At 33.9% G+C, this 72,089-nt stretch overlaps 3 protein-coding genes, 1 long non-coding RNA gene and 1 pseudogene across 4 annotated transcripts; 3 read left to right on the forward strand and 2 right to left on the reverse strand.

Moving 5' to 3' along the window:
• Positions 1-6,378: 6,378 nt before the first annotated feature.
• Positions 6,379-7,204, forward strand: LOC136230170 (uncharacterized). Its single transcript, XM_066019127.1, has one exon. It carries the CDS (start codon positions 6,455-6,457, stop codon positions 7,022-7,024), a length of 570 nt encoding a protein of 189 aa, XP_065875199.1. The 5' UTR covers positions 6,379-6,454; the 3' UTR covers positions 7,025-7,204.
• An 11,302-nt stretch (positions 7,205-18,506) lies between these two features.
• Positions 18,507-23,475, forward strand: LOC136229144 (uncharacterized; annotated as a pseudogene).
• An 847-nt stretch (positions 23,476-24,322) lies between these two features.
• On the forward strand, positions 24,323-25,029 carry LOC136229147 (uncharacterized). The gene has a single exon (XM_066017728.1). The coding sequence runs from the start codon at positions 24,323-24,325 to the stop codon at positions 24,830-24,832; it is 510 nt and encodes a 169-aa protein (XP_065873800.1). The 3' UTR covers positions 24,833-25,029.
• A 1,568-nt stretch (positions 25,030-26,597) lies between these two features.
• On the reverse strand, positions 26,598-31,553 carry LOC136229074 (stearoyl-[acyl-carrier-protein] 9-desaturase, chloroplastic-like). The gene is made up of 3 exons (XM_066017638.1): positions 31,257-31,553; positions 27,919-28,423; positions 26,598-27,432 (listed from the first exon to the last, which is right to left on the reverse strand). The coding sequence occupies exons 1-3, from the start codon at positions 31,379-31,381 to the stop codon at positions 26,869-26,871; spliced, it is 1,194 nt and encodes a 397-aa protein (XP_065873710.1). The 5' UTR covers positions 31,382-31,553; the 3' UTR covers positions 26,598-26,868.
• Positions 31,554-61,915: 30,362 nt separating this feature from the next.
• Positions 61,916-65,438, reverse strand: LOC136231006 (uncharacterized). Its single transcript, XR_010689636.1, has 4 exons — positions 65,332-65,438; positions 65,119-65,199; positions 64,224-64,286; positions 61,916-63,575 (listed from the first exon to the last, which is right to left on the reverse strand). It is a non-coding gene; the product is annotated as an uncharacterized lncRNA (long non-coding RNA).
• Between the last annotated feature and the right edge of the window lie 6,651 nt (positions 65,439-72,089).

Consider the following 72,089-nt stretch of genomic DNA (forward strand, 5'->3'; position numbering starts at 1 on the left):
TTTGCAATGTCTGATGTGATAATTAAATAACAGTCAAACTAGCTATGTCAAATTTTCAGTAACGTATGGTTAAAATTGATCTTGTTTGGAAATATTAAGATTAAATTTGCAACATTCATACGTTACGGCTAAATTTTCACTTCTTCAAAAACGTCATCAAATTTAATTTTTAGCCCAAAAATTAATCCATCAGTGTACTTTATAATTACAGGTCTATGATATATTTTTTAGGGTTTAAGATTTATGAACTGGGTCTAGAATCTATAAATTAAAGTATAGAAACATAATTTATTTGTGATGATATATAAAAGATAGTGACACGTTGAAAATTAATTTTTATAATATGATTTTATTGTAATTAAACCACAATAAATAGACTTGTGTAATACTGAACTATGGGTTTTAAGCAATATTATAAGAATCGGACATGACGTCAAACCGAATTTATAGAGGAATCACGGGTCATTTTATCAGACCGTATAACGTAATAAATAAATAAATAATATTTATATATATTGAATATATATAAATTAATTTAAAATTATTTTTATAAATTATATATATCTAAAACAAATTATAAATAACTTTTGATTTATTATTTTTTTGTCAACTTGTTTTAAGCAATGTTATAAGAACCGGACCGAATGTCAAACCGAATTTATAGAGGGTCATGGTTCAGATAACGTAATAAATAAATAAATTATATTGAATATATATAAATTAATTTAAAATTATTTTTATAAATTATATATATCCAAAATAAATTATAAATAAATTTTGGTTTGTTATTTGTTTTTGTCAACTTGAGGCTAAATTGAGCTTAGAATAATTTGAAATACGTCAAAATATTCTATGCTATTAGATTTTTTTTAACGTATATTATAAACTCAAAACGGATAAGTGATGAATGAGAAATTGATGTTGAAAGTGAAGCACTTGAAATGGTTTGGAAGAGTATAAAAGGAAATTAAGCATTCTCATTCACGTATGAAAAAATGGAAGTTTTAACTAGTTTAAAGTAAATAGCATTTACAAGCCTTTAACCAATTACTATAAGAAAAGCTATTTCACTCGCAGAAGGTGCAGTCAACGCACTATCGGATTAGGAGCACATCCGCACGATGTTGGTGACTCGAATACTGCACTGAACGTTTTAACATATTTATTTTATCTATTAAACATATTTATTTTAGCTAAAAAATATAGAAAATAAACGTTTTAAAACAGATTTAATTCAAAAAAATTATAAATAGCCAAAAAAAATAGGGTTACATCGGTTCTCGGTCCGACCTCTGGTCTCGATTCACGTTGTTTGTTGAGGATTCAACAAACCAGCGACTCAGACCGAACTCCTCGTCAGTTCAGCCTGTCAATTTGGTCAGAGTTTTACAATATTGGTTTTAAGCACCAATTAAGGTATTTGAATGGTTAGGAGCATCAAATCGCTTAACCTAGAGATCTTGATTTCGAATTCTGGCACGCAACAAATTCTCAAAAAATTTATGTTTTTCAACTATTTACTGTAAACAACTTAATAAGCTTATTACCAATATAAAATTGGCTTGAGTGGTTAAGAGTCTCAAACCGTTTAAACTAGATCTCGAATTCGAATTATAGTGTATGCATAAAACTTTAATTAGGAGAGGATCCATTTAAATGGTGTTTGATGAATCTCAAATCAGACAACAAATAAAAAATTACAACTAAGTCATATCGCCAAACGTAATTCTTATCATGTCATTATTCTCTATATATTATGATTTTACACTATAATTTAAAAATTCTAGACTAGAATTCATAAATTATAAACCTTAAAATATATAGTTTAGACTTCTTCTTTTTTTTTTTTTTTTTTTTTTTTTGAAGAAACGAACACTTTATTAATCACTAGAAATGGCATCCCGAATTAGAATGCCTCGAATGAATACAGGTAAAGAATAATGAATAAAAGAATTAGCATAGGACCGAGCATGCCTTGCAAGTGCATGAGCTGCTTCGTTCACTAATCTTGAAACAAATACCACCGAAAACCTTAGGTGGTTACTTAGTACCCTTCTCACCTCATGAATCACACTACCAAATTCCGTTAGATCTCGACAGTTTGACCAGATGGCGTCAACTACATCTTTTGCATCGGACTCAAAGATTATTTCACTAAAACTTGTTAAGCTTGCCCACAGAATGCTCTCTTTCAGCGCCAACGTTTTTGCAAGTCGGACCGACACTGTTCCTTCCATATGCACATTGAGTCCTGAAATAAAGGTACCCTCGCTGTCCCGAAGGATTGCACCAGCCCCAAAGGTCTGTGGCTCAACAAATATTGCCGCGTCAATATTACATTTGGTTGTACCTGCTATTGGTTTTTTCCACTTGCTGTTTTGTCGCTGACCGGTTAAACTTAGTGAATGACTGACTTCTAATTTATAAATTATAATCCTTAAAATATATTAAAAGTACTGATTTTACTAGTTTGACAAAATCTAAAATGATAATTTGATATAGTTGTAAATAATATTTTAAAAATGAATTTCTATGTAATTTTCCCTAAAAAACAATAAGGTTATTGTTGATTTTGTTATTGGACTTTAACATTTTGCACCAAATATAGACTCATAGGCTCGCACTCAACAATGGGCTTATAGCCCATAACTGAGTTTTCATTTTCTTTATTTTGCTATATTTTTATTTAGGCTTCCTACATTAATATCATAATTAACAATAAAATTACAACTAAACCATATTAATAAATTTATTTCGAATATATCATTATTTTCTATATACAGTATAACAAATGAAATATATTTTTACATCATAATTTAAAAATTCTAAACTCCAATTCATAAATCATAAACCCTAGATAATATATTATAAGGTTAATTATAAATAATCTGTGGTTTGGCCGATTTGCGATGTGGTACTTGTAGTATTTTTTTTTGTAAATACATTTCTATGGTTGTAAAATTTTACATGTATCTTTTACTTTGCCAAATTTGACCGATAACGACCTCAAAATGAAAATTTTCAAGAATTAAACTTGTTTGGTATCATATTTACAATGAAATCATATTCTTAATTTTTCAAAATTATCATTTTTGGAGTTTTTTTTCTCTCTAAACATTATATTTCTCTCTCATAAAAAACAACACCTAAATGATCTCAAACCTAAAAAGTTGAAGAATTAAAGTTGCTTAAAATATCATTTAACTCTTAAAAATTTTCATTTCGAAGTCGTTATCGATCAAATTCTGACAAACTGAACTCAAATGCAAAATTTTACAAACCACAGGGTTGCGTTTGCAAAAAAAAAAACTACATGTAAAGGTTTGCAAATCGGCCAAACCATAGGGTAGTTATTTGTAATTAACCCTATATTATAAACTCTTAATTTATAAACTATAATTCTTAAAATTAATTAAAAATAACGATTTTATTAGATTAACATAATTCAAAACTATGACTTAACATATTTATAGATAGTTTTCTAAAAGTGAACTTCTATGCAAATTTCCCTTTTATTTATTTATGATATGGTATGCAAATATATCATTGTAATATTTATGGCATCGTATGCAAATATATCATTGTAAGCAAGTTTAGAGAGTCAATATGTAATTTTAAATAAATTTTGGTGGCCAATAAGTTATTTTAAGTAAGTTAAGAAGGTTAACGAGACACTATGTAAATTCAGGGAATCAATCAAACTTTATAGACAAATTGAGGAGGTTTTGATGTATTAAGACATTATTTTAAGAAGTTAATTGAAGTTCTGTCCCTATAATGCAAGGAGAGTGTAAAATTGGGAAGACTAATACATCAGTTGTACTCCAAACTTGTCCAAAAAGGTTGATTGGTCTCATAAATTTATAAGATATCTCATTAGTCCTGTAAACTTGCTTAAAATATCATGATTAAGTCCTTAATCTATAAAAACGCCATAAAAATATATAAAACACAAAGTTAATGTGTTTTAAGGTTTGAATTTTGAATTTTTGTAAATTGTATTTTTTAAGTTTTGAATTTTTGTACGGATTTAGACAAATTACAATGTATATCACTATAAACAAGTTTAGTGGACAAATGTATCATTGTAAGCAAGTTCAGGGGTCAATAAGTTACTTTTTGCATCACATACCCGTCCCATTTAATTCGCGGGTACCCGTGGGTACCCTTACCCGTTAAGAATCAATAAATAAAACAAAAAAATTACAAATTTAACAAACTATAAGTTTAATAAATCATCTATCTAAAAATTGAACAAATTAAACCTTAATTAATAAGAATAAAGTAGTTTAGTGGTATCACTCAATTATTGAAAAATAAAAGGTTGAGGTTCAAATCTCACGTCTTACATCTAAAAAAAAATGATATTTATTAATATAAAAAAAATTTATGATGGGTACCGGATACCGGGTACCCTAGGGGTATTCTCATACCCGTCCCATTACCCTAATGGGTAATGGTTTTGATCCCATACCCGTCTCATACCCTTTTATACAGGGTACGAGTAGTCCCATTAAAGTTGGGTAGTGCCGAGTACTCGCGGGTACACTACCCGTTGCCATCCCTAACGAGACACCATATAAATTTAAAAGGCCAATAAAATATTTTAAACTAGTTAATGAGACTAACGAAATACTATGTAAGATCAATCAATTTTTTTTTTTTTTTGAAAAAGCTCAGCACCACGTTTTGAGAAGTTAATTTAATCACTATAATGCAAAGAGAGTGTAAAATTGGGAAACTTTTATATTATTTTTAGAGTTTGGTAAACTATATCCATGGTCGCTGAATTTTATCTATTTTAATATTTTGGTCATTCAACTTTAATCCGTAACGGTATAGCTACTAAACACTTTTGGGTAATTAATTTATTAGTTCCTATATTTTGACAAAACACACTGTTTAGTCCCTGTATTTTCAAAAACACATGATAAAGTTCTAACCTTTTTCTCGATGAATTGTTTAGTCCCTAATGTTTTTCTCAGTGAACTGTTTCGTCCCTGCCGTTAGACTCTCATGAAAATTTTGTTAGTCAATTTGGATTTGTGTTATTCTTTTCCTTTATTTTTCTTTATTTTCCTTTCCTTTAAACTCTAATGCATCTGAAATCAACTTTGAGTGTTCTTCTTCTTGATTTTCTTCTTAATCGTTCAAATTTGTAAGCATTGGGTCTGTTCTTTTTCTTGTTCTCCATACAAACGACTTCTTTTTCTAAATTGGATTTCCTCTTCTAAAGTTTGAGGGTAAATAGTAAAGGATAATTTAGTCATTTCCGAAGTCATAAACCTTAAAAAATCTAACAAACAGACAGAAGGACTAAACAGTTCACTGAGAAAAAGGTTAGGGACCTTACCATGTGTTTTTGAAAATACAGGGACTAAACAGTGTGTTTTGTCAAAATATAGGGACTAATAAATTAATTACCCAACACTTTTTAATATTAGTGGCTTTTCAATTTTAGCTAACTTCTCAAAATGACCATTAACGATCTCAAAATGAAAATATTCAATAATTAAAGTCGTTCAAAACAATATTTACCAAATTTTTTATTTTCTAAAATCACATTTTTTGGAGTTTTTTTGGAGTTTTCTCGCTCTAAAAATTCACTATATATCTTAACCAAACAATACCTAAATAACCTCAAAACAAAAAATTTCAAGAATTAAAGTTCCTTAGAATATCATTACCTCTTCGAATTTTTTATTTTGAGGCCGTCAATGGTCGTTTTGAGGCATTGAGTGGCCACTGATGTTAACAAGTGTAAAGTTCAATGGTCACACCGTTAAGAATTAAAGTTCAGTGACAATAATGTTAAAATGGATAAAGTTCAGTGGCTATAGGTGTAATTTATTCAAATAAAAAATGTGATTTCATGGTAAATGTCGTTCTGAACAACTTTAATTCTTGAATATTTTTTTGTTAACGGTTTTTGAGGAGTTAGTTAAAGTTGAGTGGCTATCGGTATTAAAAATGTAAAGTTCAGTGGTCATATTCTTAACAATTGAAGTTCAGTGCTAAAATATTGAAATAGATAAAATTGAGTAAAGTTCAGTTAAAATTGGAAACTTTTATATTACTTTTTAAAAAGTTAGTGACCATAAAGTAAAAAGGAGTAAAGCTCAACACCATGTGTGTAAAAATGAGTAAACCTGAATGACTATTTGTGTAATTTACCCAAAAAAGTAAGACAAAATTGAGTGCTATCGTACAATTTCATTTTTACGCTATTTTATTCAAATAAGTAGCCGTTAGCCCCACCGCTGTCACTGGGTCCCATCGTCTTCATCATCGTCTTCTTCAACGGTTACATAAAATAAATCTCCGGTCAATATGACCGTTACTTTCTCATATATATATAAACACCCCCAAACCCCCCCTTCTTCTCCACTGAAAAACACCCCCAAAACCCCCAATTCTCTCAATCTCAACTCAATTTCATCTCAATTCCACAAAAATGGGTACAATCACACTCGGAAACCCCCAATCGATCTCTCAATCTCACCACCGGACTCACAAATTCTTCCTCCTCTGCAACTACATTCTTCTCGGCGCAGCCTCTAGCTGCATTTTCCTAACCCTATCACTCCGATTAGTTCCATCCGTCTGCGGATTCTTCCTAATTCTTCTCCACATCGTAACAATCGCCGGCGCCGTCTCCGGCTGCGCTGCTGCCTCATCGGGGACAAATCGATGGTACGCTGCGCACATGGTGGCGACTGTGCTCACGGCGATATTTCAGGGATCGATTTCGGTGCTGATTTTCACGAGAACAGAGGATTTTTTGGGGAAATTGAAATCTTATGTTAGGGAAGAAGATGGAGAAGTGATTTTGAAACTTGGCGGTGGATTGTGTGTCTTGATTTTCTGTTTGGAGTGGGTTGTGCTTACGCTGGCTTTTTTCTTGAAGTATTATGGTTATGTTGACGGTGATGGCGGCGGCGGAGGTTGTGGTGGTGTGAGGCGGAGTTCTAAGGTTCAGCAAGAGGAGGATTTGAAGGATTGGCCATGGCCGTTCCAAGTTTGAAGTTTTGGGGTTGATTTTTATTAATTATTATTTATTTATTTATTGGTTCAATTTTTTTGGATATTTTATTTGTATTTTGAATGGAATTTGCATAATTATGATCTAGATTATGCAAATATTTATATATGTATGAATTTTGTGCAAATATTTATATATGAATTTATGAATTTATATAAGAAATTTACGTAGTAGGTGTAAAAATGGGGATACGTTTATAAAATGGAATTTTATCCGTTATGTTGGCAATGAAGATCAATTTTATCCATAGAGTAGATAAATTGATCAAATTGTTCTCAATTATGAATTTCGTCATTTATATTTCACATATACGTTCAACATATAATTAGACGTGAAAAAAATAATGTATTTTATACAAATTTAAAAGCATTACTTCTTAACTGTCAATATGAGAGATAAAATTGTAAGTTTTAAACGTTTAATGTTAAATTACTCCTATAAACGTTAGAAATTACAAATTCGGATTGCACCTAAAAAAAATTAGACCTCTATAAATATAGTGATACTGAATTTTACTCATTTTTACAGAAAGAGAAAATTCCAAACACTTTTACAGTATGGAGCTGTTTGTTACTCATTTTCTTTTCTCTACTTGCTTTATCACTCCAAAACGAAGACTTTTAAGGGGGTGTTTGGTTGCTGTTTTTCGACCTTATGCCTTTTCATTTTAAAAATGTAAGTTTTAGGTGTTTGGTTAGACATTTTCTGTTCTGCTTTTTTTTTTGGAAAAATAGCATTTTAAAACAGAAAACAACAAACCGTAATAAAAAACAAATAGAAAACAACAGATAAACAGACTCTAAGGGTCCGTTTGTTTAAGCTGTTTGTTGTTTGCTGTTACGGTTTGCTGTTTGATGTTGCAGTTTACTGTTGCTATTTGCTGTTTGAAAAAACTGCTTTTCAAAAAAAAAAAAATGTCACACCCGACCCTAAACGACCTCAATCGGCATCGGACGTGAAATAGAAAGATAATGATCAATACTTAGGACCTCAACATATATTTACCAGCTCTATTATATTACAATTGAAATACCAAAGTTTTAACCATAATTCTAATAATAAGCAGCGGGTAAATTTCATCTATGGTATACAAACTTTACCCTATATCACATTTTGGTGTACAAACTTCAATTTGTCACACTAATATATACGTACTTAGGGGTGACCTCCCGCTGTGGTGTACAGCCGGTAAAAATGACCGGTCAACGCTTAGTCAACGCGCCACCTAAGCTTTGACCGGTCAAAAAGTCAAAAAAATTCAACACTTAATATAAAATTACTTTTATACCCATATCTCTCCATCTATTCATCTTCTTCCTTCCCTCTCTTTCTCTCTCTATCTTCTCTAATGAAAATCAATGCATGGAAACACAATAAAAAAAACTCAGTACCATCTCTTCAACACATAATATAATTGATCTAACAAATACACAAACAAATAAACATGTTTGCATAGAAATTCACAATCGATTTTGCTGCTCAGATAACTTTTGTAAAAATGCCATAACTGCAGCATCTTTAGCAGAAGACATAGATCTTTCTTGGGCTAAGATTTCGTGTTCTATATTAATTCTTGACATTTCCTGCATTCTCCAAGATTCTTCCCTCACCATTCTCTCATGTTCCCTTTTCTCAATTGCTTCTAAGAATTTATTCTGCATATCTTTTTGTCTGTGTATAACTTCCTTCATTAGCCGCTCAAAGAAATCCTTCCACTTCCTCTTCCTCCGCACTTGAATTTCCATGTCTGAGGACGTCGATGATGAAGATGTCGAATTCAAGAGAAGATACCAGTACTTTGAACTTCTCTTTACATTTCTTTGAACTTCGATTATAACCCAGTACCATTTTTATTTATAAGCATGGCAAAATTCTAACCCAATTCCCAATCTCTAAACCCAAATTTTCCCTATAAATAAAAACCCATTTCACTCCCCTTCCTCACCATCTCAAACACAGAGTCTAGTAAAATGGGTCTTTACTCTTTGCTCTCTCTGAGTCTCTTCTCTCTTCTTTTGGCTTTCTCCTGCTTCATCGGAGCCTCGAAATTTTCACCGAATTTAAAAGAGAAATTCACGGTACATGGATTTCACGGTACCTTTTCTCTTACCGTTCGGAAGCCTTACGATATAGCTTACAATTCCATCTCCGGCTTTGTTATCCAACAACTCCTTAATCGGCACATGGATTTCACCGATTTCTTTATCGCCGAGGCTCCGATCGGAGATAAGCTTGATCTGTAAAGTAAGGCGGTTATCCTGAGCGGAAGATTCGTGAATCGTAAATTTGAATGTATGATTCCACTTAGCATCTGTTCCTCCGTCTTTATGAACAGGAGATTTCTGCTTCTGCTTGGAATTATAAGCATCTCCATGGATTAAAAGCTCCGCGTAAACATCCATTGTAGACAAAGTGATGGAGAGGGAGAGAGTTAATTTCAAGAGTTGTTAATTCTAGGAGGTGTTAATTCCATTATTCAAGTAACTGATGTTAAGGATATGCCTACGAGAAAAGTTAGAGAGAGAAATTTGAAGATAGAAAAAGAAATTTGAAGATAGAAAAAGAAATAGAGGGAAGAAAATGAATAGATGGAGAGATATGGGTATAAAAGTAATTTTATATTAAGTTTTGAATTTTTTTGACTTTTTGACCGGTCAAAGCTTAGGTTGCGCGTTGACTGAGCGTTGACCGGTCATTTTTACCGGTTGTACACCACAGTGGGAGGTCACCCCTAAGTACGTATATATTAGTGTGACAAATTGAAGTTTGTACACCAAAGTGTGATTTAGGGTAAAGTTTGTACACCATAGATGAAATTTACCCAATAAGCAGCCAACTTCCAAATCTCGTCTAATCGATCGGCAACCTTCTCTATATCCTGTACTTTCTCACCTAAAAACATTAAAACATTTAAAAACGTGAGACAAAAATCTCAGTAAGAAACTATCAGCTACAAAAACCAAATTCTACTTAACATAGCTACACATATACATTGATAAAGGGATTTAATCAAAACCTTATAAAATATACTCAAAACTTAAGTTCATATATAGTCAAAGTAGTAAACCAAAACCATAAAAATATATAATCTTGTATCCATTCTTGAGTTCAAAACCTTATAAAATATTATAATCAAATAAGTGTTTTATCAAACCAACTCGTATTTAATCAAACGTAAAACCTTATATCAAAATCAATCATAACCGAAAACATAATTCAAATGAACTTAAAACATTGTATCCATCCTCGAGTTTCTCCCCTTAAGTATCAATCCATAACCACATATATAGTCGAGACGTCTCTTAACATTGCCTATCCCATATGGTCTTACCCAACACTTCTTTGCCATACCCAATAGGTCTTTCAGACTATGTACACAGGCCATGTCCCTCACCGAACATGGTCTTCAAATATGGAACCACCGATCCGGATAACTCTCGATGGATATAAAATCATAAAATCATAACGTGCTCAAATATCATTTCACAATCAAATTCCAAACTATTTGATAACAAAAAATCATTTGGCTTCAATTGTATCATAAAAATCATATTTGGACTTCAATCCAAAATAATAACAATAATAACCACAACAGATTTCTCAATCCAAAAACAATTCGTAAGAAACCATCAAATTCATTTTGTTCAATATATATATATATACATTGAAACCAAAAACATATATGTATATATGTAAATCAACCAAATTAAGCCTTAAATCAACATAATCAAGTAAAATCTGAAATTCACATAGAAGCATAATCAATAGCTTCATTTGAACCATAATTTCACAATAAAAAGCAAAATCGTGAAAAACCCCGATTTACAAAATTCCTGCATAACCTTAAAATATCACTTTCTGAAAATTCTTTGATTATATATATATCTATATACATAAAACTCAAAATATAGTTGATAGTTACTTACATTGGCTACTAATTAAAGACCACAACTCCGTTCAATTCGTCTCTAAACTCTGTCTAAGATATTTCCCTCCAAATACAGCCGAAACTCAAAAACTCTTCGGCTAGAACTTAGATCTATGCATAAGGATGCTATGGTTCCAATTTCAAATGATTCGGACGGTCGATTCTCCGTAAATCAAAGAAACGGTGAAAAAATGGTTCAAAAAAATTGATAAATTTTAAAAAGGAATTGAAAAAGAAAAAGAAAAGATAATAGATATAGATGAGGATGATGATCGCATATCATCTAGAATATTTGAGAAAAAGTTTGGCAAATATCATGTTTGATCCTCCATCTTTCTATAATTTTTTAAAAATTATTCTAAATTTTTAATTTATACCTACAATCATCAAATGAACTCCAAATTTTTCCCGTAACACCAAATAAAAATCACACCTAATAATTATAATATATATTACTATCAAGGTATAAATTCTAGAAATTTAGACACGGACGTGACAATTCTCCTCACCTTAAGAAAATTTCGTCCTCAAAATTCACATTCTCTAATCTAAATTCTTTTCCTCAAATAATCTCCAATATCACAAAATTATTTCACATTATCAAGATTCCTCATAATCATCATAAGACTACAGATTCTGATGTTTCCTTCCATTAACTTCTTCATTTATCCATATCGACATCTTTATAACACTCATTTAAGTATAACTCTTAGTAACTCTAAACTTCAACCTCAATTCCATCACCAATAAATCTACAATAAAACTTCAAATATCATATATTCAATTTATGATACACTTTATATTCGTATTTTCCTAATCTACACCAAATCTCACTTTAATAAATTGAAATCACAATTGATTCCATCAACTGCATATATATATATCAAATATATATTTAACCTATCTCCAATTTCTATAGACTTCAAAAATATCACTTTTGAACCGCTAATATCGTATATACGATATTATATTTTTCTTAAACTTCAAATAATCCGAATCAAGAAACAGCATACACCTATTATCATATTTCATCATAATAACAATACTTGTATCTATAATTTTTCACTCCAATCCTTATTTATATTATAATCTTCAATCATTAGCATCAACATCATCATCACTCTTATAGGAGTCATTTCATAAACCTCAACATCAACATCACCAATATAAACATCATTATGATGATACAATTTCCTATCAATAAGACTCATTTCCATAAAATCTTAATATTAATATCACTCTTATAATTCTCCATTTAACTCATCAAAATCAATCAAGCTGATATGCTTTTCTTTTCCAAACACAAATAATATCTTTCCACCCATAAAAGTCAATAAATCTATAATATCATTCGGTTTTCTTATTTGACCTATAAACACTCAATTTCATCCTTATATAAACTTAAACCATAATCACACAAACTTCAAATAAAAATAACTTCTTTCATATTTATCTCTTAATTTCATACCTCAAACTGTGCTTAAGATCAGCAAAATTTGTCCTCAAAATTCATATCTTAAATATTTCCTCAAATATTTAAGCTTACCAAATTTTCACATTTAATCATCAAATCATGAACTCTAATATATTCTCCCACTTTACTTCCCATTGATCACTAATATTGGTATCACTCTAAACATCATTTATATAACTCTCAATAATTCTAAACCTCAACCCGATAAAATTCAACAATAGATCTGCACTTGAATTCGGATATCATTTATTCAAATTAAAATTTCATAACTTATTAAACTCATATCATAATCTCCAATTAATCAACCTCCAAAACAATTAATTGATATCTCCACATTTTCGCTTTCTTAATCACATATATATTAACTTCAAAACTCATCATATCATTTCAAAGTCTCCTAACCTTACTTCACATCTGAGATACGTATATTTTTCAGACAACTATTAAACTCTCAAATATCAATTCCAAGTCATACTAAGGAGAAAAATCAAACAAAAACCAAATTCTGGTTTAAAGCTAAAATGACCAACATATGTCGTTTCCAGCATAACTTTTTCATACGGAGTGCGATTAAGGCGATTCAAAAACCTCTGGAAACGTAAGACAACAATAAAGAACTTTCATTTAGGACTCTATGAAAGATTCGGCCTATATCTGGTCGAAAAATGCATCACAATATTCAGGTACAAATCTGATTTTCCAGCAGCACCTATATAGACAATTCTCTATATCTCTAGCTCAAAGTTATGACTTACTCATAACTCATATCACCAAATATCAAATACTTTGCTAATTTTCATACACCCAATATTTTATTAACCATCAAATCTCATTTCTACTCCTCATTAGCTAGTTACTCAATCCTCAAAAAAATTCCAAATTATTTCTTAACTAGCACCAAATATCCATATTCCGCAATTACGATCGATTATTTCTTAGCTATCACCAAATATCGATATTCCTCAATTACTATCAACCTTAGGTTCGAAGAATTTAATCTAGAGCTCTGATACCAAACTGTCACACCCGACCCTAAACGACCTCAATCAGCATCGGGCGTGAAATAGAAAGATAATAATCAATACTTAGGACCTCAACATATATTTACCAGCTCTATTATATTACAATTGAAATACCAAAGTTCTAACCATAATTCTAATAATAAGCAGCCAACTTCCAAATCTCGTCTAATCGATCCGTAACTATTAAAACAAATGGAGAGGAAGAAGAATTTGGTAATTGCATTTCATACTCTCTTACCTTTTACATTGAACACAGAAAAGTCTATATATACAAAAGGTAAAGGTAAAGTAAACATGCCTTATTCATCAACCGTAAAATATGGTAACTACTCAGTATAAAGTCTAACAGATTTGCCAACTGGCATATCCTCAAATCTACACTTCAGCTTGTAACTTAATATCTTTTACAGCCCCCCCACAAGCTGAAGTTTGAGGCTTTGTTCTTATGACTCCCATTTTCACGATTGAAGGTAACATCAGACTATGACTCAAAGGCTTCGTAAATATATCCGCAAGTTGATTTCGGGAATATATGTGTGGTGTTTTGATAAAACCAGCTGAAATATGATCTCTTACCACATGAATGTCAATCTCTACATGCTTGATCTTTTCATGGAAAACAGGGTCCTTTGCAATGGCAATGGCTGCTTCATTGTCACAGTACAACGGAATTGGTTGTTTGCTATAAATTCCGAATTCTTCAAGAAGGTAATTAACCCATTTCACCTCGCACGCCGTTTGTGCCATGCTTCTATATTCGGCCTCTGCCGATGACCTAATCACCACATTCTGTTTTTTTGTTTTCCAAGAAATGAGAGAATTTCCAAGAAAAACACAATATCCCGTCAGTGACCTCCGAGTGGATTTACATGTACCCCAATCCGCATCGCAATAAGCTGTAATGTTCAACTGGTCATCAACTTGAACATGATAAAAAAGACCATAATCAATAGTCCCTTTTAAGTATTTCAACACATGTATTGCTGCCTGCAAATGATGTTTTGCTGGTTTTTGCATAAATTGGCTTAGTTGCTGGCTAGCAAAAGTGATGTCCGGTCTGGTAAAACCCAAATATAACAACCGACCGACTATTCTTCTATATATTTCAGGATTGGTTAATAATTCTCCTGGATCAGTGAGAACTAAACCATGAGACATAGGACTCGTAACCGATACTGCATTCTCCATTCCGGCATCACTCAGGATATCAGATATATACTTGGTTTGAGATAATAAAGTACCTGATTCTGAACGAGCCACTTCAATTCCGAGAAAGTATTTGACCGCTCCTAAATCCTTAATTGTAAACAAATCATTGAGATATTTTTTTACACTTACAATGTGTATCTCTTTAGAGCTTGTGATTAATATGTCGTCGACATAAATGAGCAGAAACACTGAAACTCCATCATCGTTGAGTTTAGAGAACAGACAATGGTCATGATAAGACCGTTTGAACCCGAACTCAACCAATTTGCTGGAAACTTCTTTATGCCATTGCCTTCCGGCTTGTTTGAGACCGTATAACGACTTTACGAGTTTGCATACCTTCCCTTTTGGACATTTTTGGTAACCTGGAGGTGGAGTCAGGTACAAATCTTGTTCCAAAAAACCATGGAGATACGCATTGTTAACGTCGATTTGATGTAAAGGCCAATTTTTTGCCACAGCAACAGCTAACAATACTCGCACAGTGACGTTCTTTGCAACCGGGCTGAACGACTCAAGGTATTCCACGCCTAGAGTTTGATTGTATCCTTTTGCCACCAATCGAGCTTTGAACCGGTCAATTTGTCCGTTCTGTTGATACTTTATCTTGAATATCCATCTTGAGTCGATGCATTTTTTATCTGGAGGGAGATTAGCAAAAAACCAAGTTTCATTTTGATCAAGCGCTTCAAGCTCTTTGTGCATCGCTTCTACCCATCTCTGATCTTTGCAAGCTTCTGCATATGATTTTGGCTCCTTCTCAAGAGAAACATTAAGAACAAAATTCAAATGATCAGAGGAAAAATGAGTTAACTCAGGTACAGATAGGATATTTGTTTTATTTTCTGTAGTCTTTGTATGACATACAAAGTCTTTCATCCATGTGGGCTGAGTCACAAGTCTACCAGATGTCCTTCTTTGTTGTGTACCTGTCCCAATGCAAGATTCTTTTGCAGATACATCATTAATATTGTTGTTAGTCCCATGTGCTTCTCTTCCACAAGTATCAATGTTACTATTTTTGTCATTATTAATTTCATGTGACCCATTTTCAACTCCATTTTCAACCACTCCATTCTCTTTATGAGTGAAATTATTTATCCCATTTTGCTTTTCCACCTCAAATGGCTCACCATGATGTGCATTAACACCACTTGAGACATTTGGTCCCACTTGATTAAAAGTATTCTTGGATAAAGGAAATATATTTTCCTTGAATATGACATCTCTGCTTGTATGGAGTTGATTAGTCTCAAGATTCAATACTTTATGGCCCTTTTGACCACAAGAAAATCCCATGTAAATTGCTTTATGGGCTCGAGGTGAGAATTTGTCCCTATGAGGGATAGTATCAGTATAATAACACAAACAACCCATGGGATGAAAATTAGTATAATTTGGTACATGTCCATGTAACAATTCAAAAGGTGTCTTCCATTTTAATTGTTTCACAGGAAGTACGTTCACAATCATAGCTGCTAAGAGTATAGCTTCACCCCAAAAATCAGTAGTCAAAGAGGCTTGAAATAAACAAGCTCTTGCAATATTTAAAAGTTGTCTGTGTTTTCGTTCAACAACCCCGTTCTGTTGTGGGGTATAGACACACGATCTTTGATGAATGATTCCTCTTTTTTGAAACAAATCTTTACATTGCGAGTTTATAAACTCAGTTCCATTATCACTGCGCACCATTTTGACCTGTGTATCAAATTGTTTCTCAATTGTATTGATCAAAACATCTATAGCATTAGGAACTTGTGTTTTCTGTTGAAGTAAAATCACCCAAGTTGCTCTTGTAAAATCATCTACTACACTAAGAAAGTAATTTGCTCCAGTTTTGGAAGAAATTCTATATGGTCCCCATACATCTAAATGTAATAACTGCAACTTTTGTGTAGTAGAAATTGAACTACTTGAGAAAGGTAAACGGTGTTGTTTAGCCTTGGGACACACATCACAAACAATGCTACTTTCAGAAATACACACATTTGGAATATGATTGATCACCTCGTCAGAGACATGTCCTAGTCTCAGGTGCCAAACATCAGGTCCTTTATTTGCTGAAGTTGATGAAAAGCTTGAAAAAATAGTGCCATTATCTTTGATAGTATGTTGCTGTAATGTTGAAGGTGAAAAGGATCTGCTGTCCAGTTTATACAGCCCTTCAGATGCCCATCCAACTGCTACTATTTTACATGTATCCAGGTCCTGCAAATAACAGTAATTGTAATAGAATATCACAACAATTCTTTCTTGCTTAAGTAATTGTCCTATGGACAATAAATTGTATTTAAACGCTGGTATATGTAAAACTCCTCGCAGCTGAAAATTCTGGGATAATGCAACTTCTCCTACATTTTCCACAAAGCGTGTGTTTCCATCTGGCATCGCTACTGTTTTTTTATTATTGAGTTTTTTGTATGTATGGAATAAAGATAGTTGAGAGCACATGTGACTTGTAGCTCCACTATCTAATATCCAATATGTTGAATCTTTATTAAAAAATTGAGGTGAAGTGAGCACATTACCAGACACCCCAGCAAAAGCAGAAAAATCTGTTGATTGCTGTCCTTTCCCTTTCAGCATCTTGTAGACCTCCTGTATCATATGTCCCATAGCTTTAGAGTCCACGTTACTCTTCATATCTTCATCTGATATACTGTCCAAAGGAGTACCACCTTTGTCTTGGGAATTCCCTTTATATTCCTTTTCCACCATATTAACTTTCGTAGCTCCATGTGAACCATTCCTTGTGCCATTCCCTCTACCTTTAGATTTTCCTTTCCTAGGATCCTTAAACCATTCAGGATATCCTATTATTTTGAAGCATTCAGTCTTGATATGTCCTGTTTTGTGACAATTATTGCAGTATTTATCCTCCTTCTTTTCAACTTCAGAATTTTGACTCCTATTTCCATTGCCATACCTATGTGTTGTATAGTTAGCAACCTCTAAGTTCTGATCTATAACAACTTCCTTCTGTTTTTCTATTTTAAGTACCATAGAAAAAGCTTTGTTCACACTAGGTAGAGGATCTAATAAGAGAATCTGATTGATTACATGCTCATAACTTTCATTCAATCCAGACAAAAACTGCATTAGCTTATCCTCTTCATTCATATCAACTATTCTCTTAAAAGCATTACAAACACAATCAGCAACCACTCCACATTGGCATTCAGGTAAAGGTCTCAATATACTCATTTCATCCCATAATTTCTTGAGATTAGAAAAATAAGAGCAAACTGACTGGTTACCTTGTATTGTTTGTAGTATCTGCCTTTTAATTCTGAAAATCATTGGGGAATTATTGTCTCCGAAACGTTGTTCCAGTTCCTTCCATAGAGATCTAGCTGATGAAGCAAAAGTGAAAGACTCTGCAAAATCTTTATGAATAGAATTAAGGATCCAGGCAATAACAAGACAATCGGCTTCCTTCCAGGTATCATACGCCGGAGTATTCTTTGCCGGTGACGGATCATCAGATTGTATGAATCGTAGCTTCTTTTTAACCGTAAGCGCTCTTGTCATGGCATGACTCCATAGAAAATAATTGTTGTTAGTAAGTAGGTTACTTACTAAGATAACTCCTGGGTTATCGTGATTTGAGCAAGATGAACTCGAATTGTGTTGTTGATTTGTATGATTTTCTTCTCTACGGTTCTCATCTCTGCGATTCATTTCTGAATCTGAGATTGAATCTTCTGTTTCTTCGATCTCTTCTTCGAAATCGTCTTCAATTGCAACTCCTTCAGGTTCAACTGTTAATTAAGGTTTTCGATTTCTTCCTCCCTTTGTATTAACCATAGCTCTGATACCATATTAAAACAAATGGAGAGGAAGAAGAATTTGGTAATTGCATTTCATACTCTCTTACCTTTTACATTGAACACAGAAAAGTCTATATATACAAAAGGTAAAGGTAAAGTAAACATGCCTTATTCATCAACCGTAAAATATGGTAACTACTCAGTATAAAGTCTAACAGATTTGCCAGCTGGCATATCCTCAAATCTACACTTCAGCTTGTAACTTAATATCTTTTACAGTAACCTTCTCTATATCCTGTACTTTCTCACCTAAAAACATTAAAACATTTAAAAACGTGAGACAAAAATCTCAGTAAGAAACTATCAGCTACAAAAACCAAATTCTACTTAACATAGCTACACATATACATTGATAAAGGGATTTAATCAAAACCTTATAAAATATATTCAAAACTTAAGTTCATATATAGTCAAAGTAGTAAACCAAAACCATAAAAATATATAATCTTGTATCCATTATTGAGTTTAAAACCTTATAAAATATTGTAATCAAATAAGTGTTTTATCAAACCAACTCGTATTTAATCAAACGTAAAACCTTATATCAAAATCAATCATAACCGAAAACATAATCCAAATGAACTTAAAACATTGTATCCATCCTCGAGTGTCTCCCCTTAAGTATCAATCCATAACCACATATATAGTCGAAACGTCTCTTAACACTGTCTATCCCATATAGTCTTACCCAACACTTCTTTGCCATACCCAATAGGTCTTTCAGACTGTGTACACAGGTCATGTCCCTCACTGAACATGGTCTTCAAATATGGAACCACCGATCCGGATAACTCTCGATGGATATAAAATCATAAAATCATAACGTGCTCAAATATCATTTCACAATCAAATTCCAAACTATTTGATAACCAAAAATCATTTGGCTTCAATTAGCCATTTTGTATCATAAAAATCATATTTGGACTTCAATCCAAAATAATAACAATAATAACCACAATAGATTTCTCAATCCAAAAACAATTCGTAAGAAACCATCAAATTCATTTTGTTCAATATATATATACATTGAAACCAAAAACATATATGTATATATGTAAATCAATCAAATTAAGCCTTAAATCAACATAATCAAGTAAAATCTGAAATCCACATAGAAGCATAATCAATAGCTTCATTTGAACCATAATTTCACAATAAAAAGCAAAATCGTGAAAAACCCCGATTTACAAAATTCCTGCATAACCTTAAAATATCACTTTCTGAAAATTCTTTGATTATATATATATCCATATACATAAAACTCAAAATATAGTTGATAGTTACTTACCTTGGCTACTAATTAAAGACCACAACTCCGTTCAATTCGTCTCTAAACTCTGTCTAAGACATTTCCCTCCAAACACTGTCGAAACTCAAAAACTCTTCGGCTAGGACTTAGATCTATGCATAAGGATGCTATGGTTCCAATTTCAAATGATTCGGACGGTCGATTCTCCATAAATCAAAGAAACGGTGGAGAAATGGTTCAGAGAAAATTGATAAATTTTAAAAAGGAATTGAAAACGAAAAAGAAAAGATAATAGATATAGATGATGATGATGATCGCATATCATCTGGAATATTTGAGAAAAGTTTGGCAAATATCACGTTTGATTCTCCATCTTTCTATAATCTTTTAAAAATTATTCTAAACTTTTAATTTATACCTACAATCATCAAATGAACTTCAAATTTTTCCCGTAACACCAAATAAAAATCACACACCTAATAATTATAATATATAAGGTATAAATTCTAGAAATTTAGACACGGACGTGACAAAAAAAAGCAGAGATTCTCTGCTTTTATAAAAGGTGCTTTTTATGTGTGAAATGCAAATATGAGATCACTAACCAAACACCTAATGTGCTTTTCAGATTTAAAAGGTAAACATGATGTCACTAACCAAACACTTAGAACTCTCGCTTTTGAAATGAAAAGGCAAACAAGAGCATAAAAAGGAGCAACCAAACGGACCCTAAGGGTCTGTTTGTTTTATTTGTTATTACTGTTTGTTGTTATGATTTACTGTTTGCTTTGCATTTTATAGCCGGAAAAATAGCTTTTTACAAAAAAAAATATATATTTCTAGAAAACGGGCCTTATGTTTAAAATTTAAGGATTTTGCCCCAAAATGGGGCTTAAAATGAAATTATTACCACATAAAGGGCTCAGTTAAACTTTATGCCCACTGTGGGGCTGGTTTAACCGAGAGCGAAATTGGAAGCCAGCCTTCCGGTTTCGTTTTGCAAAGAAACCGGAAGGCTGGCTTCCGGTTTCTAATTTTAATTTTTTTTTCTTTTTTTAATGAAAAATAGAAACCGGAAGTCCACCTTCCGGTCTCTTAGCATTTGGCGGAGTGTGGATAAGACCACACTCTGCCTATATTCCACCGAATATATTCGGTGGAATATGGCTTCACTGCTCCCATGATGGGAGCAGTGAAATTATACATTCACGGAACTGTGAATGTATTTTTTATTTTATTTATTTTTTTTCCCTCCCCTCATCTCTCCCCCTACCCCCTATTTAAATTTAACTATTTAACTCCTCACTCCCATTAAAATTTTCACTCTTTCTCTCATCTTTCAAAAACCCCAAATCCCTCTATTTAATTATTTCACTCCCCCTATTTTATTTTTTATCCCTTCAAACCCTTACTTCCATTTATTTTTCAAACTTCTAACACTTCTATTCCATTTCTTCTTCTTACAATTCACAACTTATTCTCACACTTCTTCTCTACTTCTATTCCCTTTCTTCTTCTTATTTTTTTTTCTACTCCACTAACCCCCTTAAATATTTTATTTTCTCTCTTAATCTCTCACAATTCACAAGATTATCTCTCACCACATTTGAAGAGTTCAAAAAAATTAAAGGTATGTTTAAGCAATGTAATTTTTTTTATATGTAATTAGCATTAAAATATTGGTTATTTTCTATATATTGACTTAATTTTTTTTCCATGTTGGTGCATAATAGAGAAAATCTACTAAATAAAAAAAAGGTATGTAATTATTTATGTATTTCATATGTACTAAATATGTTAATATTGGAAATTAAATTAATTAAATGAAAAACCTATAAATATGTAAAAAAATTTATGTTTAATATTAGATATATATGTTATAAATATGTTAGATGTTTGAAATAGGTTAGAAATATGATAAAATTATGTTAAATGTGTTATATGATAGAAATGTATAATTTATGATAAATGTTTGAATTATTTTAAATTTTATAAATGTTTGAAATAATTTTTTTATTATTTTTTATCTAAATATTTTGTTATATGGAATTAGTATTAATACATTGGTTATTTTCTATATATTTTAACTTTATTTTTTGTCCATGTTAGTGCATAATTGAAGAAATCTACTAAAGAAAAAATGTATGTAATTATTTATTTATTTCATATGTATTAAATATATTAATATTGGAAATTAAATTAATTAAATGAAAAAACAACAAATATGTTAGAGAAATGTGTAAAAAAAATATCTAGCAGTGTCCAAACACAGTTTCCCTGTTTTTATTAAAACTCCTACAAAAAAAAAAGAGAAATGTGTAAAAAAAATTATGTTAATTATTAGATATATAGTTATAAATATGTTAGATGTTTGAAAAATGTTAGAAATATGATAAAATTATATTGAATTATTTTAAATTTTATAAATGTTTGAAATAATTTTTTTATTATTTTTTATCTAAATATTTTTGTATATGGAATTAGTATTAATACGTTGGTTATTTTCAATATATTTACTTAACTTTATTTTTTTTCATGTTAGTGCATAATACAAGATATCTACTAAAGAAAAAATGTATGTAATTATTTATTTATTTCATACGTATTAAATATGTTAATATTTGAAATTAAATTAATTAAATGAAAAAACAACAAATATGTTAGAGAAATGTGTAAAAAAAATTATGTTAAATATTAGATATATATGTTATAAATATGTTAAATGTTTGACAAGTGTTAGAAATATGAAAATGTGTTAGAATTATGTTAAATGTGTTACATAATAGAAATGTTTGATTTATGATAAATGTTAAAAATATTTAAATTATTTATGTTATATGTTAGAAATGTAATAAATATTAGCAATATATTAAAAAATTTCATAATACAAATATGTTATATGTTATAGGTTAGAAATGTAATAAATATTAGCAATATGTTACAACTGGCTTATCGTCTACCATATCTATTGAATATTAGCACTATGCCCACCGGACTCACAAATTCTTCCTCCTCTGCAACTACATTCTTCTTGGCGCAGGCTCTAGCTGCATTTTCCTAACCCTATCACTCCGATTAGTTCCATCCGTCTGCGGATTCTTCCTAATCCTTCTCCACATCGTAACAATCGCTGGCGCCATCTCCGGCTGCGCTGCTGCCTCATAGGGGACTAATCGATGGTACGCCGCGCACATGGTGGCGACTGTGCTCACCGCGATATTTCAGGGATCGATTTCGGTGCTGATTTTTACGAGAACAGGGGATTTTTTAGGGAAATTGAAGTCTTATGTTAAGGAAGAAGATGGAGAAGTGATTTTGAAACTTGGTGGTGGATTGTGTGTCTTGATTTTCTGTTTGGAGTGGGTTGTGCTTACGCTGGCTTTTTTCTTGAAGTATTATGGTTATGTTGACGGTGATGGCGGCGGCGGAGGTGGTGGTGGTGTGAGGAGGAGTTCTAAGGTTCAGCAGGAGGAGGATTTGAAGGATTGGCCATGGCCGTTCCAAGTTTGAAGGTTTTGGTTTGATTTTTATAATTTATTTATTTATTTGAAACAATTATTTATGTATTTATTGGCTCAATTTTTTGAGGTTTTTATTTGTATTTTGAATTGAATTTGCATAATTATGTTCTAAATTATGCAAATATTTATATATGAATTTTGTGCAAATATTTATATATGTACAAAATTCTCGTAACGTTTATGAAATGGTGGAGTTTTATCTTTAATGTTGGCAGTCAAGATCAATTTTATCATCAAACTGTCTTTTCAGTTATGAATCTTATAATCTATTTTATCACTAATTAGTAACAAATGATTAAACGTGAAAAAATATAATGTATGAAATTGATATTAAATTCTATTATTAAATAAAAAAATGATTTTGCAGAATAAGAAACAAAAATAACGTATGAAATTGACTCAATTTATTAAAATTAGAGATAAAATTACTTTTAACGGTCAATATTAGAGATAAAATTGTAAATTTTAAACATTCAATGTAAAATTACTCCAATAAACGTGAGAAATTACAAATTTGACTCTCAAAACCCATAAAATCGGATTACACCTAAAAAAACAGACCTATAAATATAGATAAATCATATCGATACTTATAGAAAGAGAAAATCCAAATGGTTATTCATTTTCTTTCTGTTTGCTTTATCACTCCAAAATAAAGACTTTTAAGGAATGTTTAGTTGCTACTTTTTGACCTCTGTTTGCATTTTCACTTTGAAAATGTGAGTTTTAAACGTTTGGTTAGACACTTCATGTTCTCCTTTTTGGAAAAACAACATTTTCAAACAGCAAACAACAAACCGTAATAGAAAACAACAAACAAGCAGCATGTAAATAAACAGACCCTAAGGATCTTGTTTCATTTATTATTAGTGTTTGTTGTTACGGTTTACTGTTTATTTTGCATTTTATAGCCGAAAAAAGAGCTTTTTATAGAAATCTTTTTGGAAAAAACAATTTTTACCAACGGTAACAATAAATCATAACAGTAAACAGTAACAACAAATGACAACTAAATTAAACGGGCCTTATGTTTAAAATTTAACTCCCATGAAAATTCTTCCTATCAACTATATTCTTATGGGGGCAGCCTCTAGCTGCATTTTCCTAACCCTATCACTCCGATTAGTTCCATCCGTCTGCGGATTCTTCCTGATTCTCCTCCACATCGTAACAATCGCCGGCGCTGTCTCGGGATGCGCTGCTGCCTCATCGGGGACAAATCGATGGTACGCTGCGCACATGGTGGCGACTGTTCTTACGGCGATATTTCAGGGATCGATTTCGGTGCTGATTTTCACGAGAACAGGGGATTTTTTGGGGAAATTGAAATCTTATGTTAGGGAAGAAGATGGAGAAGTGATTTTGAAACTTGGTGGTGGATTGTGTGTCTTGATTTTCTGTTTGGAGTGGGTTGTGCTTACGCTGGCTTTTTTCTTGAAGTATTATGGTTATGTTGATGGTGATGGCGGCGGCGGAGGTGGTGGTGGTGTGAGGCGGAGTTCTAAAGTTCAGCAGGAGGAGGATTTGAAGGATTGGCCATGGCCGTTCCAAGTTTGAAGTTTGGGGGTTGATTTTTATTATTTATTATTTATTTATTGGTTCAATTTTTTGGATATTTTATTTGTATTTTGAATGGAATTTGCATAATTATGATCTAGATTATGCAAATATTTATATATGAATTTTTTGAATGTTTATTGTCAACTGTATAAGTTTATTTGTGGAACAAAAAAAATTGATGCACAATTATAAGAAATTTATGTAGTTAGATTATTTTTGTTTATCTAAGGGTACAAGTGCAAACAAGTCGTGTTTTGCAAACTGTCCGAATTCGGTTTGGTCAAAGCTCGAGTCGATAGAGGTCGGTTCGAGCTCGGGATCGGCTCGAGACATTGATGAGCCATTGATGAGCCAAACGAGCTTCTTTAGGTTTGGTTCGAAAGCTCATGAACGGGTTGGATTAATTTATATATATATTAACATTTAATATATAATATACAAATAATGATAAAAAAAATAATTATATTAATTGACCTAAAAAGAAAATATAAAGATATTCTATTTGTATTAGACTTAAAAAACATTTAAATAATGTTATATTTGTTTTTTTGAAGTTTAAATTTCGCATTTCTTAATTAGAAGGCTGGTTTTTAGATAATAAAATGTTAATTAAATATAATTAAATATATTCAAAACTGTTTAAAAAAAATCAAAACGAGTCGGTCGATAAGTTTCGAGATCGAGCCGAACCCGATCTCAACACTTCTCGAACCGAGCCAAGCCTGCCCCTGTTTGGTCTCGGCTCGGCTCGGCTCGAGTACACTCCTAGGTACAATAGAAAAGAAATGTTTTATTCCAAGATCAATTTTATAACTAGTTCATCCTTAATCTTACATCATTTGTTACATTCACTTTGCGGAAATCTTTTGTTACATTCACTTAATTTATTATAAGGCATAACACAAAATCGCTCTGATTTTGAAATTTTAGTTTAATTGATTTTGAAGTTTTATTTTAAACATAAAATGAGTGTTTATGCCTATATATATTTAACAAGATTGTAAAAATCCTAAGTGCTAATCGAGAGCGCTCAAGGATTAATGAGGACAAGTCAAAAATTAATCTGATCTATATTTTTGTATTTTTTTTTTCAATTAAACCACGAGATAATTCTGGAGGGTCAGTACTATTATAGTCTTTAAACCATGTCCACATCCAGGTTAATCATCATTCCCTAATTGATAGACACTTCAAATAGATAGAAGTGTCGGCTCAAAGATTTAAAGTTTGTTAATAAAGAAATTGTTATATAAATTAAATTAAAAATATATATTATATTATTTTAAAATAAAAATATAAAATTATTTAATATAAAAAATTGTATATTTGTAACACATCTATTTTTAACATCAACCTTTCAATGTTTCTATGCAAAGGAATGAAACAATGTTTTTAAAGTTTTTTTAAGCAATAATCAGAAATATATTCTCAATTTTAAACACCTGTACTGTCCAAGTTTTTTTAAGCAATAATCAGAAATATATTCTCAATTTTAAACACCTGTACTGTCCAAGTTGGCCTTTGTTTTTTAAATATTACTCCCTCCCAAAATGTTTGTCGTTTAAGACATATGCATATAGATTAAGAAAGTTAATTAATGATGTTTTTTTATAAAGAAAAATACCTTTTTACCCCCATATTAATAGAAAACGTTTCTGGCTAGATAACTTGCATTAGGCTGCCAAAGTATAACATTAATTAAGGGTATATTGGGGAGTATATGTTATTCAAGCAATTAATATTTCTTGGAAGTATGAAAACGTCAAACAAAATGGGACAGCCATACTTCACGTTTATTGCATAATAAAACTTGAAAATAAACAAACTTTCTTACTGCAAATAAAAAAAGGACAAAGACACAAAAGTACTACTTAATTTTCAAGTTTTATTGCTACTAGTACTACTATTTTTCTCCTATCCTTCTTTCCTTTTTGACATTTTAGCACACAACAGCGAGAAAGCTAGTGTATCTACAAACAAACACACCTTTGCCATTTCATTTCATTCATCATCTTGTGCCACCAAAAACAACATTAAAGCTTCAATTCTCTACCAAAAATCCAGCTGAACGGCACGGTCGCCGATGATTGCTTCACCCTTGATTGAGCTCTCTCCTCCAACTTTCTAATTCTAGCAGGTAATCCACATACGTAATCCTGAGCTCTACGTCCTTCCCCGGAAAGACCTGTTAGATCCTGTACCTTCCACCTTCCGACAAGGAATTCTAGGATATCGGCGTAGTCCCTGGCGGTGTAGACTCCAATTCGTTGGGCAACGGATGAGTAATTGTCGAATAGAACATCATCTTCCCCGTCGTACATTAAGTGTGCTGGCATAGATATTTTTTTCCTCATCATATCAGCTAGACCTAAGACAGTGCCATCCGGGTCAATCTCGAATAGTTTTTCGACGATTTTAGTGTAGGCTGTTTCGTGTCGTTTCTCGTCTGCAGCAATGATGCCGCATATTTGTGCCAGTTTTAGGTCACCGTGTTCCTTTGCTAGTCTAGCTGTGTTTCCATGGGAGATGAATGTTGCCCTCTCTTGGAATGAAGTGTAGATGAAACCAAGGTACGGGTTGTTTTCGGTTTTAGGATCCTATAGAACATGAACATACATAAGATAAATCAAAATCAACCAAGGTTCGTAAAGAGTATATAAGCAAGACACGAGATTAAAGATCAAGCCTTCGACCCTTCGCATATCAACAGCATAGAACATTAAAAACTACAAGGATCAAGTACCAGCAGGCCAGTGAGGGCTGTCAACAGATGTGATGACGGTAAAAGCTAGTTAAAAAAACATGTAAAACTTCTCTCACCAAAATCACACAGTTTTTGTAACTGTGATTAGGTATACCTGCTAGACGAGTACTCCGTTTGTGATTCAAAGTTCGAAACTAATTGACAATTAAAAGGCAGCAAGACACTAGACTACAACGTCATAAGTTCCATCACATTCCTGACCTCAAGTTACTAAATTTTGTAGGTTTCATTGCACAAACGGCTTTAGAGGACAGATATAATATAACCAAAGTGTATCACGAAATCAAATAAGCAAGATAGAACGGTTGAGGGATCATACCATTCCTGATCCAATCAGATATTGAATTGTCTTCTCAATTTGCCTCATGTCCACTCTTCCAGAAAGGTAGAGATATTTGTTGAGAAGGTCGCCGTGCCTATTCTCTTCAGCAGTCCATGCCCTTGTCCAGATTGCCCAAGAAGTAAGACTTGCACCTGTCTCATCTCGAACTCCATCCAGGGTATTAAGCATTGTCTGGTAAGTTGGAAGTGCCTCTTCAGTGATCATATCACCAACCAGCACCACAAAATAGTCATCGGGGAGTTCTTTTGCTCGTTGTCTCAATTCCTTCACTTGATCATGAAATCCATCAGATTCAGGTTCAGGAAGAAAATCTTGTGGCTGCCAACATTTCTCAACAGGTTTTAGGTGAACTAAGATGTTATCCTCAGCCCAACCCTCCAAAGACTTGAAAATTTCCAACTTTTGTGGCGCCATGGAGTGAGTAACTTGAACATGCACCTCTCGTGGAGGGAAATGAGACTTCTTTGCATTCTCAACTTCTCTGCGGACAATGAAAGAATGACGTTACACATGATAACTACTAACAATTCAACACTCGCAACATATAGCATACTACGCTACCAGACACCACACTGGATTCACAGACAGATAGTTTTCCACCTAAAAAATGGCTCTACGAGAACTCAACATGAAAATATTGTGTCAGATGTTGATAATTTCACTCAAGAATCAGTATGACTTTTTACAGTTCCATTGGGGCACTCATGGTTGATTTTTTCGAGATATGCTTTGCATTGTGAGAAGATCTTAATATCCATAGAAGTATATTACTTCTTATACTGACCAATATCTTAAAAACTATACCATGGCCATCTTAGTTTTAAATTTCTGGAGTTATTAAATGCTCTATTCATTAAAACACTTTATCAGTTGAGGGTATATTTGGAAAATATCAATAATATTTAATGCTTTCTGTTCAGTGTATAGCAGCATTTTTGCCTATATTCACGGAACTAAGTGAGTATGATATTTGAAGCTCCAGAGTTACTCTATACTAATCTTTCTGCTGTAAAACTCATTAAAACATTAGAAAATGAGGGGAATGAAATGAATACAGCCACACAGGCAACTAATGAAGAGATGGTGAGACAGAGAGAGGGTTGGTAAGATATTAAGGTGTAAACAGACATACATAAGCATTAGCAAACATACAAAAATCCAAAACCAAACTCAACCAACTATGACCATATAGAGGGACAACAAGTCACCGATCAAGCAACCAAATTCTACAACAACAAAGTCATACCTAGAAAGAGAGAAAGAATCACTAAGCTTAACATCTTACTAAACAGAAGCCTTTCATTTCAATATATGCTAATTAAAATAAGAGGTCATGAAGAGTTTTTTGGAAAAAAGAAAAAGAAACAATGAAAGGAAGTGAAGAAAGCAACCAAAATCTTTTAAGATCCAAAAGAAATTATTTGTAGCTAAAGATTTAAAGCATCGAACTTTCTCATAAAGGAGCAGAAAACCCACCTGGCTTAATAATTTGAATAAAGATAGGCATGCATTATCTATCAATGAAATTAAAAAAAATTAAAAACAGGGGAAAGTGGCATCTCATCCTCATTTATGATTTCATATATCTAATTTTTAAAGTAGACAATGACCCTTTTCTTAATAATATTAATTAGTTATGACTAAGATTTGGCCATTTGGGTGGTTGTTGTTGCTTCTCTAATTACTAGTGTACAATCTAAAATACAAAACACATTAACAGAAACCAATATTAAATTAAATAAGTATGCAATGTTTCTCACCAAAGCACACAAATCAAACCAGTCAACCAACAAGAACTAGTTCCAAAGGAACAAGTTAACATGGGATCAGACCTAACTCTCAACAAATGGCAACATAAAATAAAATAATGCACGCATAGAATCAAAACCATACAGACAAAGCAAGAGGCCCACATGCAACTTTCAGAGCAGATGTAATATAAAAGGCAATTCAATATTTAATTCACACGAAAGAAAATCCCACATGCAATTCACGGAGCAAAGGAGAACCCCATATAATAAGGGGATCATATTTACTAATAAAGAAAATGAAATACTCACAAATTGCAGAAGATTTTAAGGGGGGAAAAACCCAACTAGGACCGTCAATTGACAAGACATCACGATTTATTGAGACAATCCATTTGACAGCAATTATAATTTATTATTTATATTATATATAATCATGTGTGACATAAAGTTTAGACACCTGGTAGGAACAAGTGTCAATATGAATTAAAATATTGAGCAGAGTCCAAAATAAATAAATAACCACTTGCAATTTAAAAATCCCTTATTAAGCGATCAACCATTGCATGAATCGAAATCAGTTTAGATCACAACCACAAGAAGCAACAATAAACTAACAGCAGACGCACTCAAAGAACTGGAGAAAAGGAATTATGAAATATTCAACTAGTATTACAAACCAATTTTTGACATAAAGAAGATTACGGATCAAATAAAATTTTGGAAAGGAAATTTTGAAAATATGATTCAATCAGGCATAGATATAAGAAACTAATCCTGGCAAATGACACCATCAAAATTTAAAATATATTGAAAAATTGAAGGAATCCACCGACTTGAGATAAATCCAAAACACAATTTTGAACGATTTCATAGAAAAGGACAAGAGAAAAACAGCGCGTTATCGGGAAAAGGTAAATTAATGAAATCACATTCACATGAACTCAGATAGATTTCAAAAATCAATACGAAACTCATTTACTTTCAGTACGAAAAACAGTAACCGACTGCGTAATTACAAATTACAATCATCAAAGATCGGCCATCCATGATCAATTAAAACAAGAATGCTCAACAAACAGCAACGAAATAACTACAAATTACATTCACGTGAACTCAGATAGATTTCAAACCAATACGAAACGCATTTTTAGAATGAAAAACAGTAAGCGGCACCGGCGGCGTAATTACAAATTACAATCATCATCAAAGATCGGTCGTCCACGATCAATTAAAACAAGAATGCTCAAAGAAATAACTACAAATTACATTCACATGAACTCAAATAGATTTCAAACCAATACGAAACTCATTTACTTCACTATGAAAATCAGTAAGCAGCGCCGCCGCCGGCGTAATTACAAATTACAAATTAAATTACAATCATCAAAGATCGGTCGTCCATGATCAATTAAAACAAGAATGCTCAACAAACAGAAATGAAATAGCATCAATACAAGAAATAAACAGAACAGTATAAGATCATTTTGCTAGCGCACACACACACACAACAACAACAACAACAAATTTGATCAGATAAATGAAAAATCCAACACTGATACTCACTTGGTTGAAGCGGAGCCTATAGTAGCAGCAATGGAGACTCGATTGGGAGATCTGCGAAAGCGAGATTGGGAAGGAAGCTGATGAGTTGATGAAGGGAAAGTAATTCGATTGAGTTTCAGAGCCATTATTTCGCACAAAAAGCAAGAAATGCTCTCTAGATTTTAGCAGTGAAGGTTTAAGGTTTGTTGAGAGATTTTCAGAGGAATCGGAGATGGAGCTGATAAAAAGACGGAGAAAGCACCAAATGGAGAAAGAGAACGGCAATGGTTGCCAGCAATGGTGGTGCCAGAAAGACACGGAGCGAACACTCGCATTATAAGAATTTCTCCTGCATAAATGCCCCTTGGTTTTCATTTTATTACACTTTTGCCATTTCCTTTTCTTCTTTCTATGTGCGGCAAGTAGATTTCATCGGTTAAATTACACACATGGTCACTGAACTTTATCCATTTTAATATTATGGTCACTGAATGTTACACCTTTTTAATATTCGTGGCCACTCAATACCTCAAAACAATGGTTAACAATCTCATAATAAAAAATTCGAAGATTTAATAATCTTCTAAGAAACTTTAATTCTTGAAAATTTTCGTTTTAGGATCATTTAGGTGTTGTTTGGTTAGAGAAGAGAGTAAATTTTTAGAGAGAGAAAGCTTCAAAAGTGTGATTTTGGAAAATAAAAAATATGGTTTCATGGTAAATGTCGTTTTGAACAATTTTAATTTTTGAATATTTCCATTTTGAGGCCGTTAACTGTCATTTTGAGGAGTTAGTTACAGTTGAGTGGCCACCAATGTAAACTTCAATAACCATACAATTAAAATTCAAGATTCAATGGCTATAATATTAAAATAGATAAAATTCAGTGGCCATATGAAAGATATTGAATTTTACACTTCGTTATATTTATGGTCACTAAATTTTAATAAAAGCCTTAAAATATAAAAATTCAAGAAGTAGTGAGATTTTAAGCAATTTTAATTCTTGAAATTTTTTCATTTTGGAGTCATTTAAGTGTTGTTTGGGTAAGCGAAAAAATGAATTTTTAGAGAGAAAAAACTCCAAAAAATTGTGATTTTAAAAAATAAAAAGATAATTTCATAATAAATATTGTTCTGGACAACTTTAATTTTTAAATATTTTCATTTTAAAGTTATTAAAAATTATTTTGAAGAGTTGGTTAAAGTTTAGTAGTCACGGTCTGGAATTTCAATTTCTCCTGCTTAAATGCCCCTTACTTTTCATTTTATTACACTTTTGTCATTTCTTTTTCTTCTTTCCATATGTGGCAAGTAGATATCATCTTGGAGATTTTTTAAAAGGGAAGTACACAAATAATGTGGGGGTAAATTACACCCATGGTCAGGGGTGGAACCAAAGGGGTTAGAGGGGCTCGAGCCCCGGTAGGCAACCGGAGAATTGAATTTTTTTTTAGTAATGGTATCTGGTAATATTTTGGAGAGAATAATATTGACTCTATGTAATATTATTTTAATGTTTAAAGGTAGATGAGATGGTTAAGGATGCTTATTTCTATTTGAGAGGTTCTATGTTCAACTCCCTTCAACCTCATTTTCTTTTAAAAAGTTTTTATTTATTTTTATTTTATTTTTCAATAATTATAAAAACATGTTACCATTATTAATTACTTTAAATGGTTCTTACCAAAAAAAAATTACTTTAAATGGACTCTTTATTTTTATTTTGATAACACTTTTGAATTCATTTTTAGGTGTTTTCTATGGTTACTTTGTTAAAAACAAAGTAACTCATACTTTGTGTTTTCACCATTGGATAAAATTCATCTAATAGTGAAAACACATAAAGTAAGACTTACTTTGTTAAAAACAAAGTAAGCATAGCCTAACCCTCATTTTTAATATGTCTTTACCATTAAAAAAAAGTAGACATATTTAATATTCATTTTTATTATGTCTTTACCATTAAAAAAAAAGTAAACATATTTAATTTTCTATTAGTTCAATGCTAGTTTCTACAAAAAAAAAAAATGATAACATTTTTATAGTTTTAATTCGTTGGAGGCTCAAAAAATTTTGCCCAGCCTTAACGGGCTGGACTTTGAAAATTTACCGTCAACTGCACAGCTAATTTCGATTTTTTTTTTGACGTTTTGAAATTTTTTTACTGATATGTTTGAGCCCCGGGTCATCCGGGGTCCTGGTTCCGCCACTGCCCATGGTACCCATTTTTGCGGTATATAATTAAACTTCAAAACATAATATAAAAGTATTTAAATTTAAACTTTCTAACATTGTGTCATTAAACCTTTTACTAACATCTCAAAATCAAAGTGTTTAAGAATTAAAATTGTTTAGAACGGCATTTACCATGAAACCACATTTTTTATTTTCTAAAATCACTAATTTTGAAGGTTTCTCTTTCTAAAAATTCACTTTTTGCTTTTCTAACTAAACAACACCTAAATGACATTAAACAAAAATTTTGAAGAATTAAAGTTGTTTAGAGTATTGTCAATTCGTTGAACTTTTTATTTTAAGGTCGCTAATGGTCATTTTGAGCGTTGATTGAAGTTTACTGGTCATAATATTAAAAAATATAAAATTGAGTGGATTTTATGCTAGTTTTAGAATTTAGTGGTTATATGGTAAAAATTAGTAAAGTTCAGTGGTCATGGATGTAATTTACCCAAATAATGCGGGTTAAATGTGATTGTTGGTTACAAATTTTTCTTTAAAATAATCTTTTAATTTCAATTTGTCTCAATAAATTCATCCAATTTTGATATTTGTTTCAATAAAGTTACTATAGTGACGAAAAGAATTATCAGAATCGCTCTTAGTTTAAAAGTATTTTAATTAGGGATGGTAACGGGACGGGATGGCGGCAATATACATTTCCCATTTCGCCCCTAATAATTTTGGGAACGGTTTCAGGAAATCCCAAAAAGAAATCCGAAGATTTTTTTTGCATGTTCGGATCCTCGCGGTGACAAAATCACCCAAATTTTTTTTTTTATAAAAATCACTAATATTTAATGGTATAAAGTAGTAAAATCATATATGAAACTAGAACAAATTATCCAAATCTAGGATCAGTAGGTAAACTTTTATATTATATTTTTGGTTAATTTTAAATAAATATTATGTGGTTTGATATTTTTTTTTTCAAATCAATGTATATAGTTGATAAAATTTTCATTTTTTATTGACTTTGCTAAATTTGGCCTATAACGATCTCAAAATGAAATTTTTCAAGAATTAAAGTTGTTTAGTATCATATTTACTATAGAACCGCATTTTTTTTTATTTTTCAAAATCACCCTTTTTGTAAACATTAACTTTCTCTCTCATAAAAAACAATAGCTAAATGACTTCGAACCTAAAAAGTTAAAATATCATTTAACTCTTAAAAATATTCATTTTGATGTCATTATCGATCAAATTTGGAAAAAAAAAATTTATTAACTATAAGTACTGATGTGGAAAAAAAAATGTGAAACCTAATGGTTTTATTTAAAATTAACCTAAAACTAGGCAGAATCCTTTTCAACAATGATGTTAGAATGTGCAAATGCATGTGAAATGTATCTTTAATTTGATAGAAACTCATCACATTAAACTCAATGTGAACTTGATTAAACATAAATAGTACATATATAGTTTGAGATGCAGAGAGGGATTAGAGAACTCGAAAGTATGCGACCTTTTTATCCCCAACTCCAAGGAATGGGACCTTGAACTCTGGGAAGAATTATTCGTAGCCCGTGATATTAAGGAAATAAGTAGAATCCTACCGAACCCCTCAAATGTCAAAGATAAAATAATTTGGTCGGATCAAGCCTCTGGTAAATACTCAGTTAAAAGTGCATACAGATTGGCGGTAGCAATGGAAAGGGGAGAAAGACATCATGTAGACGGAGTTTGGAACATATTGTGGAGTGCCGATGTGCCCTTCAAAGTTCGTTACTTTGCTTGGCAGCTTGCTAGAGGTTGTCTGCCTTCTCGTGTTAACCTGCAACGTAGGGGGATTCAAATGCCGGTGGAATGTGTGGTTTGCAATGAGCCATGGGAAGACGATTGGCACTTATTCATTGAATGCAAGGAGGCGAGAAAACTGTGGAATTTAAGAGGCTGGCTGGTTCGAATAGATGAGAAGGCGGAAGTCGCTGCTAACTTAGCTGATTGGTTTTGCAGGTTATTAAAAGAGCTAACTGCTTTGGAGGTCGAACAGCTACTGACCAGATTGCGGAGCATTTGGTGTGCCCGAAATGCTAGACTCTGGGATCGCAAAATCACTGAAGCAGAACGAGTTGCTGCTACTGCGTCTGAAATGCAGGCGGAATGGAGGAGAGCACAACAGATGCGCCGCGAAAACTCAAGAGCTAATCCCGCCACTGCCCGTCCATGTCCTAACTGGCATAGACCAACGATGGGGACTTATTCATGCTGCACGGACGCTGCTTCCTTTGACGACCTAGGAATTTCTGGATTTGGAGCTGCTGTCTGCGACGCAGAGGGACGTCTGCTGCTTGGTCGGCAGGAAACAATACCAGTGATTCCTCCTGCCCGTGAATGCGAGGCCAAAGCCTTGTTGAACGCAATGAAATGGACGGTAGAACTCCAGCTTAGGGAGATTACCTTCGAGACAGATGCAAAACTCGTGGTCGAAGCAATCAACTCAAAGACGGAGGATGATACAGAATTTGGGGATCTAGTTGCACAGTGTCGCGAGGTGCTATCTCAAAATGACTTTTACTCAGTCAAATAGAGACGAAGACAAGCTAACGATTTGGCGCATGCAATCGCCAGAGCGTTCCGTTTTACTACTTGTCTCACATTTTTTCACTCAATTCCGAGTTATGTTACGTCTGATATGTTAAACTTTTGCCAATTGACGGCTCATTAATATATTCTTTCATTCTTTGGTTAAAAAAAATTGATATTAAATTCAAATAATATGATAAAAGCTAAGGTAAAGCTGAATTATGAATGGTGAGAAAATATGGATAATGTATACATTTATAGTAGGTCAATTCTCTTATAAAAATCAATCTAGCAAATACGTTCCATAATATTTGTATTTTTAGAGAATTTTTTCTAATTTATAATACATGACATTTTGATTCAATCCATGTATATTAATTGAGTTTTATTAAATATACCTCTATTTTTTTTTTTGAAACCAAATATACCTATATTTAAATTGTCTTTTTATTTTTGGAATAGTTTAAAAATTAATTAATGAATGCAATTATTGTAAGGTCAACAAAATATTTTTAGTTAAAATTAATTATATTTTTTAATTATTGTGAAACCTTAAAAGATAAATATTATGGAACAGATGGAGTAGTTTTTTCCCTAAATATAAGTCATTCTAGTTTTCAAAAAAAAAAATTAGTTTAGTTTTTTGGTTTAAGCATTAAATTTTTTGGTATGATCCATGTGTTTTTTAACGTTGCAATACTTATTCCCCAATCATGACATAAGAAAGTTTTTTTTAGTTAACCAATGTAAATTCATTAATTTGATTCTATATTAATTGTATTTCTTAATTGTATATTTTGGCAAACTTTTTGCAGGAATAGCAAGGAGTAGCAGATGCGATCTGTTGGTCGGTGTGGATGGCGAGAAACACATGGCTATGGCAGCAACGGGTTGATCCGGCGTCTATTATCTTCAGCACTGCAACGACCTATCTATCTAAATGGAAGCAGGCGCAGGCGAAATCCCGTACCTCCCTCAACGCTACGCAAACAACAACAATGAGTTGGCTTCCTCCGATGCCAGGAGCGGCAAAAATCAACTTCGATGCTGCTGTGTTCAGTAGCTCGTTGGGCTACGGTTTTATCGAGAGAGATGAATTTGGGGCGTTTAAGGCATGTGGTAATGGAACGTTAAATGGCCCGTCGGATGCACTACTAGCGGAGGCACTAGCTTCCAGGGAGATGCTTTCATGGGCTAAACGTCAACATAGAGTAAACATTCAATTCGAAACCGACTCACAAATTTTGGCTCAGTTATTTCATCAGCAATTACCTGTTAACTCACCACTGGGTGTAATCATAGGAGATTGTCAATTTTTATTTCAAAGTTTAGACAACTGTCAACTTAGTTTTGTTCGTAGATCAACGAATCAAGCACATGTTCTAGCTAGAGCTGCTGATTCTATGCCTGGTTTCCAGAATTGGTTTTTAACCCCTCCAACTATTCTTTGTCCAACTATTCTTTCACAAATAATATTCTTTTATTCTTTCAAAAAAAATTGTATTTCTTAATTTGTGTGAAATACTCTAGAATTACTTATATAAGGGAATAGATGGCCTATTAAATAGGCTTAATTCATCATTTGTTCATGAATTTATCTAAAAAGTTTGATTGACTCTCTGAACTTTCAAAGTGTCTCAATAGTTCCCTGAACTTGCATAAAATGTTCAGTTAAATCCTCTGAACTTGCGTAAAATGTAATCAATTAATCACTCAGTTGTAAAAAAATAGATTAAATGCGAAAGATGCATTGCACGCGTTTAAAAAAAAGTAAAACGACCAATATCGGGATATGCGGTTCTAATATTAAAAAAGACGAGTTTTATATTTTTTTTTTGGTAGAAAAGGAAAGGAAAAAACGAACAGAAAACAACTACACAGGGATTAGCCTAGGAAAGCTAACCCCAATCCTATATAATAATATTATAAGGCGCATGCAACACATCTTCTGCATGCAGCTTAACTTTTTTACAACCGAGTGATTAATTAATTATATTTTACGTAAGTACAATAAGTAAACTAAATATTTTATACAAAGAATATTTTGAAAGTTTTGAAATCAATCCATCTTTTTTTTTTTGCAGAATTTCAAATATATTAAACCAAGAAAATATTACGAATAAATGTAATATAAGGGGAAAGCAAAGGGCAAAAGTGGAATAAAAAGAAAAAGTAGTAAAAGGAATTACAAAATAATAATAGTTTTTCACGTCATAATTTCTTTTAAGGAAAAGAGGTAGGGAAGTAGATGGGCCCACTAGATTGAAAATATACCACATGGATCCCTTTGTGCCCCGTCACATTGACACCTCACCTCTTCTTTGTTTTTTCCTCTCCCTTTGTTTTCTCCGACACACACAAATAAAATATATATAAATAAAAATTATGGATAATTAATTTATTAATCTCTATATTTTGATAAAAAACACTATTTAGTCTCTATATATTCAAAAACATATGGTAAGATCCCTAATATTTTTCTCAGTGAACTGTTTAGTCCTTCCGTCTGTTTGTTAGATTTTTTTACCATTTATGACTTCGAAAATGACTAAATTACCATTTACTATTTACCTTCAAACTTCAGAAAAGGAAATCCAATTTAGAAGAAGAACCTATTTGTATGAAGAACAAGAAAAAGAACAGACCAAATGCTTACGAATTTGAACGATTAAGAAGAAAATCAAGAAGAAGAACACTCAAAGTTGATTTCAGATACAATAGAGTTTAAAGGAAAGGAAAATAAAGGAAAAGAAGAATGCAAATCCAAATTGACTAACCGAATCTTTATGAGAGTCTAACGCTAGGGACTAAACTGTTCACCGAGAAAAATATTAGGGACTAAACAGTTCATCGAGAAAAAGGTTAGGGACTTTACCCCGTGTTTTTTTAAAATACAGGGACTAAACAGTGTGTTTTGTCAAAATGTAGGGACTAATAATTACCCTATTTATTATATAAAATATAAAATAATAGAATTCTATTTAATTTATTAATAGTTAATTAAATATAATTTACAATCGATTAGTTAAAATAAAAAATCTTGAATGGAATTGAATAATTCTTCTTGTTAATATAATTTTTTTAATATTAAATTGTTAATAGAATTCACTAGAATAGAATTTCAATTTAATAGAAATAGAATTTCAATTTTTATTTGAATATAATAAAAAAATAGAGATAGAATTAAATTTTTATTTAATATAATTAAATAGAAAATAAAAAATAAATAATATTATTACAAATATTTTATATTAATTATAATTATATATATAATTTAATTTTATATTAATCTTAAACATAATATTGGTCATATGGTTTGTAAAGCTCATTAATAGAAAATGTGCAATTTCAAACCTTATCGTAAAGTTAAAACACTGGAAATTGTAGAGTAAGTATAAAATAAAATTACTATACATGTTATTATAACATAAAAATCATTGTACATGTGGCATAGGATAACCTCTCCTTAAACGATAACTATCAGCGCCACGTAGATCAATCAAGGAAAACTATATGGTCACTCCTAACGTAGTGGTAAACTTCTTTACCAAACGTCTTTCTTTCCTGCATTCGATGCAGCAATATAAACTCAGTCTTTATCATAGAATATGCAACTGTACTTTGTCTTGAACTCTTCCGGCTGATAGTATCTCCATTTAATAAGAACACATATCCAGTTTGTGATCTATCCATAATAGGGTCAAATTGGAAGCTAGCATTGTATCCAAACACATATAGCTTCTCTTGACCTTCATAAACTAAGAAGTTGTCCTTAGTCCTCTTTAGGTACTTCAGAATTCCTTTGACTACGGTCCAATGGGGCATCTTAGGGTCCTGTAGTCATACTTAGCGCATGTGTTATATCTGGCTTAGTACATAACATGAAATACATGGGTTATCCAATAACTGAAGCATATGTAATTTGATTCATGAGTTCCCTATCCTCCTTAGTGTATGGAATTTTGTCCTTACTTAAGGCGACACCATGATACATTGGTAAATATCATTTCTTTGTGTTATCCATTATAAACTTTTTAGAACTTTGTCTATGTACTTTGATTGACTTAGGCCAATGAGCCGCTTTGATCTATCCATGTAGATCTTGATAGATAGTATCATTTTGGCTTTGTCCAAGTCCTTCATTGTAAACCATTTCTCTAACCACTCCTTGAACCTCAAGAGTGTTGGTATGCCGTTTCTAATAAGCAGGATGTCATCCATGTAAAGAATGGGAAAGGTGACTATGATCCTACTAGCCATCTTGTATACACAAGGCTCATCTTCAATCTTGATGAAGCTGAATTCTTTAACTACTTCATCAAAATGAATATTCCAACTTCGGGATTCTTGATTCAATACATAAATGGATTTTTGAAGCTTGCATATCTGATCAAGATACTTAGAATCGATAAAGCCCTCTATTTGATACATATAAACATCCTCTTGGAAGTTTCATCTAGAAAAGCGGTTTTGACATCCATTTGTCAAATTTCGTAATCATAAAATAATGCTATAGCAAATGGTGTCTTGATGCATTTAAGCATAACGAATGGAGAGAATGTTTCATCGTAACCAACCCTTAGATTTGTTTGTAACCTTTTCATACCAGTCGTACCTTAAATTTGTTATCGGATTTTAGTTTGAAAATCCATCAATAATCGATTACCTTAGCATTTGGTGGTGGATCAACCAAGTTCCAAACTTTATTATCGATAGATCCATTACATCTCAGCTTTCATAGCTCCAAGCCATTGGATTGATTGGGGGCTTTAAATAGCCTCTTAAAAGTAGGGTGGTTCAAAATCATTTTGGACTATTAGCTCATTGTCATCAGTTACCAAGAGATTATATCTTACGAGCTCCTAACGAATCCTACACGACCCTCTCAATTCTTGTGCGACTGGAACAGGATCCACATACCTTTATAGATCTGCTTTAGTCTCCACACTATCCTCAACAGTAATATATGGGGTTTGAACTTTCCCGAGTTCAACATCACTCCCACTATTTTTTAGAAGGAACTCCTTTCAAGTAAGACTCTCTTTCGAGCAATAAAAACTTTGTTCATATCTACATTTTTTTACAACCTACTATCAAACTATATAACCCTCAGATTTTATATTCCTAAATCACAATTCACACTAGGTCCGAAGATTATAACCTTCACTCTGATAACAAAATGTCATACCCGACCCTAAACGACATTGGGTAGGGAAAATAAGATAACGAACGTTTATAAGTCTAAAAGGCAAACCTATTTTCTGGGAATTCGATCCATCACTTCTTAAACGTAAAAATTTCTTAAGTTATCCCATTAATTCAATCAATATAACTTACTAAACTAATTTTTCCTAATTAAATCATAAAAACATTTATTCACACTATCTAAAATTTATTTATTTATTTGGTTTGGACTTGATAATTCTATCAAGTTTCCTACGTATCATGAATCATCTTTTAATCTTTAAATCGGGAATCAAAACCATGTAGTTCTACCTAAGTTAGTATATATACATTTCTCTTAACTCATTGACACTCTGATTGACACGTTGATGATTTAATTGTATATTTCTGTCAAACCCGACCTAAAATAAGATTAGATAAAACGGTGAGACATTGCCACTGACTTATTTTATAAACCCGTAGCAATATCTCTCAAATAAGTAGAAAAATCAAATCAAAAACCAAATTCTAGTTTAAAGCTAAAATGAACAACATATGTCGTTTCCAGCCTAACTTTTTCATACGGAATCCGATTAAGGCGATTCAAAAACCCTTGGAAACGTAAGATAAATATAAAGCACTTTCATTTAGGACTCCAGGACAGATTCGACCTATATCTGGTCGAAAAATGCATCACAAGATTCAGGTACGAATCTGATTTTCCAGCATAACTTATATAGACAAGTTATGACTTACTCATAACCCATATCACACTTCTCCACAAGTTCTCAACTTCAGCTAATTTTATATATATATATATATATATAGAGAATACATACCAAACAAAAGGACACTACCAAAAACAAGATATACAAGTGTCCTTACACATATACTATCCACATATATGTACATGACAAAATGGATGCAATACCCTAGAGACGACTTGCACCTCGTAGCTGTAACCGAACCACGCCCTAGGATCGAGTACCCCTCTCGGTACCTTGCACTTCTTCGCCTAAAACAAAACATTAAAAACATTTGGAAAAAGTTTGTTTGTTTTTTCTTTCCTTTCCTACCAAAAAAAAAAACATTTGGAAAAAATGAGACAAAAATCTCAATAAGAAACTATCAGCTATAAAAACCAACTTTACTTAACATAGCTACATATATACATTGATAAAGGATTTAATCAAAACCTTATAAAATATACTCAAAACTTAAGTTCATAATATAATCAAAGTATTAAACCAAAAACATAAAAATATTGTATCCATTCTTGAGTTCATCCCCTTATAATTCAATCACAAATCACAACACATATACGAGACGTCTCTTTAACATTGCATATCCCATATGGTCTTACCCAACACTTCACTGCCATACCCAATAGGTCTTCAGACTGTGTACACATGTCATATTTCTCACTAAATATGGACTTTAGAATCAAAAGCCACCGAACCGGACTACTCTTAATGGATACCAAACATTTTATGTAACATCCGTGTCTAAAATTTTATTTTTCGAAATAGATAGTGTGAATTATTTATGAATTTAAATCTATTATAGGGTTCAATTTAATATTTTTAAATGTAAATTAAATAGTTTTGGGTAAGTTTTATAAACAGTTATAAATTAAAAGGATCAAAATGAATACTTTTAATATTACCCAGTATATGAGTTGTGTATAATTTATACTATTATATTAAATAAGGTATGTGAATATGGTTGAAAAATATTCTGGTATAACTTTAACTATATAACTTGTTTATCATTTTAAAAAATAATTTATAATAAATAATAATTAAAAAAAAGAAAAAGAAAAACGTGGCATATGATTGTAAAGTTTAAGAACACTTGTTACAAGACTAAACAATGATTACTTTAAGTGAATCTATTTAAATGACACATACCCATTTAACATAAAATGTATTTTTAAATCTAATCAATATAAATGGAAAGAAAATATAAAAAGGAAAAAAGAAAGAAAGAGAGGAGGTACCATTTATGAACTCATTCTACACATTTCTATTCAAATTATTTTCTTTCAAAAATGTCACTCTCCTTTGTGTAGTCTAATACTTCCTCATTCGGTCTCTGTTTTTCAAGTTGGAATCTCTTAAACAACTATATTCCAACGACATTCCGGATCAGCTGTCAACGGAACACACCGATTAATTTTCGATGACTGACGGCGATATTTCGGTAACATTTTGTCAAAATAAGCAGTAATCAAATAAATTGTTTATCAAATAAATTGTTTATCAAAGTAACTCATAATCAAATAAATTTTTTTTATCAAACCAACTCATAACCAAACACTTAAAACATTATATCAATCCTAGAGTTTCTCCCTTTATGTACTAATTCATAAATCCCACCTATAGTCGAGACGTCTCTTTAACCTTACCTAATCCCGTATGGACTTACCCAACACTTCATTGTCAATACCTGATTAGGTCTTTAGACCGTGTACACATGTCATATTCCTCAGTGGACATGGTCTTTAAATATCGAAACCACAGGTCCGGATTATTCTAAATGCATATAAAAATCATAACGTGCTCAAATCTCTTTTCACAATCAAATTTTCAAATTGTTCCATAACCATAAACCATTTGCCTTCAATTAACTATTTCGCAAAAATAATCGTAATTATTCAAATATTCTTTTAATATAACTATAATTTTTAAAAATTCGTATACAAGCACTGGTTTATAATTTAACTAAACCCTAAGAGTTAAAGTTGTTCAAAATAGTTTACAAACAAAATACAAAATTAAATATTCTTTTAATATAACTAAAATTGTTAAAATGTCGTATAAAATCACCAATTCATAATTTAATCCAACTCCAAGAATTAAATTGCTCAAAATATTGTATCGATAAAATTTAATATCGTTTAAAGTTAAATACTCTTATCAGACTATTTTCGTTTCTCACCGGAATAGTAACGTGTAACACTAACCCGCTATAGTTAGTTATCACGACTGATCCCACAGACCGTGACCGGCGCTAGGGAACGGGTAAACTTAAACTACCGGAACCCGTAGCAAGCCTTAATATAATATAAAATCAACCTTACCAATAGTCTTAATATAATATAATATTAAATCCTTCAATAAACACACAATATAATCCTCAAATTGGTACTGCGGTCTAGAATATAAATTTTAACATAATTCTTAAATAGTCATACATAATAAGATAGATGTGCTGCCCGAAGAAAGAAATTAGGCTGCAACAGACTTCTAGTCACCTGAAAAATTAAAAGAGTCAAACCTCCCATAGTGAATTAATTATATGAAATACATGAGTAATTTAACATTTATGTCACACACAATAATTATAATCATAATATATAATATAAGTGATCACACAATATGTTTTTCATAAAATTGTCTTATAAATAAATAGATAGGTGGTTTAATACGTGTGTTGGACCCTAAACCTCAATACCCAATCTAATAATCCACCAATAATCACCATTTCACTCATATCCAATAACTGGGGGACCGAGAATAACTCAACCGACCACACGCCCAGTTAGCTGGAAGACCGAGAATAACTCAACCGATTCCGTACCCAGCCTAACTTAAATCCAAAATCCACATATCAAATAGCCCGAGAATATCTCAACCGAGCTTATCCATATATCACAACATTCACAACATTAGTATCATCAATATCCAATAACCCGATAGTACCTGTGCGCACAAGGTCCTGATGCCGCTCACCAGGAAGCATGTCCATAACACGTATTTATCCACAAATAATTACGTATAAATTATTATAAACAATAAGACACTTTTATAAGTAAAAATAATACTTTACTTGAAATATCATGAAATCGTTTATTATGAATGCAAATGCTAAATTAAAAATGCATAACATATAATTAACTCACAAATTGCTCCTAGCTGACTGTCCTAATTTTCAGGTACTGCTGCTCCTCCTACCAGTTGAGTATCTAAAAGAGATAATATTATTTTTAGAATTTATATATGTTTAGGGAAATATTAAAATTTATTTTGTCTCGTTTTACAGACTGTCTACCGAAAATTCGGCAGAGTCTTCCCTATAAAACGAACATCCTCCTAGTAATAACTAGGGTCAACCCTGCAATAAAATACACTTCTATATTCAAAAATATTCAAAGTCCAAACCGGGACTCCATAGACTACAATTTATCAACCCGGTTGGACATCAATCATCCGACAGTTCCATAACTGTCAGTAATTCCAATACTTTACTCCCAAAATTACACATCATCAAACAACATATAAACATATATACTTATAATCAATTTTCATAATATCTATATCAATCAAATTAACTAACCAATAATCTTAAGAGCATAATTAATTAATTATGCTTAGTCCAATCTCCCTTCAACCTTTTTTTTAAAAAAAAAAATTATATATTCTGAATTTTTATTTATATAAGGATCCAAAAATTATTTTTAACCCAACTTAATTTATTTCCCTTAATTTCACCAAACTATATACTTTCATAATTTATAGAGACTAAACGGTAAGGAATTTGGCCAATGTCCAAGAATTAATGTTGCTCCAAATAATATTTAGAACATTCTGAATTTAACCAAGTAATTTTTCTGCACTTATTTCGTATGTCACCGGAAAATATCACCGGTGTACGGGATCCGCCTATCGGAAAAATTAAAGTTGATTGTTTTGAGAAATTAATTATACCACTTTGTTCCTTATGATTCCAGGAGTCTAGAATCACTCTCAAAACACCCAAAATTGACCGGAAAGTTAAACTTTGGTTAGATTTCTTATTTTTTCCGGCGTAGCTCTGATTACCCTTCAAAACTCCTTGCATGCATCAAAATCTAGCGTATCCATAGGTAAATCGACCCCCTGAGTCCATTTTTGGTGTTGGAATTGCAAAATAATGAACATAGGACTGAGAAATAGAGAGAATAGCAAAAGTGACGAATTTTCTCTATCTAAACGATTTCTAAAAACTCAAAATCTCACCATAAAACTTACATGCACTTGTAGCTGGAGTTGAGAGCTTCGTTTCGGTATAAAGAACGCCAAAAACGGTGAAGAAATGAGAAAGATTGAGGTTAGAGAAGGTTGATTTTGAAATGATGAAGAAGATGATCAAAGAAGGAGAATGGAGTCTGCCGAACCTCCAGCTCCTTATTTCATTGATTTTAGCCAAATGTTCATTTTGATCCCTATATTCATAACATCTTTTAAAAAAATTTCCAAAAGTAATTATACTTTAACCTTAACTCCTTCTAATTAATTCAATTAAGCAAATAGCTTAATATATATAATTTGGGGTATTACAATTCTTCCCCCCCTTAAAGAAATTCGTCCTCGAATTTAAAATTGAAGACTAACCTCATGTTTGAAATAGATAAGGATAATTGTTCTTCATTTCCAATTCGCATTCTCAAGTGCACTTTTCTATGGAACGATTACTCCATAACACCTTCACCATTGAAATGACTTTTGATCGAAGTTGGCGAACTTGACGATCCACAATTGCCACTAGTTGCTCCTCATAAGATAAATCTTCACTAACTTCTATAGCTTGAGGATGAAGAACATGATAAGGATCGGAAACATATTTCTTTAGCATTGATATATGGAACACATGATGAACCTGTGATAAGTTAGGAGGCAATGCTAGTTGATATGCAACTTCGCGTATTCTCTTCAAAATCCCAAATGGTCCGATGTATCTAGGTGTCAACTTCCTTTCTTTCCAAATCTCATGATTCCTTTCATTGGTGACACTTTGATAAAAACATAGTCCCCTTCCATGAATACCACGTCCTTCTTGCTTGGATCCACATAGCTTTTATGTATACTAAAGGTAGTTTGTAACCTTTGACGAATGATGGGAACTTTTTCAGAAGTTATTTGTATTATCTTTGGACCAGTAAGCTTCCTGTCACCAACTTCTTCCCAACATAAAGGAGATCTGCACTTCCTACCATATAATGCTTCATAAGGATCCATTTGAATGCTTGAGTGGTAGCTATTATTATATGCAAATTCAATGAGAGGCAAATATGTATTCCAATGACCACCAAAGTCTAATACACGCATTCTCAACATGTCTTCCAGCGTTTGGATTGTTTTTTTTTCAGATTGACCATCTGTTTGTGGATGAAAAGGTGTGCAAAAAATTTAACCTAATGTCCAAAGCACTTTGGAGTTTTTCCCAAAATTTTGAAGTAAACATCGAGCCTCTATTTAATACAATGGACACTGTCACTCCATGTAGGCAAACAATTTTTATCCACGTACAACTGAGCCAATTTTGCCGCTGAATATGTTGTATTTACTGGAAGAAAGTGCGCTGACTTGGTTAATCTATCAACTATGACCCAAATCGAATCATATCCGGTTAACACACGGGGAAATCCACCCACAAAATCCATGGTTCCTCGCTCCCATTTCCATTCTGGAATAGGCAATTGTTGTAATAATCCCCGAAGGCTTCTAATGTTCGAGTTTCACTTGTTGACAAGTCAAACATCGATATACAAGCTCTGCTACATCTCACTTCATACCATTCCACCAATACAACTTCTTAAGATCTAGATACATCTTTGTAGAGTCTGGATGCGTATTATAAGCTGCAAAGTGTGCTTCTTCAATGATCTCTTTCCTCAAATCATCTACATTGGGAACAATAAATCGGTCTCCATGTCGTAGACATCCACCATCATCAATTCTAAAATCTCGAGCCTCACCATCATTCAATTCATATGCAATCTTACACAACTGAGGATCTCTTGTTTGAGCTGCCTAGATTCTATCAAGTAACACCAATCTAACCTTAAAGTGAGCTAAAAATGTGCCATAATGATTCAACTCTAGTTGCACTCTAGAATCATACAGATCGTGCATTTCTTTAATCAAATGCCTTCTTTCTGAACTAATATGAGCTAGACTTCCTGAAGATTTCCTGCTTAGAGCATCTGGCACAACATTAGCTTTACCAGGATGATATAAAATGGCACAATCATAATCTTTCAAAAGTTCCATCAAACGTCTCTATCTTAAATTCAAATCCCTTTGCTCGAATATGTATTTAAGACTCTTGTGATCAGTGTAAATTTCACAAGCTCGTCCATACAGATAGTGTCTCTAGATCTTTAGTGCGAATACTACTGCTGCCATCTCTAAGTCGTGAGTAGGATAATTCTGCTCATGTTTCTTTAATTGTCTCGAAGCATAAACAACAACCCTACCATTTTGCATCAAAACACAGCCTAAGCCAACTCTAGAAGCATCACAATATACAGTGAATCCTCCTGATCCAGATGGTAAAGTGAGTACCGATGCTGAAGTCAAACATTCCTTTAGCTTTTGAAAACTGTTCTCACATGCTTCTAACCATACAAAAGGAATATTTTTCTGAGTTAGTCGAGTTAAAGGTGATGCTATCTTGGAGAAATCTTGAACAAATCTCCTATAATAGTCGGCTAAACCCAGAAAACTACGAATTTCTGTCACTGTAGTAGGTCTCTTCCAATTGGTGATTGTTTCTACCTTTTTAAGATCTATTTGAATTCCATCTTTGGACACTACATGTCTTAAGAAAGCCACACTTTCCATCCAAAACTCTTATTTAGAGAACTTAGCATAAAGTTGATGTTCTCTCAAAGCATGCAATACCATTCTCAAATGGTTGGCGTTTTCCACCTCGTTCTGTGAATATATCAAGATATCATCAACGAACACAATCACAAGACGGCCTAAGAATGGTCTAAACACTCTATTCATTAGATCCATAAAGGCTGCTGGTGCATTGGTTAAGCCAAACGACATTACCAAAACTTCATAATGGCCCTATCGTGTTCTGATAGTTGTCTTGGGTATATCTTCGCTCTTGATTCTCAACTGATGATACCCAGACTGCAAATCAATTTTAGAGAAGTGACACGCACCTTACAACTGATCAAATAATCATCAATTCAAGGAAGAGGGTATTTGTTACGGATTGTCACCTTATTCAACTGTCTATAATCAATACAAAGCCGAAGCGATCCATCTTTCTTCTTAACGAACAACACATGAACACCCCAATGAGACACGCTAGGTCGAATGAAGCCTTTATTAATTAAATCTTACAACTGTTCCTTCAACTCCTTTAATTTTGCTGGCGCCATTCTGTAAGGTGGCATAGATATTGGGGTAGTACCAGGAACTAAGTCAATACAAAACTCAATTTCTCTTTCAGGAGGTAACCCTGGTAATTCCTCAAGAAAAACATATGGGAATTCCTTAGCAAAAGCAATATTCTCTACTTTACCTTAATATACCATTGTATCATTAACCAAGGCTAAATATCCTTGACACCCTTTATGCAATAACTTCCTATCTGTTATGGGTGATATTAAAATTGATGAAGAAACAACTCTAACAGCATTTCAATTTGAATTATGTCTCTCTCGGTATGATCAACCTCACCACTTTTCCACAACAATCTAAAATGGCAAAATGTTGAGATAAACAATCCATTCCCACGATGACATTAGAATCAATCACATCCAACAAAATCAAATCCACATATAGATCTCTTCCTTCTACTACAATAGGATAAGAAGAGGGCACATGATTTGTTTTCAATGACTTACTAGTGGAGTAGTTAAGATAAGGAGTACCTTAACTTTTGTGGAGTTAAATTATTCTTATAGGAAACCAAGGAGCAATAAAAGAATGGGTAACACCAATATCCAAAAATATTGTAGCATCCATTCAACAGACATGAATAGTACTTGAAACATTTAATGTCTCGTTATATTTTGGAGTATGAGTGAATTACACTCTAGATTGTCCCCGTCTAGATCGAGGATTCCTTCCACCTATCATGCCTTTACCAGTAAAATGACTCGGCTGACCCTGATGTATCCCAAGGGCATTCTGAAACTGAGATGGAGTAGAAAGATTTCCAATTTACATAGGAAGTTTGGTTTACTGCACTAGATGAAGACCGTTGAAAAATGAGGTTAAAATTCTTATTGCGAACATTATTTGATATATGCTCACACTACTTACGAAAAACCCATTGGTTCTAACATAATAAGGACCATGATAATTTATGCCATAGATATTTTATCTTTTTCTGATGGTAATACATTTTTTTTATGACGGTGACTTTATTAAATAATTTCTTAGATTTAGTCCACGTCATACTTTCCATTCAAGGTTAAATACGATCTTTGAACCATGCTTATACATCACTCTTCAAATAGCATTCTACCATATGGATAGTAAGATAGCTGATGCATTTTTATTTGCTTAATTAACTAGTCCATAAGGTAATCTATGATGCCATCATACATAGTACGTATCATTCTAAAAACCTTTCAACTAATATAAACCGCAATAACTTCCACCAATCTGCTATCATCTTTTTAAAATTTGTACAAGTTGAGTTGAGATGAATAGTTGTGTGTGTGGTATGAAGGCTAGCAGATGATCAATAGGGTTAATAAGTTCTAGGTTCGTTAGAGACATGTAAGTAAACGAACCTAATTATAGATATACGTGCCATACTTAGAAAATGAGGGCAAAATGAGATAGGCTTTGATGTAAAGGACTATCACTGAATTCACAATTCATAAGAAAATATGATAGCAGTTTGGTAAGCCGGAGGTTGAGGAGGAATGTAAATACCGATAGAACGAATGAAGGACAATGTAAAAGAATTGATTGAATTTTAAACCGCCTGCATTTCTAGAGAAAGTTATTTCTGTTGGTCCCGTGTGATTAGTTCCAAGGGGGGGTTAGGAACTAATACAATTTTTTCGATTTAATTAAGCTGACTTAATATAATTCTTTGAGTTGAATAACTCAGCTTTTGGTCAGCACGGCCGATTTTGTCGTAAGACAGCTTTAGTCAGATGTTGACTAGAACTGTTTTACTTGTAAGTTGGGAATTGACACTTATGTGGTCAGCTTCCAACTTAGCACACTTATTTACTCAGAGTCAGCGTGAACAATTTATATACTGAGTAAAGATAACAAGCAACACATACAGATATATATATATATATATATATATATATATATATATATATATATATATATATATATATATATTGAGAGAGTTCAGAGATTACTCAGCACGACTTATCCTGGTTCGGCCTCTCCGCCTACGTCCAGTCCCCAGAGTCCCTCTGGGATTTTTAAATCCAATACTGAGCTCTTTAAGGGTAGAGCACAAACCGTTTACAAGGCAGTTGAATATGCAAGAGTACCTTCCTCTATTCGTCTACTCAACTCCTACTAAGTGCTATAACCAAACACTTAGGTTTCTCTACCACTGAGTATTTACAACCAAACACTCAGCACAACACTCTCAAATTACAATTGATACAAATTGTTCTTTTCGAATGAAGAACACTTTAGATGATTACAAGATCACTCTAGCTTTTGCACAGAATAGAAAAGTTGGTGTAAGATCTCTTTTTGTTTTGATGTGCTTTTTGCTTGTATTTTTCTCACTTGTATTTTCTGTAAATCGGCAATCTTCCAAGAGATTTACTTGTCTCTTTATAGTTGCAATCTGAAGATCAAATCATTTAAATTTGATTTGCCCGTTGAATCCAAAACGGCTCTTTTGGGAGACAAGGCTCTGGTCAGCTTCAGGTTTGCAGGCCAATCCTGTCGTCTGATTTCCTCAGGTGCCAGGCTTGTCCTTTTCTTGCAGTTTTGTCTTCTTGTACAGGTTTCGTCTTTTAGCTAATCGGACGTTTAACCCATGCATCTCGAAATCATTTTTGTGCGTAATTTTGAGGTTCCTATTATTGGTTCAGACAGTTGTCGGACTTGTCTTTTAGCTAACGGATGTTTGGTGCTGTCTTGAAGTTCACTCGGCATGACTTTGTTATTCGTTGGCTTCTGATTGTTGTTAATCCAGATACTAAGTTCTCTTTACTCAGCTTCCATGGTCAGCTTCGTTCTGCAAGAACTTAGTTCGAAGACTCTTCTATTCTTGATACTGAGTTTCGCTCCACTCAGCTTCTTGATCTCTAAGCTTCTGTTCCGAAGATGACTTATCTTCTGTTATGCTGAGTTCCACTCTACTCAGCTTGTGATATGATCTTATGCTGGCTTTGTCCTGTCTTACTTTTTATTTCTATTTATATTTATATTTATGCTCAACATTGAACAAACATATTAATACAATTAAATCAAAGCACTTAAATTTAATTGTCCCTTAATCATGGATTAACTTAAATGATTTTGTCAAATCAAAATCGTGTGGAAAGGTGTTTCAATAAACTCTCCCATTTTGATGTTGGCAAAATATTTAATTGATGGAACTCAGCATTGAGATTCCCCATGATTGAAATTCTTTTTATTACTTCTGAAATTACTCCCCCGTAAGGGTTGCATCTATTGACTTATCTTAACTCTAAACCTTCTAAGATTTAATTGAGTAAAATTAAGGCATACTTATACTGACTTAGTTCAATTATAGACCTTCCAAGATCTAATTCAGATGAGCCTAGGTCAGCTTTTTAGAAGAGGTCAATGTGTTCTAACTCAGTTTTGATACATGGTTAGTTTTATGGGAAAACCTTTTTTCAGAGTAGATGTATCAAGTCTAATGTGGATTGAGTTTATTTCTTTTTCTTTTGTTTGTTTGTTCAATTAAGATTAATTAAGACGGATCAGCATAAAGCACACAACGTAAGTGAGCATCGCATACAATTAATCAGTTTGGAATAAAAAGATGCATAATATATAGATAGTCAGCAAGACAAAATTCACAATACAAGTCAAGAATAAAAGTTAGCAACCTAGCTAAACTACTTCTTCCTATTGACTTGGACATGGGCAGTATTGATTTTGCCTTTTTCTTTTTGTTGCTGACTACCGGATGCTTCCCCTACATGCTGAGTTCTATCAGCTTGTTCTTTCTCCCCCGTTTTGCCACCATCTGGCGGAGGAGGAACAAAAGTGTCATTGAGAGCAGCACGAGTTAATCTGACTGAATAAGCCTTAAGTCTCTTCGTGCTTTCCCTTAACCCATCAAAAATAGGTATACCATCGTCTAAGGTATCGAGAGGAATGCGGATAGATGCACTGAACATACTGAGTATATACTCCTGGGATTTTCCAAGCCATGTGATTGTGTCAGTCAGCTGGGCATAGGCTTGATAGTACATTTTAAGCAGACCCGAATCATAAAAATGACATTGAGCGTTTGTGTGACGCACATGTTTGTAAGTTGCCCGAGAGTATTGCAATAGTTCATTGGTCTTGAGTTGATCAGTTTCCATTTCCTCTTTACTTAAGTTGAGTAGACGGACAGCTTCGCTTATTTGTTCGACCGAACATTGAGAAGTTGAGGAGATTAGCTCGCGAGTGCCGGTCAGCTCAGAATTCAACTTGGTAAAATGTTGATTCAACTCAGCAGAGGTAGCATAGCCCGTTTTGACCGCAGAAAGAGTATTAATTTGGCCTTGAAGGGAATTCAAGTGATTCACCATCATTAACTGCAGTTCGGCCAGCTTGACGATGGATTCTTGCTTGGGTTGCTGTGTTTGGACCGTTGCCATTACACTGACCAAATCTTTGAGACCCTTGATCTCATTGAGGAGCTGAGTGATAGATGAGATTTGGGGTGACTCAATATTAGCAGACCCAGCAGCATCGGCATGAGAGGTGTTCAAATCCTGAAGAATAGTTTGAGCGGAGTCAATAATGCGACGTCCGGATTCAGTAGCATGAAGATAGGCATAGGTTGTTTCAGGAATTGACTCAGTTTCCGGAATTCTGGTTGAAGCAGAGGGGCCAGCTTGGTGAACAACTGGACTTTGATTAGCAGCAGGAACTGACTGCTCAATATTCTGCGATATTGGATGGGAAGGAGGTGGATCATCACAGATATTGACTTGCTCAGTGTTGGTTTGAGTTGGTGAGGGAGGAGGTAACTCAGGCTGAGCAGGGGTTTCCTTAGCATGCTTTCTACTTGGAGCAGCTTGGACTTCGAGCTCTTGCCCGGCAGGAATTGGATTTTCCGGAGACTTGGCTTGTTCCTCAGGATGAGTAACAGAGGCTTGATTTTTCTGAAGTTTCGTTGGAGAAGGCTCAGTGGGATTCGAGAAGAACTGGAACTGCATATCGATAGGTCAGTAATGGGATCCCGCAGAGGAGAATCACCCAAAAGATCAATAATTGCCGACTTCTGAGCCTTTTTCTTAAGCCTTCTCAATTTCTTAGCCTTAGGAGGAGAGGGGTCAGCTTGAATAGAATCAAGAGAGTCAGAAAGTGAATGTGCCCCCAGGTCAGCATGTTCCTTTGCTGTGGGCTCAGCCTGCTCTTCAACCATCTCAGTATTGACTATCTGTTTATGCTCAGCACCTATTGTTGGCTCATCATCCACTTCCTCATGTTGCTCAACATTTGCTGTCTCAGTTTGCTCAACATGTTCTTGCTCCTCAGCATCAACATGTCCCCCGAGATTTTCAAATTCTTCTTCATCTTAGTTAGTGGGTGGTTTTTCGAGATCAATGCCTTGACTTCTCACAAAATGGGAGTCAGGAGTTACTATCAGGTTAAGAGGAGCAGCTTCAATAGGTTGCAAACCAGAATTCTTCTTATTCTTTAGCAGAGGTTGATCTGGAGTCTCTTCACTTTCTTCTTCAGGCTCATCGTGCCTTTTTCTTTTCTCAGCTGACTTAGGTTCTTCCTGACTTCGCTCAGCTTCAGCCTTCTTTCCCCTTGACACAATTTTCAGCTTCTTTGGAACTGTGTTAATGTTTTTAGCTGCCTGGTCAGCTTTCCTCTTTTTATCCTGCCGAGTGCGGTTAGCAGGTTTCTTCTCTTTTTGCGGATCTTGACCTTCAATTGCGGCTCCTTTTCCTTTCTTAGGCCCTATTGGTTGATCAAAGGCAAGACCAAACAATACAGAAGCTGTGATCTCTGTGCCCCAGACGTTAATTTCCTCCACTAAGCTTACTTGGTGGTCTTTGAGGATCCTAGTGATTAGAGAGCCTAATCTAAGGGTACCCGTACTTCGTCGGAAACCACCGATGAGAAAGATCGGCATATTGATCGGCTGATAGGTCAGCATGTGCCATATAAAGCATTGCTCGAAGTTGGATGCTGAGGACGCATCATTGATTTTTGGGAAGAGGAAGTTGGTCAGTATATAGTGGGCCATCTTTTGATTCTGACCCATGGATGTGCTAGAGATTTCCCCGATATGACCGACAGGTTTGCAAAAACTAGCGGGATAATCAATTTTGTCCTGGTCACCTGATTTTCTAAGTTTGGCTCCTTCGTTTTTTTAATTTTAGTAGTGAGGCAAGGTAAGAAGGATTGATGAAGATATCTTTTCCTTGAACCTTGGTGACCATGTAGTCCCGGTTGTCGTCAGCGACTCTTAGGTTAGTGTAGAACTCCTTTACTAACTCAGGGTAGGTGGCTTCTCGAATCGAGAACAGCTCGGTCCAGCCGTTCTTTCAGATCCATTCATAGAAGGGTTGCTCGGCTTCCACAAATCCCTTCGAGAACCAGCGGGAGTGGTCAACTTTGTATCCCCTTACACTGCTGTAAACCAGGGAGTAGGTACATTCCAATGGTTTCTTTCCCTTATCCTGCTTTTGTTTCCTTTTCGATGAAGCATCCAAGTCAGCATGAGAGCTTTTGTTTGGAGTTTGGTCATGCTGACCAGGTTCTTGAGATTTAGGATTTTCATTGGAGTGGTTTTTGTCGGAACCAGCACCGGAGAGGTTTTGTGAGTTCTTAGACATGATTCTTAGAAATCTTTGAGAGGTTTGGGATTTTGAGAGAGAAAGAGATTGATTTCCAGAAATTTCAAGCGTAGAGAGAGATAAGTGGGAATTCTTCCACTATTTATAGAAGTTCGAATTGATCCTATTCGTTGAACTAGCCGTTTTACCTCGAGATGATCAATCGACAAAGATCCTAGCATTTATGACACATTCGGCGCATGTGCTTTCTCATTATTTCTTACATCATCCTAGGTGGCTATTTAATTCGCGTGCTAGCATTTAATGTTGCAAGTGGGCTTCACTCAGTTTGTTAGAATACTAAACGTTTGTGGTACTGAGTGTATAGTTTTATGTAGAGGGCTTTCATGCTATTTTAGTAACTCAGCCTAATATAATCACTTTAGCATGTATGTCTTACTCAGCATAGGGTGACTTTCTAAAACACATTTTAAGCTTAGCATGTAGCAGTTACTAATTTAGCACATATCACTCAGCATGGTAATCACTCAACATTCAATTAATCACATAGTTCTATTGAAGAGGATTAGACATACCGATAGCTTCCCTTAGTATGTTGAATTGCTCACGAGCCAAAGGCTTGGTGAAGATATCTGCAAACTGTTCATCTGTTGGAACGTAGGTCAGCTTGATCTCACCCTTGAGTACATGATCTCTAATGAAGTGATGCCTTATGCTGACATGATTCATTCTGCTGTGTTGGATTGGATTTTTAGATAGGTCAATGGCGCTTTTGTTGTCACATTTGACTTCAATTGTTTCTGTTTTAACTCCATAATCCTCAAGCTGTTGCTTAATCCATAGGACTTGTGCAACACAGCTTCCAGCAGCTACGTACTCAGCTTCAGTTGTAGACAGGGCAACAGATGACTACTTCTTGCTGAACCAAGATACCACACAGCTTCCAAGGAAGTGACATCCTCCCGAAGTACTTTTACGTTCAAGCTTATCTCGTCCATAGTCAGCATCAATGTATCCAATGAGTGTGAAGTCATTTGAGGTTGGATACCATAAACCTGCATTAACTGAGCTCTGCAAATATCTAAAGATTCTTTTTACAGCTACAAGGTGGGATTCCCTGGGGTCAGCTTGATATCTTGCACAATAACATACTGAGTACTGAATGTCAGGTCTACTAGCGGTAAGGTAAAGTAGAGAGCCAATCATACCTCGATACAGCTTGCTATCTACAGATTTACCTTTCTCATCTTTGCATAGGACAGTATCAGTGCCCATTGGGGTTGATATGGGTTTACAATCTTCCATATCGAATTTCTTTAGCATTTTTTTTGGCGTACTTAGATTGACTAATGAAAATGCCGTTCTTACCTTGCTTGATTTGAAGTCCAAGGAAGAAGTTGAGTTCACCCATCATGGACATCTCGAACTCAGTTTGAATCTGTTTACTAAATTCTTTGCACAAAGATTCGTCAGTAGCACCAAAGATTATATCATCTACATAAATTTGTGCCAGCAGGGTATGTTTACCCTTTTTCTTAATGAACAAGGTTGTGTCAGCTTTGCCTCTGACATAATTCCTGGTCAGCAGGAAGTTGGTCAACCTCTCATACCAAGCACGTGGTGCTTGCTTTAGGCCATATAAGGCCTTCTTGAGTTTATAAACGTGGTTTGGAAATTTGGATCTTCAAACCCTGGAGGCTGACTAACATATACCTCTTCATTTATAAAGCCATTAAGAAAAGCACTTTTAACATCCATTTGATATAACTTAAAATTCATATAGCTAGCATATGCACACAGTATACGTATAGCCTCTAACCTAGCAACGGGTGCAAAAGTTTCTCCGTAGTCTATGCCCTCCTGCTGACTATAGCCTTGGGCTACAAGTCGAGCTTTATTTCTAACTACGTTGCCTTGCTCATCTAGTTTATTTCTAAAGACCCACTTAGTTCCTATGGTCTTTTGATTCCTAGGTTTTGGTACTAAATCCCATACCTCATTTCTTGTGAATTGATCAAGCTCTTCTTGCATAGCATTGATCCAATATTCATCGTGCTCAGCATCAGCAAAGTTCTTTGGCTCATGTACAGAGACGAATGCGACATTGCTAAGATATTTTCTAAGCTGATCTCTCGTCATCAGCTTGTTGTCAGCAGCATCAAGAATGGACTTCTCCGAATGTCCTCTTGGGATTTTTATTTCTTTGGGTAATGTTGAGTTATCTGGAATAGGTGTTTCTACAACATCTGCAGGAATAGATTGGTCAGCAAAGGTGATTTCAGGTTCGTGTTTACCTTTGGTCAGCCCTTGTACTGGTGACTCAATAGCTCCTGTTTGGTTAGCGGAAGCTGAGCTTGGTTCATCTTCGGCAGACTGAGTTGTCTTTCCTGCAGGGTCAGTTTCATCGAACTCTATATGGACAGATTCTTCAACAATTTGAGTTCGTTTATTATATACTCTATATGCTTTGCTGTTAGTTGAGTACCCTAAAAAGATCGCTTCGTCAGCTTTAGCATCAAATTTTGCAAGGTTATCTTTTGTATTGAGTATAAAACATTTACACCCAAAGGCACGAAAGTAGCCAATGTTGGGCTTTCGTCCTTTCCAAAGTTCGTATGGGGTTTTCTTAAGAATAGGTCTAACTAAAGCCCTATTGAGTATGTAGCATGCTGTGTGGATAGCTTCACCCCAGAAATACTTTGGAAGCCTATTTTCACTCAGCATAGTTCTAGCAATTTCGACAATTGTTCTGTTCTTCCTTTCAACGACCCTATTTTGTTGAGGCGTTCTAGGAGCAGAGAAATTGTGGTCAATACCACCAGCTTCACAAAATTCGTCAAACTGTTGGTTTTTGAATTCTCCACCATTGTCGCTTCTAATATGAGCTACTTTTAGGTCTTTGTCATTTTCAGGCTTTTTAATCAATGTGGTGAACATCTCAAATGTTTCATCCTTGCTACTCAGCAAGATGATCCAAGTATACCGAGAGAAATCATCTACAATGACTAAGAAGAATTTCTTACCGCCCAAGCTGAGTGGCTGAACAGGTCCGAAAAGGTCCAAGTGTAGTAATTCCAATGGTCTCTTGGTTGAGACAATGTTTTTACTTTGAAAATACTTTTTCGTTTGTTTCCCTTGCTGACAAGCATTACATAATTGATCTTTTTCAAATTTCAATTTGGGCAATCCCTCAACTAGTTGCTTTCTAGCTAATTTGGCTAGGAGGTCCATGCTTACATGACCAAGTCTCCTATGCCATAGCCAGGAGTTATCCTCTTTAGACATTAAGCATATATTTTTGAAAAATTGTTTTTCTAAACTCAACATATATACATTGTCAACACGAGGGGCAGTTAAAATCAATTTGTTTGTTTTTCCCTCGAGTATCCGACACTGAGTAGCATCAAATATAACCTGTCTACCGCAATCACAAAGCTGAGCTACGCTCAATAGGTTATATTTGCGACCCTTAACTAAGGAGACTGACTCAATGGTGGGATTACCTCCGATAGTACCTGATCCTACTATCTTACCCTTCTTATTGTCTCCAAAGTTGACATTCCCACCTCATTTAAGCTCAAGTGTGATGAATTGAGTTTCATCACCAGTCATATGCCTCGAGCATGCGCTGTCAATATACCATAGTTTTGACTTCTCCACGCACCTCAGGCTCACCTGCATTTTGAATCATTCATCTTTAGGTACCCAATTCTTTTTGGGTCCTCGTTTGTTAGCATAAACAGGTGCAAAGTCATATTTTAACTTGTGACGACATACTTTTATTGTATGGCCAGCTTTACCACAGAAGTCACAGAAGGTTACCCTCTTGGGGTGACTTTGTTTTTGGTCAGCACCATTGTGCTGAGCATGCTAACATACCTTAGTGGTATGTCCTTTCTTTCCGTAGAAGTCACATTGGACAGTCCGCTTGTTATACCAACACACATCTCTTGTGTGACCCTTTTTCCCACAACAGTCACATTGAGTGAACTGTCTATGCTGACTAGTACCTGGGTACTCAACATGGGATTTATTTGAACCTTTCATTTGGTTCTGAAGGTTTGTGACATCCTTTCTCAGTTTCTTTGAATCTGATTGGACCCCCGAGACAAACTTGTGCATAATTTCCATGTTGCTATGCAAAGTTGAGTAGTCTTGGAGAAGATATCGGAGGTCACTAAGTTTGACCTCTTCAATCTCGTCACACCGCCTGCTGAGTGCCTTTATTTTCTTATTACACTTTTTAGTTAGTGTATATAAATCACTCAGTGCGTTAATCATTTCTTTTCTAAGCAAGTGTAAGGATGTTACCTCATTTGAGTACTCCTCCTGTTCAGATTCTTCAGAGAGGTCAGCATGCTCATATTGAGTGTGGTCAGCAGCGTCATCGGCCATGAAGCATATATTTGCCAACTCAGTGACTTCAGCTTCTGACGATGTTGAGTCGTCACTGTCACTCCATGTGGCCACCATTGCCTTTTTGCTTCCCTTTTTGTCTTTCTTTAGATTAGGGCAGCTTGACTTAATATGCCCAGTTTGATGGCACTCAAAGCACGTGACAGGCTTGGAGCTGTCCTTTTTGTACTTGTCACTGGACTCAGCTTTGTACCTATCACCTCTTCTGAATGGCCTCTTGCTATTCTTTTCATTCTTTTTGAACATCTTCTTCATCTTTCTTGTGAACATGGCCATTTCCTCATCATCTGATGAGTCAGCTTCAGTTGAGTCAGCTTTCATGACAAATGATTTTTGTTTCTTGTCTTCTGACTTTTCTTTTGCTTCAGAATTTTTCATAGAGATCTCATGAGTCAGCAGAGATCCGATCAGCTCGTCATATTTATATGTGGTCAAGTCTTGAGCCTCTTCTACGGCAGTTTTCTTAGCTTACCAGCTCTTAGGTAAGCTTCTCAGAATTTTCTTCACCTGCTCTTCTTCAGTGAAGTTCTTGCCGAGCCTCTTTAGCTCATTTATGATGTTAGTGAATTTGGCGTTCATTCCTGAGATGTCCTCATCGTCGTTCATCTCGAACAGCTCGTATAACCTCATATGTTGGTTCACCTTTGATTCCTTGACCTTGCTTGTACCTTTGTAGGTTACTTCAAGCTTCTTCCAAATCTCTTGTGCTGACTCGCAACCTGAAATCTTATTGTATTCTGCAGCATCTAACGCACAGTGAAGCATATTGATAGCCGAAGCATTGTTTTGTAATTTTTTAAGGTCATCTTCTGACCACTCAGTTTCACTCTTAACAACTTTCTCATTGTCAACAGTTTTATATGGCACATATGGGCCTTGAACTATTGCAAGGCATGCACTCATGTTTGTGGCTTGAATAAAGTTCTTCATCCTATTCTTCCAGAATGTATAATTGGATCCAAAGAATAGGGGAGGCCGACTAATTGATAATCCCTCTGGGAGTATCTGTGTTGTTTGGTTCCCGGGAAGGAAACGAGTGCTGTTCTCGGCCATTTATCGGGATCTGCTCAAGATTGTTAAATCTTTGAATAGTGAGCTATTTAGCTCTGATACCACTTATTGGTCCCGTGTGATTAGTTCCAAGGGGGGGGGTTAGGAACTAATACAATTTTTTCGATTTAATTAAGCTGACTTAATATAATTCTTTGAGTTGAATAACTCAGCTTTTGGTCAGCACGGCCGATTTTGTCGTAAGACAGCTTTAGTCAGATGTTGACTAGAACTGTTTTACTTGTAAGTTGGGAATTGACACTTATGTGGTCAGCTTCCAACTTAGCACACTTATTTACTCAGAGTCAGCGTGAACACTTTATATACTGAGCAAAGATAACAAGCAACACATACAGATATATATATATATATGTATATATATTGAAAGAGTTCAGAGATTACTCAGCACGACTTATCCTGGTTCGACCTCTCCGCCTAAGTCCAGTCCCCAGAGTCCCTCTGGGCTTTTTAAATCCAATACTGAGCTCTTTAAGGGTAGAGCACAAACCGTTTACAAGGCAGTTGAATATGCAAGAGTATCTTCCTCTATTCGTCTACTCAACTCCTACTAAGTGCTATAACCGAACACTTAGGTTTCTCTACCACTGAGTATTTACAACCAAACACTCAGCACAACACTCTCAAATTACAATTGATACAAATTGTTCTTTTCGAATGAAGAACGCTTTAGATGATTACAATATCACTCTAGCTTTTACACAGAATAGAAAAGTTGGTGTAATATCTCTTTTTGTTTTGATGTGCTTTTTGCTTGTATTTTCTCACTTGTATTTTCTGTAAATCGGCAATCTTCCAAGAGGTTTACTTGTCTCTTTATAGTTGCAATCTGAAGATCAAATCATTTAAATTTGATCTGCCCGTTGAATCCAAAACGGCTCTTTTGGGAGACAAGGCTCTAGTCAGCTTCAGGTTTGCAGGCCAATCCTGTCGTCTGATTTCCTCAGGTGCCAGGCTTGTCCTTTTCTTGCAGTTTTGTCTTCTTGTACAGGTTTCATCTTTTAGCTAATCAGACGTTTGACCCATGCATCTTGAAATCATTTTTGTGCGTAATTCCGAGGTTCCTATTATTGGTTCAGACAGTTGTCGGACTTGTCTTTTAGCTAACGGATGTTTGGTGCTGTCCTGAAGTTCACTCGGCATGACTTTGTTATTCGTTGGCTTCTAATTGTTGTTAATCCAGATACTGAGTTCTCTTTTACTCAGCTTCCATGGTCAGCTTCGTTCTACAAGAACTTAGTTCGAAGACTCTTCTATTCTTGATACTGAGTTTCGCTCCACTCAGCTTCTTGATCTCTAAGCTTCTATTCCGAAGATGACTTATCTTCTGTTATGCTGAGTTCCACTCTACTCAGCTTGTGCTGTGATCTTATGCTGACTTTGTCCTGTCTTACTTTTTATTTCTATTTATATTTATATTTATACTCAACATTGAACAAACATATTAGTACAATTAACTCAAAGCACTTAAATTTAATTATCCCTTAATCATGGATTAACTTAAATGATTTTGTCAAATCAAAATCGTGTGGAAAGGTGTTTCAACAATTTCTTCCTGTCGAACTCGTTGGTTCAAATGAGGTTCCACTTATTTAGTCTTCTAGTTCATTTGCCTTCTAAACTCGCATCTTCATCTTTAAGGAGATAGTTAGGGTAATAAATCATCACACTTCTTGCGAACAAAATCTCATCATCAAAATCACTGTAATTGTTTGATTTACTAATTCGGTTTAAACTATTTTAGATATTGATTGCCTCATTTTGTGAACAAATAAAAGGTATTTGCAAATAATAAAACTCTTACGATACGCTGGATCTAACTAAAAGAAGACTGCCAAGGACGAATTCGAAACCTATTTCCGCAGTAACCAGATTTTCTATCATCCTAAGTCATATGATATCTAACCTAGGCTCTGATACCAATTTTGTCACGACCGATCCCACGGACCATGACCGACGCTAGGGAACGGGTAAGCTTAAGCTACCGGAACCCGTAGCAAGCCTTAATATAATATAAAATCAACCTTACCAATAGTCTTAAATAATATAATATTAACTCCTTCAATAAACACACAATATAATCCTCAAACTGGTACTGCGGTCTAGAATATAAATTTTAACATAATTCTTAAATAGTCATACATAATAAGATAGATGTGCTGCCCGAAGAAAGAAATTAGGATGCAACAGACTTCTAGTCACCTGAAAAATTAAAGGAGTCAAACCTCCCATAGTAAATTAATTATATTATATACATGAGTAATTTAACATTTATGTCACACACAATAATTATAATCATAATATATAATATAAGTGATCACACAATATGTTTTTCATAAAATTGTCTTATAAATAAATAGATAGGTGGTTTAATACGTGTGTTGGACCCTAAACCTTAATACCCAATCTAATAATCCACCAATAATCACCATTTCACTCATATCCAATAACTGGGGGACCGAGAATAACTCAACCGACCACACACCCAGTTAGCTGGAGGACCGAGAATAACTCAACTGATTCCGTACCCAGCCTAACTTAAATCCAAAATCCACATATCAAATAGCGCAAGAATATCTCAACCGAGCTTATCCATATATCACAACATTCACAACATTAGTATCATCAATATCCAATAACCCGATAGTACCTGTGCGCACAAGGTCCTGATGCCGCTCACCAGGAAGCATGTCCATAACACGTATTTATCCACAAATAATTACGTATAAATTATTATAAACAATAAGACACTTTTATAAGTAAAAATAATACTTTACTTGAAATATCATGAAATCGTTTATTATGAATGCAAATGCTAAATTAAAAATGCATAACATATAATTAACTCACAAATTGCTCCTAGCTGACTGTCCTAATTTTCAGGTACTGCTGCTCCTCCTACCAGTTGAGTATCTAAAAGAGATAATATTATTTTTAGAATTTATATATGTTTAGGGAAATATTAAAATTTATTTTGTCTCGTTTTACAGACTGTCTACCGAAAATTCGGCAGAGTCTTCCCTATAAAACGAACATCCTCCTAGTAATAACTAGGGTCAACCCTGCAATAAAATACACTTCTATATTCAAAAATATTCAAAGTCCAAACCGGGACTCCATAGACTACAATTTATCAACCCGGTTGGACATCAATCATCCGACAGTTCCATAACTGTCAGTAATTCCAATACTTTACTCCCAAAATTACACATCATCAAACAACATATAAACATATATACTTATAATCAATTTTCATAATATCTATATCAACCAAATTAACTAACCAATAATCTTAAGAGCATAATTAATTAATTATGCTTAGTCCAATCTCCCTTCAACCTTTTTTTTTAAAAAAAAAATTATATATTCTGAATTTTTATTTATATAAGGATCCAAAAATTATTTTTAACCCAACTTAATTTATTTCCCTTAATTTCACCAAACTATATACTTTCATAATTTATAGAGACTAAACGGTAAGGAATTTGGCCAATGTCCAAGAATTAATGTTGCTCCAAATAATATTTAGAACATTCTGAATTTAACCAAGTAATTTTTCTGCACTTATTTCGTATGTCACCGGAAAATATCACCGGTGTACGGGATCCGCCTATCGGAAAAATTAAAGTTGATTGTTTTGAGAAATTAATTATACCACTTTGTTCCTTATGATTCCAGGAGTCTAGAATCACTCTCAAAACACCCAAAATCGACCGGAAAGTTAAACTTTGGTTAGATTTCTTACTTTTTCCGGCGTAGCTCTGATTACCCTTCAAAACTCCTTGCATGCATCAAAATCTAGTGTATCCATAGGTAAATCGACCCCCTGAGTCCATTTTTGGTGTTAGAATTGCAAAATAATGAACATAGGACTGAGAAATAGAGAGAATAGCAAAAGTGATGAATTTTCTCTCTCTAAACGATTTTTAAAAACTCAAAATCTCACCATAAAACTTACATGCACTTGTAGCTGGAGTTGAGAGCTTCGTTTCGGTATAAAGAACGCCAAAAATGGTGAAGAAATGAGAAAGGTTAAGGTTAGAGAAGGTTGATTTTGAAATGATGAAAAAAATGATCAAAGAAGGAGAATGGAGTGTGCCGAACCTCCAGCTCCTTATTTCATTGATTTTAGCCAAATGTTCATTTTGATCCCTATATTCATAACATCTTTTAAAAAAAATTCCAAAATTAATTATACTTTAACCTTAACTCCTTCTAATTAATTCAATTAAGCAAATAGCTTAATATATATAATTTGGGGTATTACATTAGTTTAGACCGAAGATACCGTTAGACTCGTGACATTGCCAGGAGTTTTATTAATACTAATTTTATTTTCAATTTCATTATATTATTATTAGTTTTTTTCAATATATAAAAATTAAGACTGTGACAATTTAATAATTTCCATGAGAGAAATCTCAAAAAAATTGTCTATTTTAATATATAACTGCTAACTGTCCAAATAAAACTCAAATAAAAATAATATTACATCTTATAGACGTAAACGTTACAAATTCTAGTCTATGGATGCAAGACCCTTTGCTTTAATTCGAGCTCATTATTATTTTTTTCCCAATTGAAGATCCAAAACAAAATAAAATCTTCATTAAAATAGTTTATATGAAAAGCACTCAAATCATGTTTATTTCTTTTTTATATAAAAAAAAACCCTTTTTAAAAAAAATATCTCCATTTATATAATTAAAAGTAAAATCATCTTTTTTTTTTTTTTTTTATGGCGAAGATCCATCAAAATTGTGTAATTCAAAATAAAAGAAAGAAGGAAAGAGTAAAAATAGAAGAAATGTGTAATTATGAGAAAAGATGAAAGTGATGGAATGAAAATGTTTAATTATTTCCACATAATGTGCCAAATTTTTTTTAAAAATATCACGTGTTAAGTTTAAGTGTCAAAATATCGATATTTATCAACGATTCCGTTAAGTATTCATATAAATTGGGTGAAATTGTACCAATTGGCATAGATCAAAGGTCAAATATGATCAAATAATAGGTTAATTGCCAAATAATAAAATTTTGAATAGATCAGAAACCAAATAATACTTTAAACCAATTAAATTTAATAGTATAATTTAATTGTAATTTTTATAATTAATTACGATTCTATGTGGAACGCCCATTAAAAATTCCAATGGGCAAACCATATTAAAAAAAATTATAATGAAATTCAGTTTTAAAAAAATTATTTAATTATTTCCTTTAATAATTTAAAGGGTAAATTATAAAACTAGGTCAAATGGGAAGCCCATTTACATATTTAACTCATTTACTCAACCTACTATCAACCTACTATATATCTAGATTGTTTTTGTGTGACTTTTCCATAATACCCCCAATCTTTCATTTTCCTCTTCCTCTTCCTTACGGTTTCCTCTTCATCCAAAATGGCTCCTCCTCCTTCCACAGGGATCTAACCTGCAAAATCCGTTATTGTTTGACGGCGTTCTCCAACAACTCCTACTCCGGTGAGAGAAAAGGGAAGCGAACGACGGTAGAGGAAAAACGAGAGGGCGATTTTAGGGCGAATGACGGTAGAAGAAGGTGAACATTGAGAGCAAAGAATAGGAAGAATGCGAACAGACGGTAGAAGAAGGTGAACAGTGAGAGAAAAGACGAGGAAGAAGGTGAACAACAGAGAAAGGGAAGAAAGAGGGCGATTTTAGAGCGAACGACAACCTCGTTCCGTGAGGCGGAAGATTGGGAAACGCAGAGAAAATGCCTAATTCTATAAATCTCAATGAATTGTTGTTGGTGTATTCATTTATGTTCTGATTTTTTTGTTAAATAATGTTAGAATCCGTTGTTGTTTGCCATTTTTTGTTATATACAACTTAGCGAATTTTGTTAAAAACACATCCAGACTTCGCATATGCTAACTAAAATCATTAACTAAACCAAACATTAGTTTCGCAGACTTCGCATATGCTAACTAAAATCATCAACTAAACCAAACATTAGCTTCGCAGACTTCGCATATGCTAACTAAAATCATCAACTAAACCAAACATTAGCTTCGCAGGCTTCACATATGCTAACTAAAATCATCAACTAAACCAAACATTAGCTTCACAGGCTTCGCATATTTAGCTTCGCAGGGTTCGCATATTTAGCTTCGCAGGGTTCGCATATGCTAACCTCTGCGAAGCCAGACGGGGGGAAGACAGCCGCGCGTAAATATTGAGAGTATTATGGGAAAGTCACACAAAATCAGTCTAGATATGTAGTAGGTTGAGTAAATAGTTTAAATATGTAAATGGGCCTCCCATTTGACGCATTTTTATAATTAACCCTAATTTAAATTAGGTCAGTTATTACTTTTAGGTAGAGGCTATGATTACTTTTAGGTAGAGACTATGATTACTTTTAATATATTTTAAGGATTAGAGTTTATTAATTAAGAGTAAAATATATTTATTAGGATTTTAAATTTATGAATTGGAATCTATAATTTATAAATATAATAAAAAAATAGAAAAAATAAAAAAATAGACCTTGTAGTTTGGGTCATTTTCAAATATAAACTACATGGTTTAAAAGTTTGCAAACTGGTACCATGTGATTCATTTTGTTAGCAAAAGCAGTTCAAACTAACTAACGGTGTTTTAAAAAGTGAATTACTATACCTAGCCACAAATTCCTACCTTTAGCCTCGGGAATTGACCGAACTACCCTTTGCACAAAAATTGAAAAAAGACAAAACCTCTCAAGAACCCTATACACTCTTCGATCAAATTCGGACTAATTTTTGAACCAAATCATGGATGGTGACAGAGGCCGTAAAGGGAAAGCGAAAATGGTAAGATTTACGGTTTTATTTTGTTGATTTACGCTTCAATTTGAGATCTGTGGGATCTTTTTGAAAATCGCCGGAATCGCAGTCGGGCGTATGAACATCACGTCCGACCTGTAGTTCCGGCGTAAGAACATCACGTCCGACCAGTGGTGCGGGCGTGATAGCCACATGCCCGCACCATAGGTCGGGCGTGATGTTCAAACGCCCGAACCATAGGTCGGACGTGATGTTCATACGCCCGACCAGTGGTTCGGGCGTGATGTTCATACGTCCGAGGGAGTTTTTTTTTAAATTATATTTACATTTAAATTAATTTAGTGTAATTTTAGTATTTATATGTTACAATTTTAGATTAATTTAGTGTAATTTTTTGTAGACGGAGCGGTCTACTAGGGGGGAATCCATCCCGTCATCTGCTCGTCGTCTAGATATGGACGACAAGGATGATACACCACGGCATACGAGATTGCGTGGTATTGATATATCTGGTCGTAGGCGGAGAGGGGCTGCGACGGAGCAGGTGCGGAGGGGTCCGATTGTCGATCAGTCCGATATTCATGGATCAGAGGGGGCGACAGATTTTGATGACAGAGAGCCTGATAGCGATTCTGTGGAGGACTACTTGGATGTGGTAGCACAGGTACTGCGACAGTCTGCAGCTGCACGTGATCGCGAGGGTGAGGATGTCGATGAGCAGCCGACCCCGGTTAGACAGCCGACCCAGCGCATAGGAGGTCGCTTTGCGAGTACATGTATTTTTTAGTATAATTTTAATATAATTTTATAACTTTAGTATAATTTTATAAATTTAGTATAATTTAATAGTTTTAATATAACTTTAGTATAATTTTATAACTTTAGTATAATTTTATAAATTTAGTATAATTTAATAGTTTTAGTATAATTTTAGTATAACTTTAGTATAGTTTAGTATAATTTAGTATAGTTTAGTATAATTTTATAAATTTAGTATAACTTTAGTATAATTTTATAAATTTAGTATAATTTTAGTATAACTTTAGTATAATTTAATAGTTTTAGTATAATTTTAGTATAACTTTAGTATAATTTTATAACTTTAGTATAGTTTAGTATAATTTTATAAATTTAGTATAATTTTAGTATAATTTAATAATTTTAGTATAACTTTAGTATAATTTTATAACTTTAGTATAATTTTTTAACTTTTAGGGACCGGCAAACGTCCCAAAGCTAGTGAGGACGAGAGCTGGATTGTTAGTGGGCCGGTGGATGGTGGCCCCGTTGATGGTTCCGTGATTCCTAGTTTTCTAGGACATGTTGCCTCACGGATGCTGGGAGGAAAGTTTCGGTCGTTTCTCACATGCTACAACAGATCAACAGCATGCCGGGATTTGTGGGTGTGGTTTTCTGGTGCGTCACCCAAGGTAAGAATAATTTAGTTTGTCAACATTTATTGTAATTTGTATTTTTAACTATAAACCTCAAAAACATTCAGTAATTGTATATGTGTCATTTTACAGCTGAAGGATATGATCGAGAAGACTGGGTTGTCTCACCTTCCATATATCATGTTTAGGAACCTCGACACTCCGATGTTGACTGCGTTCGTGGAGCGGTGGCAGCCCGATACGAACTCCTTCCACATGCCGTTTGGGAAGATGACTATCCAGCTGCATGATGTATGACAGATTCTTCGGATCCCGATCGACGGTGCGATGGTGTCCGAGTCTCCCACTACTGACTGACTGCATGCCATGTGCATGATGATGTTCGGCGTGGATCGGGAGCAGCTTCTGTCGCCGATCCGATATCTCTGAAGTGGTGGAGGTGTATTTGTTGATGCTGTACATAGGCTTGTCATCGAGGTAGGGATGACGCTACTAGGGCCACAACGTGGATGTGGCTTATGCTCGGATCCACTTTGTTTGTTGACAATAGTGGAGATAGGATTAGGCCGACCCATCTTGCTGAGGTTTACGACGGTGTCAGAGGGGCAGCTGGACTTTCATGGGGGTCTGCTACACTTGCCACGTTGTATCGGTAGCTGGGGATAGCGAGCAGAGGAGACTGTTCTGGTATATGCGGATGTTTGACCCTACTACAGGCGTGGATATACGAGTATTTTCCGGTGTTCCGGCCGCATAGACTAGCTCAAGTGATCCCAGCTGACCATGCACGTGCACTAAGATGGGAGGTCGGGGTACCAAGCAAGACGACCGCCCGACTAGATACTATACGCGGGTAGATGGACCGTATGACGGCAGCAGAGGTATTTTATAAAATTTTAGAATTAATTTAAGTATTACTTATAATATATTATTATTTATTATTGAGTATTATTTTATTTCAGGTGACGTGGTTGCTTTATGGTCATGTCCCCGATGATGATCGGCTTCGAGTGTCCTACGCCGGTTGGATATGGTGTAGAGACATTGTCAAGCCGTATATGCTGGATCGAGCGTTGCGACAGGTCGGATATACTCAGCCTATCCCAGCTGAGCGTATTAGACCTGATAAAGTAGTACAACCATGGAGGTCTTTATCGTACAGGCTCACGCATTCCTCTGTCACAGTTGAGGATACCTGGCGGAGATTTCCATCGGCTCGGGGCATTGATCGGAGGAGATGTCGGCCAGCTGGATACGATCCCACTGCCTATGATGCTGCTTACATGGACTGGTATATGCGATATTCGCATCCTCATCTCCTTCATGCACCACAGGATGGACCGGTCCAGTATGCTCGCGCCAACAGCGAATTTGTAAGTTTATTATTATTTAATATTATTATTTAGTATTAGTTTATATGTGTTTACTTTTTAATATTTTTTTTTGCAGTGGTTAGCTGGTTGTGGCGTGTCACCCAACTAGCGGCTACCCACCGATCTGACGAGGATGCTCCACTCATTAAGAGGGAGATGGATGAGTTTATGGACGCGTGGCGTCGAAAGAACTAAATGTCGTAATTATATGTACTCTTTTATTACATTTTAACACTTTTGATATTATATGTACTCTTTTATGTTTATTAATTTTTATTTCAATGTTTATGATGTTAAATTTTATTTGTTAAAGGGTAGTCCGAGTTAAAATGTCGTAATTTTTATTTCTAAACGGATAATTCGAGTTAACCACAATCATCAACAATTTTTTTTGGATTTATTCATGCGGACGTGAGGTAATCACGCCTCACCATAGGTGCGGACGTGATAGCCTCACGCCTCACCTTGTGGTGAGGCGTGATTACCTCACGCCCGCGTGCCGGGAGAGGTATTTTTCCCCCATTTCCCACCTCAAAGCCTCAAAAGGTATTTTCATCCTTTCACGGAGCTAGAGGTGGGAAATTGGGGCTGGGTTTAACAATACCCTTAAAAAAAGCCAAAAGTCAAATGGTAAAGAGCTATTTTTATTTTTATATTTAATTATTTTATAAATTAACCCTTTTATTATCACAAACAAACTCCAAAACAAAGATAAAAATAGAGAGGGCGTGTTTAGAGAGAATGAAAATAAATAAATTTATAAAATAAATAAATATAAAAATAAAAATAAAAATAAAAATAGAAATAGCTTTTTACCATTTGAATTTTGACTTTTTTTAACACCATTAGTCAATTGGACTGTCTTTACTAACGGAATGAACCATAAGGTATTAGTTTGCAAAATTTTAAACTACGTAGTTTATATTTGTAAATGGCCTAAATCACACAGTTTATTTTTGTACTTTTTTAAAAATATATATTTTATTTATGATAGATAGAAAATAATAATATTAAGAATTAATTTTATAATATGATTTAATTGTAATTTTTTATAATTAATTATGATTTTTATATAATAAATAAACCTAAACTTTTTCAACCCTAACAATAACCTAAATTATGCTGAGCTTTAACTCTTTCAAGCCCATATGACACA

Source organism: Euphorbia lathyris, chromosome 5, assembly GCF_963576675.1.
Source record: "Euphorbia lathyris chromosome 5, ddEupLath1.1, whole genome shotgun sequence".
Classification (NCBI taxonomy): domain Eukaryota; kingdom Viridiplantae; phylum Streptophyta; class Magnoliopsida; order Malpighiales; family Euphorbiaceae; genus Euphorbia; species Euphorbia lathyris.

What these genes read in the sequence shown, in the direction of transcription:
- LOC136229074 (XM_066017638.1), bottom strand. Translation starts at nt 31,381, where the DNA reads ATGGCTCTGAAACTCAATCGAATTACTTTCCCTTCATCAACTCATCAG. An exon ending in ATAGGCTCCGCTTCAACCAA is followed by an intron (nt 28,424 to 31,256) that starts GTGAGTATCAGT and finishes CATTGTCCGCAG; the next exon opens with AGAAGTTGAGAATGCAAAGA. An exon ending in ATCTGATTGGATCAGGAATG is followed by an intron (nt 27,433 to 27,918) that starts GTATGATCCCTC and finishes CATGTTCTATAG; the next exon opens with GATCCTAAAACCGAAAACAA.
- LOC136230170 (XM_066019127.1), top strand. Translation starts at nt 6,455, where the DNA reads ATGGGTACAATCACACTCGGAAACCCCCAATCGATCTCTCAATCTCAC.
- LOC136229147 (XM_066017728.1), top strand. Translation starts at nt 24,323, where the DNA reads ATGAAAATTCTTCCTATCAACTATATTCTTATGGGGGCAGCCTCTAGC.